Consider the following 72089-nt stretch of genomic DNA (forward strand, 5'->3'; position numbering starts at 1 on the left):
GCTTTTACATTTCAAAGGATATATTTAAGTTGTAAACTGATAAAAAGCTTACTTTGTTAACTGTGCTTTCTTAACAGCTGAAAGATAAATATCTTTTCTAAATTTATATTTTCTAAAAATATGCATTTCCCCATTTATTAAAAGTGCTCTTTTATTCTTCAAGTACACAGTAGGTTTTTGTTGTACGGAAAATTATATTTTCTAATACTACATATTCTCTATTTGGTATGTCATTACAGAAAATGCAGATATGTAATAGTGGTTATTGAATAATCAGGTATTTGCTAGATGGGCATAATCCTGAGAACCAAAGGTGAGATGGCATTTTTATTGTAGACGGTAGGGAAGGTATACCTGCAGAGTTATGGCAAGATTTGAGAAACTTATACATGTCCCAAGAACTACATATAGATTGGATCAGTATTACATGTTGCATGTACACATGGGATATCGAAATAGCACATGAACATTTTTCACTTCAAAATGTCCTCACGTTTGAGAACTTGTGGAGCCACTTTTCTGTTCTGAATTTTCAGATATGATCTGTCTGCTATCTTGCCTGGCACAGACTGTCATGGATGGGAAAGAAGGCTAAGGAATGTACATGGAACATCTCCATGGTCCAAATATCTCCATGGTCCAAACGTCAAGCTCAGGGAGGCACTGTAATATGGTCAAGGCCATGCAGCTAGCTAGAGATATAGCCAGCTTTAAAACCCAAATTGGTCTGATTTTAAAGTTTTTTTTTTAATGTTTATTTTTGAGAGAGAGAGAGAGAGAAAGGGAGAGTGAGTGGGGGGAGGGGCAGAGAGAGAGGGAGACACAGAATCTGAAGCAGGCTCCAGGCTCTGAGCTGTCAGCACAGAGTCTGACGCGGGGCTCGGACCCACAAACTGCGAGATCATGACCTGAGCCGAAGTCGGATGCTTAACCGACTGAGCCCCCCAGGCGCCCCAAATTGGTCTGATTTTAAAGCCCAAACCCTTTTAACTCTATCACATTGCCTTTCAACTGAACACATTTGTTTTCTTATACCATACTTTAAAAGATTCAGTTCCTAGGAGGAAATAGAAGAATATGTGTGCACAGGGATGCGGAACTATGTTTATACATGTTGCTTTGAGCCTCAGTAATCAACCATTTAATACAATAAAAGAGAGAGGGTTAAGGGGTGCCCCACATGGAATAGCAGTAGAAAATGGTCCTGAGCTAGTAAGGAGCCCTGGAAGAGTGGACAAGTTCTGCCTGGGGAGTTAGGAGGCATCCCTTCTCACCGCATCCCAGCCATCAACCTTCCGTGAGACTAGGGAGACACCCCTACCCTATTGTGCCCTCTGTTCTTTCATTTGTAGAATGAAAAGGAAAAAGGTAGCCTGAAAAACAAACTGGATATCTGCTCTGGCTTCCTAATCCAAATGTGCAAGACAGCCAGGCTATGGAATAAAATTCGAGTCAAGTCTTCATTGTTATCACTGGCTGTATTTCTTGAGTAAATAATTAAACTTCATCTATTTTAAACCAATCCATTTTTCACCAAAATTATATTGATGAAGAAATCACAACAAATATCATTCTTTCATTTACTTTGCCATGAGTCAAGTAGTGCTATAAACCCTATTTCTGACTCCTTAACATCATACTGACTTTATTGTCAAAAAAGAACAGTGGGAATATGTGCACAGAAAAAATTACTTTCTTTCTTCACAATTCAAAAATATGAAATAGCCACAGGAGAAGCCATGTTAAGTCAAATGGGCCCCAAGGACAGACCATCAGTTTTATATACATCATTCACCATAGAATTATTTTTTAATTAAAAAAAATTTTCATGTTTATTTATTTTTGAGAGAGAGAGAGGCAGAAAGAGAGGGAGACATAGAATCTGAAGCAGGCTCCAGGCTCTGAGCTGTCAGCACAGAGCCCGATGGGGGCTTGAACTCAGGAACCACGAGATCATGACCCGAACTGAGGTCAGATGCTTTACTGACTGAGCCACCCAAGCACCCCACCATAGAATTCTTAATTAGACTTTAAAGAAGACTTATCGACAAATGAATGTACTGTATTTTATAAGCATAACCAACTCAGAAGTATATTAAACAAGGACACAGCAGCACAGACATCGCTAGAACTCATTGGTACCACCACGGAGGGTGGTGCCAGGGAAGCATCCTTAGGTTTCTGACTCTCAGGGGATGCATAAAAATCGAGGAGTCTGCCCTGGAGCGACCCTCAACTCCCAAGGCCATTGTGATGAAGGGGCAGAAGAGCTTTCTGGGGCCCAGCTCTCCAGTCCCTCCAGCAGTGGAGGCCTCTTGGGACCCAATACAGCCGTCTTCATTTTGAACTGTAGAGAAAAAAGAATAACGTGTAGATGTTATTTTTTTCCCAAATTACCTAAGAGTAAAAAGGTTGCTTAGCACTGACATAAAGGAACACAAAATTTTGAATTAGAACATCTTATAGTTGGAAAGAAGTCCTAGTGCCTTGAAGTTTTACAACCATAGGAAATGGATAAAGGCTGCAAAATGTGTGACTTTATGACTTCTATAGTGAGGAAAAAATTAGGGAGGGGATGGAGGCAGAGCAGGGCCATGTAGATGGTAAATTTCTTGTCATTATAAGGTTTTGGTAAAGAAGCCAGAAAAACAAACGTTTGAATTAGGAATTGAGAGATTGAGAGTGAGGCCAGGACAACAACAACCACCACTATCAATCAATCAACCAATCAATCAATAAGAAGAATGTTAACAACAAAAACAGCAATAATAGCAATGATTCTTGGCTTTTTTTAGACACACAGCATTGCTTTGAGATGGACAACAAACCATAAGAGTTCAGGAAGATGGTCTTGACGTGTATCCTCTTCCCATTGTGCCTATATACAAAGGGGACCTTTCATCTTATAAATAAAATCCAAATTTGATGGAGTTCCTCCGCATTATGAAACTATTGCCCTACAGCAGTTTGAAAAAGGAGAGACTCATATGGCTTAAAATTGCAGCATGTAAGTGTGTGGCAGTGAGAACCAGGGCCACACTGTCTGATCCCGCAGGACATGCAAGGAGAAAACTGCTGGAGTAGTCAGGCAGTCTCCCTCTGTCGGAGCCCTCATTTGTCAGAGAGAGGTCATTGGTATTATCTGCGTCATCTGACCTAAAGGGCTTTTAGGGGAGTGAAGGGAGACCAAGGGTGCCAGGCAACCGACAGAATGTCTGCTTTTCAGTACTTGAGCCAAAGAATCAGTTCTGTCCGAACATAATGGAGGCAAGAATTGCTAAATCTGGGCTGTACATTTCAAGGAAGCAGTGAAAGAAGAGAGGCTGCATCCCATCTGATAAAACAGGGCCTGACTTGGCTGACCTGTAGGGAGGAGCGATAGGCCGGGCCACCATGACCCCTCACATCTTTCCCTGAACTACTTCCTCCCTCTTTGGAAGCCTAACCCTCTGAACAGATTGAGTAGTGATTCTTTGGCTGCACATCTGAGTTTCTTCACGTTGCCAGCCAGCCTGGCACATGTAATCCGGAGAGATGGCTTGAGCTGGTTTCTGGAGACCTAGGTTCTTGGTCCAGTGGCCATGGTCCTGCCCGACATCCATGTTGTTTGGGGCCTCAGTCACCTGGTGATATGTCCTGGTGAACCTGCAACTGCAAAACAAAAATCACCATCCTTTTTGAGAATGTGGACTTGAGAGGAAGACCAGATTTATTGGTCCACTCCTCCTGATTCACCCCACAGAAGCAAGGGTGGAGAAGATCTCCTTTTCCAGGTAGTCGACCCCAGGGAGGAAGCTTGCTGAAGAACTTGCCTGCCCGTGGGAGTTGTTTGGAGCCCCCAGCACCACCATCCGTCTCCTCTGTCAGAAGGAGATGTGAGAATATGATCTGGTTGCTTGGTGATGATGAGATGGTTTACTTTGGACCCCCAAGAAATGCTTCTTTGTGTTGTAGGGCAAAGCTTTGTGATGGCCATATGTCTTTTATGCAAGCACTGTTCATTCAATTATGATCTTCTGGGGTCTAAGGTTCTCTTGTGTATCAATGTTGAAGTTCCAAACAGTGGGAGAGAGCAAAGGTGTTTCAGAGGCCTTAATTTCTTTATCTGAAATTATGCCATCTTTGGTAACTGAACAGTTTACTGAGTATTCATCTTTTCTCCAGCTACCATTCGTTCATCTAGCTTCTGTCGGCTTTAAGAAACCATAATCATAGGGGCACCTGGGTGGCATAGTCGGTTAAGCATCCAACTCTTGATTTCAGCTCAGGTCATGATCTCACCGTTCCTGAGGTCCAGCCCTGTGTCAGGCTTTGCACTGACAGCGATGAGCCTGCTTGGGATTCTCTCTCTTCCTCTCTCTCTACCCCTCCCCTGTTTGTGCTTTTTCTCTCTCTCAAAATAAATTAAAAATTAAAAAAAAAAAGAAGCCATAATCATAAAAGCCCTTGGCATGGACAGACTAGTAGAAGAAAACCCATGTGGAAAGAACATATCATTTTGGTTCCCCAACCAGCACTCAAGAGCTTTGCTATGTCTCTCAAGGCCAGTGGGCAGATGTGAGACAAATGTTTCTGAACCTTAGTCTTCTCATGTATAAAATAGGGGCAATAAGAACAGGTTGGGGCAAAGCAGGTACATGCTGTGGTGTTCTGAGGTTCAAACAAGGTAATATGTTTAACTTCCCAGCACAGTGTCTAATTAATTCCATTCTCTCCTCTTTCCATTTTTTAATTAGAACCAATCCAGATTCACAATGGAATCAACCTCCACATCCACATCTTCTAATCCTCTCCTCTCTTGGGGAAAACAAGAAAACTCCACACTTTTTTCTCCCATATAATTGGAGTTCTACATGACCAGGCCTGGCTGATCTCTCCAACCTTATCGCCATCTTACGTCCCATCCAGCCCACCATTCCTGCCCCAAGCACCACTGCATTAATCACACCTTCCCTTGGGCCACTTCTGACCACTGCAGTCTTACACTGTATGAATCACACTGCAGTGTAATGAGTCATGTCTGCTTCCCTCCCAGACTGTGAACTTCTTAAGGGGAGTGACCCCTTCTTGTTTGTATTTGATATCTAGTGCCTAGTAGGTAACCAATAAACTTTTAGTTAATAAACATTAAGCCTGACTCCAGGGGGTTGTAAAGATGGCCTGAGTATTTTAGAGGGATCCTTTTGGTTTCTTTGAAGACTTCCCACCAAATAAATACATATGATTTCATTTTAGAAGAAGGATAATTGGTTTTTCTCTGTGAACAAGGAAGACACTTCCTTTTTTGCTTCTTACTGATGTGTGGTGAAGGACATAAATTGTACAGGAAACAGGACACAGAGACATAAACCTGCTTAATCCAATTATATGTCTCAATCAACAGACAAGGTCCCAAGAGAGGAGAGGAAGATGCACAGGATGGAGACCACTGCAGGGGAGCTAGGAAGCTGTGCTCTCACTGGTTTCTTTGTTTGCTTGTTTGTTTTGTTTTTGTTTTGCTTTGTTTTGGAAAGAGAGAGAGGCAAAAAGAGAAGGAAATATAGTGACTGCCATAGGAAATGAGAATCAGTGTTTAGTCTTTGGCATGTTGTTGAACAGTGGACACATTAATGATTTTTTGAAGACAAATGAAGCAAAAAACAAAACAAAACAAAACAAACAAACAAAAAACAGAAGAAGAAGAAAGAAAGCACACAAACAAAACAAAACAAGAAACCAAAGTGAGGAATACAAGAACCAGACTCTTAAAAGGAAAGACTCTAATTACAGTCATTTGAGAAAAGTCATGCTTGTAGCCTGTTGCAGACAACACACAACTTCTAATTCTCAGGAACGGAGGCCTGAAGAAGGCTACTGGGGTGCGGGAGACAGGGATAGTGCAGCACTGACAGTTAATGAACATGGGACCAAGCACTTTGACTTCACATAATATACCGTATTTAGCCCTTACTACAACAATTCTATACAGCAACTTTGTCATTTGCATTTGCAAATAAACTGATGTTCATCTATTAGCTGTTTCAACTGTTTCAAAGGTTTTTGTTCAGCTGGTTAGTAATGGTAGAGCTGAGATTTGAACCCACATCTCCTTGAGTCACTTTCTGTCTCTCCTGCACTGTATCATGCTCTTTCCACAATGGGATGTGACTTGTAAAACCCTATTTCCTTGGCTTCAGGCTTTAGGCTCATTTGTACTGTTGGATTTGAACTCCAGAGCAGGGCCTCAGAGCTCCCCTTACTGTGTTATTCCTAATTAAATGTCCATTCCTTACACTTGTAGTTGAACCTCTCTTTTGCATACAACCTTTACCCTGTTTGTAGCGCTGAGCTCTTGAGTTCTTACCTGGGACCCAGACTGATGGAATGATTATCACCTAAAACCTTGCCTATCAGCATGGGAGGGGATAGAGACTGTCCTGGAGAGTCTCAAACCAGCTCACATACTCCAGTCAGAAGCGATTCCACCTACCACTCATTTGCTAGAGCCAGACACAGAGAAAGCTGAGCACAGGAAATACTTGGTAAACAGCTTCAATGACTACTGAAGCATTTGTTGTTTCAACATACTAGATATTTTATATCTTTACCATGTTTATTATCTGTCTCCTGTCCAGAATGTTTGCTCCATGAAGACAGAGGTCTTAGTCTTGTTCCCAGATGTATCTTCAGTGCCCAGAACAGTGCTTGGCAAAAGCACTCAACAAACAGCCGAGTGAGTGAACAATATTATTAATTCTACCTTCATTTGCTGAGTGGTCTTGGGCAAGTCTTTTATATTCTCTGAGCCTCCAAATTTCCTTTTAGAAAATGAGGATAAAGGGATAATCTCTTATAGCATTGCACTGAGAATCGATGAGATAGCAGGCAAAGTGACAAGTAGAAGACCTAACCCATGAAAAGCTCTGGATAAATTTTGGTTTCTTTTCACCTCCAGGGGCCATATTAGCCCTCTGACTTTTAATGCAATTCTCAAGAAAATCTGAATTTAAAAAAATAGAGCAACTGCATAGTTCGAATACATTCTGTAACTTTTCTGTTTCTCTCCCAGTGTGCGGAACAATACTGATGTTCGCCTCTGAAATTTTCCCCTTGCAATAGTTGGAAAACTGTGTAAGTGGAGGCTCTTTGACTCGGGGTGGGAGTGAAGCTGAGTACAGCCACTGGCCAAGCCTTTCAAACCGTGTAACAAATGATGTGTGGGCACAACTGGGGAAAATGCACACATTCTTCACTGGTCTGGTGAAATCATGTTTGGCCCCCAGGTGCACTTTACCTGTTAACAGCATTTAGACAGATTTATCAGCTGTAAATTTTGCACCATGAAAAAAAAAAAAAAAGGAACATTTTTTTTTTCCTCTTTCTAAAGATAAAGCAGAAAGATTTGTCAGCAACAGAGCAAATCAAACAAATTAAGTGCAGGGCTTCATTCTCTCTGCCCCTCAATGGCCTGGTTGTGACACATGGACTCTAGGCATCAAATTCACAGAAACCTGGGGAGTTACTGGGGAAGAAAGCGTGGTGGGTATGGGATGAGTACTTTAGCTAGGGCTGATGAGCTCTCGTTATAAGAGCCAGAACTGAGTAAAACAGGGACAGTGCATCCTTAATTAACACCATAAGAAAGAGGGAAAAAAAGAAAGAAAGCGCATACCAAAAAATTAAAAAGAAAAAGAAAGAGGCATACAAAACTTTCCAGAACTTTTTGTGGTTCTCTTCTCTATGTATTTTCATGAGATCGTCTGCTTGGAAGTGTATTGTTTGAAAAACTAGATGGAATTAGTTTTAAAATGCCCCAGATCAAACTGATTGCAATGGGTTAGAATATTATAAGCCGGATGTTATGAAACATCTTTTGTGACATGGTTGGGGGGGCGGGGAAGAGAACGGGATTAGATTCAAGTGAGTCCACACTCCACAGTCAACTGGCTGTGTGACTCTGGCTAAATCTCTAACTCTCTAGATAGCAGTTTCTTCACATGTAGTATTCAGATTACAAAGCCCAATTTGGGAGACTGTTGTGTGAATTTCACGAGCTAATGTGTCTGTGAAATTGTGTTATTAATTTTAAAGTGTAATGGTGCCATTCATAATTTTTCTGGAGGATTATAAACAATTCAAACAGTTTTCATATTTGTCCTTGGATAGGAGGTAAAGACTCATCACCCCCTTCTCTCTTAACCTCCCTCAATTTTCCTATAGAGTCAATGAGTGTGTGTGTGTATTATATGTTATATATCTTAATATATAATTAGCATTACATATGCTATATATATAATATTAGTATATATTATTATATGTTTAGTATATATGTATATCTCTGTATAAAGAGTATATATAGATGTATAAACTTTCTATACATCTATGTTTATATCTCTATGTAGAGAACATCCCTTCTTTAGCATTTCTGCTGTCACTTATAATGCCTTTCTTAGATGGTTGCAATAGCCACATTGCTATTTGTCTTTGTCCTCTTTCTAATCCGAAACAATCGAAATTTAATGCATATTGGGCCATATCGCCTTACCTTAGGAACCTCTAACCCAGCACAAAGTGCGAAGTCCTTAATTTAGTCCACTGGTTCTCAACTAGGAGATTTTGCCCCTTGAGGGACATTTGACAATGTCTAGAGATGATTTTGGTCATCAGAGTGGGGAAGGGGATGTGTACATGCTGCTGGCATCTGGAGGGTGGAGGCTAGGGATACTATTAAGTATCCTACAATGCATGGACAGCCCCACAACAAACAACCATCCTGCCCCAAAATGGTGGTAGTGGCGAGGTTGAGAAACCCAAATTCAGCTCATGGGATCTCCCTGAGATCTCTTCTACTTACATCAAGCTCCAGCTTCATCACTACCTTCATATCCTGGCCTCTAGCTGAGGTGAATTACTCCCATATCTCCAAGTCATTCCAATAGTTTCCAAAGTGCGTGGCATCTCTGGGCCCTTGCACTGGCTGGACTTACTGCTTTGAACCTGCTTCCTTTGCCTTCTTCAGCTGGTGATCTCTGCCTATTCATTCTTTTCTGTCTCCCCCAAATCTCTGCCCTTTAGGAAGACTTCCACACACCCTCGGCCCTTGCTCTGTGCATCCACAGCAACCCTGCCTCCCTCTTTCACTTAACTTATCACACTGTAATGAGACAGATATTATTCTTCCGTGACATCTATTTGGATCTGACTCTCCCGCCCATCAGTGAATTTAACAAAACTGGATTAAGCAGGGACCATTCCTTCTTCATCTTTGTAGCCTCAGAGCCAGGCATTAGGTGGGCACATAATTTCGGTAAATATATGCTGATTAACACAGAGAACAAACCCAAGTCAGTGACCATCTTATAGCTGAGGCTATGGAGTTGTTTTGTAGTGTTATGAGGTGAGCCACTTGAGCAAAGATTGTGTTGTGGTCAGTCCTGTGGCTACTCTGCACCCAGATTGTTAAGGAGACTCCCACTTCACTAATGGTACTTAAAACTAACTGATTGTACTGTGTGCCAGGAGCTTGCAAGGATTCTACACTAAATTCGAATTCTACTGTATCTTTACTATTACACATCCTCTCATTATTCCCATTTTACAGATGTAGAAAGTGAGGCTCATAGTCACACGAGTGATAGAGCCAAGGTTGAATCCAGGCATTCAGACCCCAGAGAATGTCAACTGCTGTGCAGTATCAGTTCACTGTCAAGTCCACTGCACTGATTTGTGGTCCTCTGGGAACATAGTCTCAGTGGGTCTGCATTTTCAAGATGAAGAAATAGAATTTGTAGGAGACTGTCACCAGTGATGCATCCATATAATGACCAGGTCAGAAATGGGTTTGAAGTCTTTCTATACAAGTGTATCTCAAGGATCCTGTGATCATCTCAACTCAGCCTATATTTCTCAAAATTTGCCCATCTGCTGGGTCAAAGAAGCCTGCATTTGCAGGTCTTATATGAGAGCAGATCTTAGGAGTCTTAGGATCCACCTTGGGGACCTGCTACAAATAGATCTTTGGTAATTATTTAAGCCCCTAGAAATCGTTAGCAGATCTGGGACAGCTTTGATTCCTGTCTGGGACTAGTTCTACATCCTGGGAGGTCTTTGTGCTGAGTCCCATTTGCCAAAGATCTCTAAAAGCTTCCAGGCTGCTTAACTCTTCCCAAACTTTTTGGTTTAAAAATGCATTCCTAATCAGTGGGTCTGGGTGCATTCTTTGTGCCTAGAGAATGCCTTTCTCTTCAACTTTGGAGCAGGCCAGCACACAGCACCGACCAAAATATGTGACACTCCATTTCCAGACTGAGTGGGCTGAGAGCACAATGTAGGTGGAAGGGGTTCCCACACAACTCTGAGAAGGCTTTGCTTTTCCAGGGTGGTCCAGTGGTCTTGGACTGCAGTCGGCCCCATTTGCTGGGATCCTTTGGGAAATCTCACAGAAAGCTTATTGCTGAAATTCTGGCTGTTGCTTTCTTTCCTCTAAGGGCTATCTTTTCCAGGGCCCGTAGCCTCCTTCAAAGGTATGCAGTTGTCACTCATCATTCCTGACTTGCTGTCGTTCTTTTCATGTATTTGTTCTACAAATGCTCCCTGAGTGCCCCTTAGATGCCAGACACCCTGGTAGATACTGGAGGCACAGCAATGCAAATGTAGTCTCACTCTCCAAGTACTCACCTTCTTTGAGAAAAGACATAAGAAAGCCAATTAATGGCTAATCAGTAATCAGGCCTGTAATGGAAGCTTACAGATTCAGGGATGCAGACAAGATGGGTCCTGAATAGCCCTGGCAATCAGAGACAATTTTCCAAGTGATGGCTAAACTGATTCACGAAGAATAGAAAAGATGAGCTTTGAAGGAAATGGGAGACAAGAATTGGAGGAAATAGAAATAGGATATGCAAAGTCCCTGAGGTAAGAAGGAGTATAGCCCATTTGGGAAGTGTAGGTAGTTCAATCTGGTTGGAAGGTAGAGGAGGGCTGGTTGGGGCAGGTGGAGGTGCAGATCGGAGAGAGTGGAAGGTAGGTTGCTATAAATTGTATCCTGTGGGATTTTGCAGGCCGTGCTAGGGATTTTGGACTTTGTCTTGAGGAAAAATGAAGCAGACTTTAATCAAGAGCATAACATGGTCAGGTTTGCCTTTTTAAAAGTCCAGTTAGGAAAGAATTCAGCAGAAAGGCCTGGAGGCTTTGTGACTGAGTTTTTATCAGAACAGACCTGCCCCTCTCATCTGAGCCAGCTACAGGGAACATGGGCAGGTTGATGACAGAGAGTTGAGGTCTCTGGGCAGCTGGGCAGCTGGGCAGACTCAGCAGGCCCAGAAGCAAGGAGTGGATAGTATTAAGCCTGGGGTGCAGGAAGAAAGCAGGACCCCGGAAGAGAGAGCTGGAAGGAGCTGAGAAGAATCCGCTAGCAGATTCCATTCCCTGGACATAGATGGGTTTCCAGGCAAGTTGGTACAGCCAGGACTGAAGTTTAGAGATTCGCAACAAAGTTGAAGCCTAAGGTTCCAGATGGGTTACTCAAAGGAGGAGTCAAGCAATTACATAGTGCCAGGCACTGACAAATATCTGCCTTATCATCAGTGCCACGAAATACGTGCCATTATCACATCTGCCAGCCGAGGTGAGGGAGGCTCAGAGAAGTAACCCACCCAAGATTGCACAGTGCAAGTACAGAGTCAGGATCTTAACCCACTATTCTCTAGCTTTAAATTCATTTTTTACCAAGTGTTAGATTTGGCACTTAACCCCAAATATATAACAATCCATTATGTTTTGATGCCTCTTTCATTTTTCTTCTTTAAAAGAAAAATGGGTCTACATAAGCTATTTGTCAGCATGAAAACTTCATGCCATAATACTTTGCATCTAGGACTCTGTGATTCCAGGTCTCTAACCAAAAACATCATCTCACACCAGCAAGTACTGCCTGCATGATCACGCTCAAGTCTCCCCTGCTTTTTCATATCAATATTCAAACATTGAGGTGATCAGCACAGGTGCCCTCACAGTGACACCCCTCTTTCCTTTGGAGCTCAGTGTCCACTAGGTTAAGAGAAGCATTGGCACTCACAGGATCCTTCAGGTATGGAGCACATCATCTCAATCCTGAAGTTCATTTGACCTTAGCTTAATCTCCAAAGGACAACTCCCTGCCAGCTCCCTTGGGTAAATTTAGTTGCCAAAAAGAAACTGCTCCATTTAGCTTAAACATGGAGCCAGTGTGGTGCTGTGTATGGGAAGAGCTGCATCTTTGAGTCCATCAGATCTGTGTCCCCAGCTCTGCCATTTACTAGCTGTGTGAACTTGGGAAACTCCCTTAACTTCACTGAGGCTCATCGTCCTCATCTGTGAATAGAGAGCATAATAATACCTGCTTCCCAGAACTGTTTTCAGAATTGCTTGACCAGAGCTTGCCACAATGTCTGGCACAAGACAGGACCTGATAAGTAAATAATAAATCAATATAGCCATTATTATTATAAGCACTCCCTCTCCCGCCCTGAAAATCTAGGTGATGCTCCATCCGAAACAACTTTTATAATTTGTGTGAGTGGGGCAGTGGGGGTGTTCATCTCACTCTTCCAGGGGGTGTTGGGATAAAACCTATGCTCAAGTGAGACACTGTAGCTCATAAACAGACTGGATTTTGTAATTTTTTCACAAGAGAAGCTTGTAGTATGTTTACTTCACAAGGTGGTGATAGGTATTAAGAAGTTCAACCCAACAATGAAATGCCTTTGTAAACTGTACTGTGCAAGTTCCTGTTTATCTTATGATCTTTATTTTTTTAATGTTTACTTATTTGTTTTGAGAGAGAGTGTGTGTTTTCGTGGAAGTGGGGGAGGGGCGGAGAAAGAGGGAGAGAGAGAATCCCAACCAGGCTCCACACTGTCAGCACAGAGCCCGACATGAAGCTCATACTCAAGAACTGTGAGATCATGATCTGAGCCAAAATCAAGAGTCAGATGCTTAACTGACTGAGCCACCCAGGCGCTCCTATAATTTTTATTTTTTAAATCAAATTTCTTCCAGAATAATTGACATTTCAAGTGGATACTTTGATGAGTTTGACAAATGTATACACAAGAGTAACCACCAATTCAATATTATGTAGAACATTTCTATCACTCCAGAAACTTCTCTCATGGCCCTTTGCATTTCATCCCCGCACCCCCCTCCCCGCCAATAATCTTTGCCTCATGCAAACATTTATCTGATTTCCATCACCATTAATTAGTTTTGCATGATCAAGGAGTTAATATAATTAGAGTCATTTTGGATATACTGTTTTGTGTTTGGTTTCTTTCACTCAGCAGAATGTTGTAGATTCATTCATCTATCTGTAGTTGCGTCTATCTGTAGTTAATTCCTTTTTATTGTTGAGTAGTATTCCATTGTTTGAATATACAATAGTTCAGTTATCTGTTCACCAACTGATGAACGTTTGTATTATTTCCAGTTTGGAGCTATTACGAATAAAGCCGCTTTAAATATTCACATAAAATCTTTTTGTGAATATACATTTTCATTTCTTTTAGGCAAATGCTATGATTAAAATCATTGAGTAGTATGCTAAGTGTATGATTCACTTTAGAGGAAACCACAGAGTGGTTGCGCCATTTTACCATCCATAACACTGTATGAGTTGCCCCCCAGTCCTTGTCAACACTTGGTATTTATGGTCTTTTAATTCTAGCCATTCTTGTATTTGCATGATGATTAAAGATGTTTACTATATTTTCATGCACTTATGACTAGTTGAATATCTTCTTTTATCAAATGTCTATTTAAAATCTTTTGTGCATTTTTTGGTTTATTTTATTTTTTTTCTTATTGAGTTGGCAGAGTTTTTATAGTCTAGTACTTTGTCATACATCTGCATTGTGAATATTTTTTTCCTGTCAGTGGCTTACATTTTCAATTTCCTAACTATCTTTTGAAGAGCAGACTATTTTACTTTTGATGAAGATAGATTTATCACTTTTTTATTCCTCTATGGTGTGTACTTGTAGTGTCTTGTTTAAGAAATCTTTGCCTACACAAAGGTTATAAAGATTTTGTCTTACGTTTTCTTCTCAAATTTTTATAATTTTACCTTTTTATGTCTGTGATTTATTTTAAATTAAATTTGTGTATGGCATGAAACAGGAGCTGAGATTCTGGTGTTGTGTTTGTGTGTGTGTGTGTGTGTGTGTGTGTCTGTGTGTGTGCATTTTGGCATGTGGAGGTCCACCTATTTCAGAAGCCTATGTTGAAAAGATTCTCCTTTCCCATTAAATTATGTTGGTGCATTTTTCAAAAATCAGTTGGCCATATATTTTCGGGTTTACATCTGGACTGTCTAGTCCTTCTTGTTGATTTATATCTGTGTTTTTAGCCAACAGGATGATGTCTTGCTTAATGAAGTTTGTAATAAATCTTTGCATTAGGTGGTGTAATTCGCCCAGTCTTTGTTCCTTTTTAATACTGTCTTTGCATTCTTGCCACTTTGTATTTACATAAAATTTTTTGAACCATCTTGTCTTCTAGAAATTTGGTTGAGATTACATTAAGTCTATGGGTTAATTTGTGTAGGATGGACGTATTAACAATATTGAGTTTTCTGATCCATAGACATAGTATACCTATGCATTTATTTAGTTTTTAAAGGGCATCTTTCCCATCTTTCCCATCTTTCATTAATTTATTTCTAAGCATTTTGTGTTTGTGATGTTATTGCAAATACTATTTTTAAATTTCACTTCCTAATGATTTGTTTCTAGTTTTAAGGTTTATAGTAGGAGAACTAGTCTGATACCAGATATTCTATCATAGGCCAGAGGCAAGATTTGTTTTTTAATAATAACCATGAGAAAGTTGAAGTATCTCCTTATGAACTGAGATTTTTCTTCTTTTTAAAATGTTTCCAGGACACTATACAAAATACACATTTTTTGAGTCTCAGATTCCAAAGTATTAAACAGATGGGAAGCTGTGTGTGTGTGTGTGTGTGTGTGTGTGTGTGTGTGTGTGTTGCTGCTACTTGGATCGCATAAATTTTCTTCTGGAGAAATTTACCACTCTCACTTTTAAAAAAAAGTTTGGCACTAGTAAACTAAGCTCAGTTTGTGAGCATAGCAGGTACAATGCTATGTTTGGTTCATTCACAGGCCTGGGAAGCATCTCAAGCTTCCTTATGGCCAGTTTAGAGGCCCTGCTAAAATATTAGCTGAATGACGAAGTTGAAATTAGAAAGCACATAAAAGGGTAAATATTGACTTTTTCAACAAAGTTGTTGTGTTTGCATTCAAGGCACTCTTGGAGCTTGAAGAAGCCAGTTTACAAGAAAAATGAATCAGGCTGAAAATAGCCTATTTACATAAATTCTTAGACAGGAGGATTATAAGCTATTAATAATGACATGTTTTTGTATCCTACTTTCTACTTTTTAAAGCCTTTTCAGATTCCACATTGAACAGATGTTCCCATGCACATGTGTTTGTTCTGCTCCCTCTGCCTAGAACACCACTCCTTTCTGTCTCTGCAGTTTGAGTCATTCTTCAGCAATAATCTCAGTTTGTTCCCAACCTCCCATGTCTACCTCCACACTTGGTACAACTGCTCTCACAGAATCCCTCCTGCTGACCTAGTCCATACCCTCTCGATGGCCCTTTTGCATTCAGTTCCATCTGTGCCGTGGTTCTACTCAAAGTAGAGTGTCACTGAAACCTGTCAGGCATTCTCAAACACCCAAAGGGGCATTTGTAGATGTTTTTCTTCTTTTCTCTGAGTGTAATCCTGTCAGCATTTAGGATTTATTTTATGTATCTTCTTTTACCGCATTTAAGGAATAAGAATTATCCCTAAATAATGGGCAGAGGTGGCAAGATATGCTTGAGATCACATGGTGATTTCTGAAACAAAACTAATTCAGGGGCAGCACTGGGATTAGGGGTGGAAGGAGCTCAAGGTCAAAGGTCCTGGATCCTGGTCCTGACTTTGTCAACAACCGACTCTGTAGCCAGCCCAATGCTTGCCACACAACAGGTATTCATTGATGAGTGAATGAACTTGAAGAAATCACTTAACCTCTGTTGGCCTCAGTTTCTACATCTTACTTAGCATAAAGGAATTGGAGTTGATAGTCTCTAATTTCATTTCAGCTGTATAATTTATGAACTTCCATGATCCTTCAGCACCAACATTAATCACTGTTGTAAAGCTTACTTTTAGATTAAGTGGGAAAGGAGATTGGGAAGGACACTTAGGGAGTACCTACTATGTAGTAGATATTTTGACTATGTTTGCAGATGTGTAATAAATCATACTGATCCTATCCTGTCCTTCCTGTAGGTTCTGGTATTCTCATTCATCTTCCTAATTTCTCTAAATCAACTTTCAAAGTGAGCAGGGGTTAAGAACCGCTCTTTAGGGTGAGAGAGAAAGGGAGGGAGCTGGACTATGATGAGAGATGAACACCTCATGCTTTGGTACAATCATTATTTACATGAAGATGCATACTTCTAAGGTTCTTGAAGCCGCTCTAAGTAAATATACCACTTCCTTGAAGTTGATCGATTGATTTCTTCATCACCTCATTTGTACTTTGTATAAAGATAAACTTTAGTATAACTTTTTTCACAAAACTCAAGTAACTGGAAGGTTTGAACTAATGAGCTCTTACAATATATGCCAGGACTATAACGTATAGACTAAAGGATATTTGATAGGACAGATATTTTCTCGGGCAAGATAGTCTTTGGATATAGGTTGCTCTTTGAAATGTGACCCAGCTCCATGACATACGACTCTGCTCCATGCCTGCCAAAAAGAAATCCACCTGGCTGCAAGGTCGCCATTCTTCCTTTCCATTGCTTGTGAGATTGAATACCTTGGCTTGTGCTTCATCCACAGGGAAACTGGTCAGATTTGATCATGTCCCATGACAAAAAGCACAAAGCCTCTTGCACCCTTTGGGTGCTAGGTTTTATGATCAAAATCAAGATCCATGTTGCTTTCTACATCACCCTATGGATGGGTTTTTTAGGGATACCATAAGAAAATACCACAGACCCCTTAAACAACAGAAATTAATTTTCTCACAGTTCTGGAGGCTACAAGTGTAAGATCAAAGTTTGGCGGGTTTGGGTTCTCCTGAGGCCTCTCTCCGTGGTGTGCAGACAGCTGCCTTCTCTCTATTCCTTGCATGGGTTATTCTCTGTGTGCACATCCCTGGCATCGTTCCCTCCTTTTTTAAGGATGCCAGTCATATTAGATTAAGACCCTAGCCTCATGACCTCATTTAACCTTAATTATCTCTATAAAGACCCTGTCTCCAAATATAGTAACATTCTAAGGTATGGAAGCTTCAACATGTGAATTTGGGGTTGGGAACACAATTCAGTTCCTAACACCCTATGAGGACCTGAGCATCTGAACTGATCCAATAACAGATCTATTTTCTCCTGTCTCCCACAGCAGCAGGAAGTTTCAGGCAGATTATGTGTGGTTACTGTTAAGCCAGACCCCTGGATTACTGACAATAAAAGAGATTCATGTCTCCTATGAGAGGAAACACAGAAAAAAATGGCCATTTACCTGTCTTTAGACCCTAACACGTCATAGAGGTAAAATACAGAAGCTCTCCTGAAAGAGGGTTTTGGAAAAAGAAAGTAGACTGGTAACTGTGTTTAGAGACAGCTCTAGAATTTTGGAGGATGTACAGCAACCTGTAAAAAAGAACTTCTATGAAGGGAGTGGTCCTGGGTCCATAGGGAGGGGAGCAATGAATAATTCACACCCATCCTGCTCTGTTTGCAAGCATGTGCCTGACTCTGTCCCAAGCCAGATTCTCCCTTCAGTGTTCTGTGGTGTGTGTGTGTTGAGACATAAATCCATTATATTTGCACCAGAGAGGCGGTCAGAGTCATCCTGGGTCTGCTGCTGTTAGATGTGGCACTGGCAGGAGGACCCATTGGAGACTGATGGACTGTATTCAGAAAGCTGCAGCTGTACAGCCAGAGGAGTGAGTGTGTGAAGTTAATAAAACCCGTATTCCCCAAAGGTGAAGCTTGAGTGACTTTGTTCTGCTCTGACGCCTACCTGTCATCAGAGGCAGGAACTCTGATGGATCTGGGAGGCTCCCTCCCCTGGGTCAAGCAGTAGGCTCTGGTTTCATACAGGGTGGTACCAAAGGTGGCCATAGTGCTAGAAGGTGAGAGGCCCATGTGATGGTGATAGCAAGAATGTCGGATAGGAATATGGCTGGCCTCCGTGACTAACTGACATTTTAGGCACTTTATTTAACTTCCTATAGTCTCAGTTTATTCCTCTGTAAAATTGAATACAAGATCTCAATGGCTCCTTGTAGCTCCAAAATGCACATTGTTCAGGCAGTCATTTTCATAAAGCACCTGCAAATTTTGGAACAAATGGACTCATCGGGACCCCAAATCACATAAACAAAGTCGTATTACTAGATGGGAGTTTGTTTTTAAAGTATTCTGATTTTGACAAATCTTAAAAAAAAAATAGTTCTTTGGTTTTAGGATAATATTCAAGTGGCATAATAGGGAAATAAATCATTCCTTTTTTAAAAGCTAAGTTTTTAATAGGGCAAATTATTGGCACTTAATTTCTAATTAGAGTGCTAACTCATATAATGACATTTGGAAGTTGTTTATGTAGTAGACATTCTCTGGGTTTGGAAAGACAAATGAAGAAGTTAGAAGAGTACACACATGTACATATAAGCTAATTATTTTGACACATAAGCTATTATTGGTCTGGAATACAGGAAGGGGACAAAAGCCCTGTCACCTTTAGGGAAAAGATCAGCTGAGCTTCCTTTTTATCATCACTAAAAACTGATGATTTCATTCTAGTATTTAAAAAATAGGTCATGAAAGCAGTTTGTATTTTACCTATAATACTAATAAAAATAAGTTAACAGAACAGTCATTGTGGCATGAAAATGCCATCTTCTTATGAATTTATCATTAATAATTAAATAACAACATTAAAAATTACATTAATTTAATCAAGGTGAGTGCTTCTTGTCAACATAAATCTTCTAAATATTTCCTTCATTCCCGCAAACTGATTTGTCAGTGAGTGAGAATGCCTTTTAAAGTAATCTCCTCCGGGGGTACTCTGGACCAGGCAGTAAAGCATGTGACTCTTGATCTTGGAGTCATAAGTTCAAGCCCTGCTTTGTGGGTAGTTTACTTAAAAAAGAAAAATCACAAAGCCTCATTCCAAATCTATGTACTCTGTACCACCCCATGGTGCCTACACCAAAAGGGGCTTAAAAAAAAATTCTCCCAGGGGTATCTCTACTGTGAGTATCAAGTCCATGTTTTCAAAGCAGTGCTTTTCCTGTCATATTAGCACAGATCAGGCTCACCTCTGCAGTTTCCTCCTGGTCACTGGTATGGCCACTCAGTCACTCACGCTCATCATTTCCCAGACACCCCTAACACTTCCCTTTCCTTTTGCCAAATTAAACGGGCTCTGCTCAAATGCACCCTCTCCTTGCTGTTTGCACTGCTATTGCCCTGCATTGGGCTCTCCTTAACATTGCTTAGTTGAATCTCCTGCCACTTACAGGTTGAACTTCCTAAAGAATAAGTCTGGTCATCCTACTGTGTTCAGCATCTTCAACAATTGTCCAACAATGTGGAGTAAAATCCATATTCCTCAATTTGTGAACTCAAGGGCCTCTGTGATCTGATTCTCCCTAGATTGCCAATCAACTCTCCAGTATATTCCCTAATGACTTCTGAGACACAGCTCCATTGATTGCCCTGGTCACTTTTTTTCCACTTTGGACTGTGGCCATGCTGTCATCTCTACCTAGATTGATTATTTATTCATTAATTTCTTCATTTTTTAATTTATTAATTTATTAATTTTTTTTTACCTATTAAGAATCTTCTGGCTCTTCAACTCCTGAGTGTCCAGTCTGTAAAACAGAAACCACAGCTGGTAGTTAAATGCAGGATATTTAACCTGGGGAATGAGTCAAAAACCTGCTGGCAGAGCTGAAAAGCCCGACAGAGGATGGCGAAACAATTAAGAGATGAGCCACCACGGGAAGCTGCTGCACTGCTATTGCCAGGGCTGGAGGAACAGCAGAAGGAGGTGGTCCTAGAGATAAGGAGTGGGGGCCATCCAGTGGATGCTGAAGCATGACAGAGATTCAGCCACAGCCATTGATGCTACCTAAAGCATAGAGAGACACAGAAATACTTGGCCTTCTGCCTTCCTCCAGTCTCCTGCCTGAGTCTCTCACTGACTGAATCTAGCTAGTTGGCAAAGGAGCCTGGGAAATGTAGTTTTCAGGGATCAACCCTCCGTTGATAAAATGCAGAGCAGGGAAGAGAGTGAGGAACAAATCACAGAGCAAAGAGACAAATAAATGAATAGCAGAGGTCCCCTCTGTGAAATCATTCGTCTTCTATTGGAATTACACTGAGCTCTAATCTCTCCTTTGTGCTGCCTGAACCTGACAGTCTCTAGTATTAACTTTCCATATATGAGATTTACTTCTTTTGCATGTGCTTAGCTGTGCCACCAGATTGGAAGTGAGTTGAAGGCAAGGACTCTGTTTTATTAACCGTTGCAACCCCAGAACTCTGTACACTCTTTGGAGTTTTGTAGGAACTCAGGAATGTTCCAGACTGAATTAGACAGGAAACAGCAAGAAAGATCCAGAGATGATTGGTTAAGGAATATCCCATGATCCAGGGATGATTGATTAAGGAATATCCCATGCTCTGAGGAAAGAGATATGAGAAAAAGCAAGAAGAGTCAAAGAACTCGTAAGAGCAGAGTAGAAATGAGTAGTAAAGAACCAGTAAGCACCTCAATCTCACGGCTTATGAGAATATCACAATGGTCTAGAATATCAGTCTCTTTACATTTCAGTTTTTCTCTGAGTGGAATCCTTTGGTATGACATCCACACTGGGAGATTCTGTGCAAGTCTGCAAAACGCTCCATGTAATTATGCTCTGTAGCACTCTTCATGGCTTGTCCAGAGGAGGAAGCACTTGTTAACTCTTCTTAATTACTAAAGGACAGTCTGTAGAAGGGAATTGAAGTCAGAGAAGGAAGTGTGTGTCATCTCTACGAGCTTTCATAGGAATGAGTCAAGTTGGGCTTCTTATGCCTTTTATAAGTTAAGGATAAGCTTCCAGATCTAAACTGAGAACTTTGGTCTAGCTGTCCCTTCTCTGAGTCAGCAACTTGTCTGCTTTACATATATGTTTCCTGTTTCATAAAATGAAAGGATCAAGGAAAAATAGACTTGTGTTTTTAAGAAAAGAATCTGTTTTTCTAATTATAAAATTAACACATTTGCTGCATCATATTTGCAGAATGCAGAAAACTACATAAAGTACATAGAAAAGTTCCACCATCAATGATAATCACTGTAAATAATTTGGAATATATACCTCCAGTCTTATTTTCTCTTTAAAAATGGAGTCATAGTCTATGTGTGGTGTCATAAACTGCTTTTTTATTTAAAATTATACACATTTTCCTATTTCAATAAATATGAACCAATACTTTTTAAAAGGCTGCATTGTATTCTATAATTTATTTATTTAATTCCTGATTGTTGGATATTTTGACTGCCAACATTTCTGTATACTGTGTTATGTGTTGTGTTAGTTTTTTATTGCTGCAGTAACAAATTGTCACAAACTGACTGACTTACAACAACACAAATTTATTCTCTGGCAGTTCTAGAAACCATAAATTCAAAATCAGTTTCACTGGGCTACAGTCAAGGTATTGATGGGGCTGGTTCCTTTTGGAAGTTCATATATATATAATTTATTGTCAAATTGGTTTCCATACAACACCCAGTGCTCATCCCAACAGGTGCCCTCCTCAATGCCCATCACCCACTTTCCCCTCCCTCCCACCCCCCATCAACCCTCAGTTTGTTCTCAGTATTTAAGAGTCTCTTATGGTTTGCCTCCCTCCCTCTCTGTAACTCCCCCATGGTCTTCTGTTAAGTTTCTCAGGCTCCTAGAGAAGAATCTTTTTCCTTCCCTTTTCCGGTTTTGAGAAGCTGTCCATATTCCTTGCCTTATGGCCCCTTCCTTCCTCCATCTCCCGAGTGCATCAGTACAGTTACTGCTTCTGTTATCACATGGCCTTCCCTCTGCCCCTGACTCCTCTAGCCTCCCTATGATGAGGACTATTGTGATTACATCAGGCCCACTGGGGTGATTCAGAATACTCTCCCTCTCCCAAGATCTTTAACTTAATCACATGTGCAGAGTCCCTTTTTTAAAAATCGAAGGTAACATTCAGTGGTTCCAGGGATGAGGCATCTTTGGGAACCATCATTCAGACTACCTCACTGCTATAAACAGTACTGTAGGAACTTTTCAGACCTATCCCAGATCTGTAATTTTATGATGCGTCTTTATGAGGGACAACTGAAATTATTGTAGCCTCAGAAAGATTTATGAGATCAAGTAGAATAGTAAACAGGAAAACTGAGAGCCAGGACACGGGGGTGGCCCTGGATCTACCACTGACTTGCTATCTGTATTGGGGATCATTTGGCCTTTTTTCTGCTGTAAGTAACATCCTTGGTGCCTTCATCTGTAAGGTGAAGGAATTGGACATGACTTTCAAACTGCATTTTCCGTGATTCTTTGAATTAAAGCACTGCAAATTGTATAAATTAAAAACAACAAAGGTGTGTTAATAAAAAAGATTGATGGAGTATCCTTGGGCTAGATGTACCTTTTTCATAAAGCATGTAAGCATGTTTTAATCATTATAAGTCTTAGAAGAAAGCATCACCTCAACCTTAATTAATTAACTATTTATTAAGCATACCCTGTGTACAAGATGTTTTATATAAATCATAAGTAAAAATCTTATAAGTTAAGGACACTCTGCATACTTTTCAGGCTGTTTAAGTAATCTGTTCAAGGCTCCACATTAACAGAATGGTCATATTCATTTGGATACACGTATAGGTTCTTTCCCTTAGATCCCGCTTCCTGTGTGCAAACTGTATAGAATTAATTGCAGCAGTGGTATTAAATCATTTACTTGACATTTCTAGAATAATTGGTAACACCCCATCATTAGGTCTGGGCATTTTTGATTCAGTGCGGCAGTTAGTTCTTTGTGAACCTGCCCAGCAGGGCAAAAGAGCACTCTATTTCTCTCGAAAGCAACCTTTCCTGCCCTAGACTGTGCAGAGGAACTGAGGGAAATTTCTTCATTCCCTTTGGCTCCTTTTACTGGTACTCGTGGTCAGGATGTGCACGTGCTACAGTTACGTGGCCAGCCATTCGCCAAGTTCCCTTGCCTTATGGAAACCAGATGGAAGCTGGAGTCGAAGTTCTCGGCCACAGAAGTGAGGCTGGGCTGCTCTCTGGATGGAATCTCTGAATTCAGGAGGCATAATCCTCTGTCCTCCCCCTCTCCCTGCCCCACTGCGCCTTCCAAAAACCAAGAGTCAATTTCAGAGATACAGCCTTTCTCTGTGTGTTGCCCAGATACTTTTCTTTTTTTAATTTGTAATTGCAACTTTGTTTGTAGCAAAAGCTCTATTTGGTTGTCATAAATTGTAACCAAGAGGAATAATATCCACAAAGCAGTCAGTACTAGCATATGCTTTGAATAGCCTAGATTGATAATGTGAGGTCTTGCACAACTTTGCTAACCTCAACTGGCATATTGGGAGAATTCAACAAAGGCACAGTAAAACAAACAAACAAGTAAAAAACAAAAACAAAAACAAACAAAAAAGCAGGGAGAGTAGGGAGGGGAAATTTCAAAAGTGTTCCTCACTAGTGAAATTCAACAAGGTTAATTACGAGCTCTATTTAGGAGTTTTCAGGGAATCTCATTTTAAGAGTAGGAGAGGTCTTAAAGCTCACGCAGTTAATTTCATCTAGCTCTTCCGTATTGGAAGAGCCTAGAAAAGCCTAGTTGTAGTTCTGTTGTGAAATATGATTGTCATAAAAATTCCTGTTTGCTAGTCACTAATTTTTGTAGCAGAAGGAATAATGATAATTATAAAAGTAGAGCAATTGGTGGAATGTAAGTTACGAAGGGTTGAGAATTTCAGTTAAATAGGCAGCCACGCATTACATGCTTTAGGGAAAGTCCAGTGCTGGGGTAAGAACACAGAATATGAGTCAGAAAGACACTGGACTTTCTTACTTATTGGCTGTGTGGCCTTGGGTAAGGTATTTAATAGTCTCTCTGAGTTTGCATTTTGGCATAAGGAGCAAAGTTAGAATGAGTTTAAAATGTGATGTAGCCCAGTGCTGGGCAGGTGGTATGCGCTTAGGGATTGGTAGCTTCTACATTTGTTGTACTTGTTCCCTAAACTCTCTGTGTACCTATGTCTACCCTTGAGGTAAGCTTGAAGTAGAGGACTATAGGGAAATTTATCTTTGGACCTAACCCCTGTCTTCCACCTAGAGCCCCTGCCCTTTTCCAGAAGGTCATGATCCTCTCTGGAGGAGTCTCAGTATGGTGAAAATTGGAGTAAGATAGGCTTGAGCACAATCCCTGAGCTGTGCATCCCGAGACAAATCACTTAGAAGAGGGCCAGGCACACCATAGATGCTAAATAAATCTTAGTTGAGTAAATGAAGAAGGAAATGAATTGCACTTTTCTACCCCTTTTTACCTGATGTATTTTTGTCTTTACTCATTCTTCAAGGCTTCATTTGTATTATTCTTCTGGAGACTTCCATCAAAACAGGGACAGACCTGTATTATAGCACTGTTCACAGGCTGTCCACCTCAGTGACAGATAAATGAGGTTCTCAATGGCAGGACTGTGACTTTGCAGTCTCTCAATGTAGCATGGCTTCTGCAAATCGATTGTCAAGGAAATAAATTAAATGAAAATGAAATGGGGGGGGCATCTGGGTGGCTTAGTTGGTTAAGTGTCCAACTCTTGATTTTGGCTTAGGTTATTATCTCACGGTTCGTAAGTTTGAGCCCTGTGTTGGGCTCTGTGCTGACAGTGCGGAGCTTGCTTAGAATTCTCTCTCCCTCTCTCCCTGTTCCTACCCAACTCGTGCTCTCTCTCTGAAAATAAATAAATAAACTTCAAAAAAAAAAAAAAGAAAGAAATGAGATGGGTAATGGTAAAATGAAAAAAAAAATGTAAATGAAAAACATCCTAAAGAGAGAATCCCAACTTCTGCCGCCACACCCCCTCACTTCTGGGCTTCTTCTGTGGTTCCCATACTCGGGTCCTTTAAGAGAATTAGTTGCATATTGCTTACTTCCTGCTCACTGTACAGTCACAGTAGTTTACTGCCGGTTCTTACGCTTATCTTGTCAGGAAGGTGACCCAGAATATTTCCCAAGTAGAAGCAGAAATCCGTTGCCAAGGTGTGTCGCAGAGCTTTGCAGCATCCAAGACAGATTGGCTGATTAGGCAAACATGATTTTGGTGGAGCATTTTTAAGACGTTGGACCACTAAGAAATTCTGTGTCACTCAGCAGATTCAGAGCTTGATATACTCCAACCCAAATGATTCTTTCCTCTTAATTTCTTTTCAAGGAAGTATCTAGCTTTCAGTCAACTCAAAAACCCATCTCCTCTCTTTCTTCCTCTGAACATTATATCCATTATCAGATTCCATTATTTCTGTTTTGTTAACTGATAGGGATTTGCAGTCTTGTTCCAGTACTTACTAAGTTTTTGAGGCGAAGTCATTTGTATTCTCTGAGTTTTTTCATAAATGGGAGGGTGACCGAGTCTGCCTTCCTCCCACAGTGGTTGCCAGAATGAGATCTGATCACAGAAGGGAAACAGCTCTGGCACCTGTAAAACACTGGCCCTGTTAGTTGCCACTGTTTCTGTGATGACCCTCTAGAGTGACCAACCGAATTTGCCACAGGCGATCCTGCTTTAGCACTGCAAGTTCCACGTCCTGGGAAAACACTCAACTCTGTGAAAACCAGAACATTCTCCCCCTTATCTCTGTTTCCCTTGCCTCCTTCCTGGTTCAGTTCCTTCCTACTGTGCATTTGTGCCTTTCCAGGATCTCTCAGGTCTGTCTCCACCCAACTCCACCCACCTGTTACCACTGGCAAGATTTCTCTGAAGTGCCATGTAGATAGAGTTACTTCTGTACAGTAAAGCAAAGGAACTTCCCCACAGGAAGAGAGAGAAAAGGAGGGAGACAGCACATGCATGATCAAAAGGATGATGGATGTTCTCCCTGGCAGCTGGTGGGGAGTCCCAGAGGTGCTGCAGCAGGCTGACAAGTTCCTATCTGGACTTGTGGCATGTGGCTGGCTCAAGCCCTCTGACCTCACACTCTGTTTCACATGATCCCTAACTTTGTGGGACATTATAGGGAACAAAGGCTTTAAGGTCATTCTGGTTTGGATTCCTGGCAGAGCCGCTTCATAGTTGGCAAAGCCCGTGGAAAGAGAAAATGTGATGCCCCAGTCTCCCCTCCCCATAGGATCATGGTCCCAATGGCTGATGGGCAGCCCCTAAGGGACTGCAATCTCTGTGCAGGGACGTTGTCACTAACTGGATGGGACTGAGTAAGGGGGCCCCACTGAGTTGCTTGCTGGACGGAATGTGGCACTGCCAGCCCATGGCAAGAACAACCACTGCCTTGCCCCATCTAGAGATGCTTGACATTAACTGTCCCCATGGCCATAGGCCTTTACTGGGGTAAGGGGCAAGGGCAGAAGACAGATCTCCGTCTGCCAATAAGACCCAGCTGCTGTCCTGGGTGGAAGGCCTAGTATAGTAGGTGGGGAGGGAAAGGTTGGTCAGCCGAGAGTCAGAATCAGGGATTAGGAGGCCTAGAACCCATCCAGACAGGCAGGGAAGCGGTGGGAGAGGAGAGTGTACCCTGAGTTGGGGGCTCTAAGTTCCTAGCATGCGCGCCATTGTCCTATGAGGCTTCACTTATAAACTCAAATTCAGAGATAAAATTATTAAAAGATGAATTATTCATAAAAATGATAATAAAATATGACTTGAAATGATCGTTTCAAGATGGTGACAATTGGGGCCTTTTGAGCAGCAGGTCCTGTGCAACTGCGTCCACGACACCAGCTGGTTGCAGGTCTAGTTCACCTACCCCGTTACTTAGAGCAAGTCACATCTCCTTTCTGACCTCAGTCTCCTCACTTGTGAAATGGGCCACCATGAGAGGTAGATGGTATTTCACTACAGCATGTAGAATAGAAGCTCAATATGCATTGGTTTCCTTTCCTTTCCCATTGGCATACAGTTTAATAATGATTTCTAGCTGACTTTGGTCAGACTGAGTTCACTGAGAGGGCGGTTCTCTTTGGGACAAGAACAAGGTCTAGTGCAGTTGCGGAATCCTCAGAGCCAAGCACTGCAGCACATAGTATGTATACAACAGCACTAGTGTGTCCACAGAAATTGGGTTAATGAGTGAGCAACTTTATTTCATCTGTTTTAATATAGATCTTTTCCTTTTTTTATTTTTCTAAGAAAAGCTTACTTAATTTGTCATTTATTACTTCATCTTGTCCTGTTATCCTCGAGTTGTACAAGGGAGTTCAGGAAGCCCTAGCTGAGGATACTGTAATACAGTATAAATTAAAATAAAGTGTATAAGTTGTAGAATGGAGCAGGCCCTCCAAAATAAAAAGCACTAGAAAATTATAAAGAGAAAAACTAGTTTATGTGACTCTAAACTATAGGAAATTTAACTATATAATCTATTTGTTAGATGTAATAACATATGAGAAGAAAGAAGGCCAGACGGAGGTTTACCAAAATTGCCACAGTAGTCATCTCTAGAAATGAGAACTGGAGTTTATTTTTCTTTTCTTAACACTTACTAAATTTTCCAGATTATGCGTAGCTAATATGTATAATAAAGGTATATCATTTACATTATTTTTCCAATATAGAAAGCATCCCTTAAGGCCTAGGATAAATAATATTTCTTCCATACAACAATCATGTTCTTTTTCCATCTTTGCTAACTTTATATACACCACAACCCCATAAGGTGAATATTCTTATTATCCTCATTTTGCAGATGAAAATACTAACGTTTGGGGAGCCTGGGTAGCTCGGTTGGTTAAGTGATCCACTCTTGATTTTGGCTCCGGTCATGATCTCACGGTCATGAGACTGAGCCCTGCATTGAGCCCCGTGTTAGGCTCTGCACTGGGTATGGAACCTACCTGAAATTCTTTCCTTCCCTCTCCCTCTGCTCCTCCCCTGCTTTCATGCATGTTCTCTCTCTCTCTCTCTCTCTCTCTCTCTCTCTCTCTCTTTCTCTGTCAAGTAAAAATAATAACAAACTTAAAAAAAGAAAACACTAATGTTAAATGACAGTAAAAACTTGAGCAGGGTCACATTGCTAGGAATGGCAGGTCCAGGGTCCTTACCCACTACACTCCCTTCCAAGTGCCTTGTACCTTGCTTAGTACACTCTGCTCTGCTGTTTAGCTATCCCTCATTTTAGACTGGAAGTGATGTGTGTTTACTAACTGTGGTTTGCCTGTCCTTGGATTCCCCACAGAACCTCACAGGCAGAGCTCAATAGGAACCAAGTGCTGGTCGAATGAATGCTTGACAATGAACGAAGGTAGATGCCACCCAATATGCCAGTGAGATTTGTGGCCAGTACCAACTCTGCTTTTTACTGCAGCCACCTCCTGGGAAGACTCAGATCATCTGCTACAGTTCTGACTGTGGCTGCCAGCATCTCAAAGCAAAAGCAGTTATATACTTTTAAAAGTACTTTTTAATACCAAAGCAACAGATATTAAAACTGGAGGCTATGCGCCCCAAAGTCAAGGTTGTTCTCTTTTGTTTTGACCCAGTCTGCTCCAAAATGGATTGACAAGTGCTTTTAATTCATTGGTTCCAGAGGCGTTGTGACAGGTCTTAATAATGTAGGTGTTGTTGGATTGTGAAGGGAGAGATTATATTTACAAACAATAATTTACGGTCTTAAGTCAATGGCCTTGAAAAGCCCTTATAGCTTTCAGGAGGGGTTTATGGGGCAGAACAAGGGCTTGTTTGAATCTACAAGTTACAGGAGTAAGATTCCAGTACATTCTAACCAGATAGTTCTTTTTATGGACTTCTGCCAATTGGTGCTAAGCTGTCCTCATTGGATAAGCCACAATTTTGGCATCTTTGGCCTAAAAACTGAACATAGCGCAAAACGGTGTTTCATCAGATATTTTAGAAATTTTGGTGCATTGTGTTTTTTAGGATGAAAGGATCTCTTTCCTCTCTCTCCTCCCTCGGCTATTTCTCTTTTAAAAGTTTAAAACTGACTCCCGTGGATTCTTTGTATTCTCCCAAGAAATGTGACTAAACTAGCTAATCACATGAAAGGTATCTATTGAAGTTAATGTCTTATTGTAGAGAAAAACAACATGGAATAGGAAAATAATTTTTGGTCTTCTTGAGAACAAATTTGAGGCTGCACATGTTGAGTTTCAGAATATTGATTTGTGTTTGCATGGGGTGACTGCCACTTACCGGTTGTAGTGGACAATTCACCACCTGGCCACAGCTGATCAGACCAGGGATAGATGCTTAATCCAATCAGATTCTCTGCCCTGAAATGTTTGAATTGTAACTAAGAGATTAATTTCAGTCTGGGATATTTGTTTGAATTGGGTAAAGAATTGTTAGGAGCTTGAGTGAGGCAGAGAAAGCTAGTCAGCAGGGAGAGAAGAATAAAGGAGACACAAAGAAAGAGTGATAGCATGAGAGAGGCTGTGTCTAAAGTCCTCCAGTCTGCTCCCAAAATATGACTTTGAATTTAATGGAATATTTTTTTGCCTGCCTGCAAATTCTCAGTCTTCATCAAGCTGCTTCAGATTGGTTTCTGACACTTGCAAACTGGAGAACCTTGTGTATATGTCTATCACCACCCTAACCACTTTGTTTTAACCCAGTCTGTGGGTCACTTTTCCCCATTAAATTGAAACTTTCTCAAATTCACAGACCTATTTCTTCCTATGCCCCACACTTAGCATATGTCTGGCACAGAAAGAAGTTGAGTGACTATTCGATGAATGGATGAGGGAATAGAGATGATGCCCTGTCAGCTTCATTCATTGAGGAGACCTTCATATTAGAACAGTATACATAGGTGCCAGTAATTTTTAGAAGGTAGGTTCACACACACACACACACACACACACACACACACACACACACCCAGGATTCTGGGAAACCACTGTGGCAATAAGAAGAGGAAATCATTTGTCAACTGCAAAGTAGATTTTAGAGAGATAAATGTAGTAAATTGGGATGCATATCTAGAAGGGTTGTTTCTTGAAAGGGGATAGAACAGAGAAATTGGCTTGGAGGTAGATGAAAGAGGAATGACCTAAGGCCTAAATTGAGAAGACTTTGTTTCCCAGAACTACCTCCGAGAGGACTCCCGCGTCCTCTGCATTTGGTATGTGACATCGATAAGTCCTCTGACACCCAAGGGGGTGCCCTGTGCACGGGGAGAGTTCCATACGTTCACGTGTTTCCTTGGGAGAGATGGAAGGTAGTCAGGAGCTGATTACCATGCCCAGGCACACTCATGTGAGTCTGCCAAACGTAATAGCTAAAGAGGCCTTGACATGTTTCCATTTCTGATTCTGCCCTTATAAAATGTGTTGCTAATTAAAATAACTGCCAGCTCAGACTCCTGCAAGGAAACCCATCCCCGTGCTCAGAGTCTGTTGTTTTCCATGTTTCTAGCTCTGGTTAAATAAATAAAAACTACAAAACCAGCAGCAGAACCCAACTATCTGGGACAACTTAAGGGGGACCCTGCCTCATATGTAAGTAATTAGGCAATGCATTAATTCAATCTTCTCTGCACTAGAGAAGGAAAGGGTTAAGTAGCAGATTATGCTACTTCTACACAGTGCTATAGGCATGTTTGATTTGGCAAGTAGAAAAAGAAGCACAAAAACACATGTCCTGACAAAGTCAAGAATTATCAAATCGAATTCAATACACTTACCAAATTGAATTTGGAGTGTGTGTCTTTCTTCTTCGTTTGAGACATGGTTTGTGCAATTGCTTAAAAATTCGTATCTACTCATTTCACTCCTTGCCATATCTCCTTCATTGGCTTTCCATTATATTTTGCATAAAGTTTAAGCTCCTTTATATGGCTAGAAGACTCACATCTCATGTACCTTCCTAGCTTCTGGTCTCATCGCTCACTCTTTAGCCACACTAAGCTACTTGCAGTGCCCTGAAAGTGCTATATTCTCGCCTTTCTCCATGCCTTTGCATATGCTGTTCCATCTGTCTAGAATGCCCACCCTCTCTATTCTTATTCCTCTGGCCAACTCATAAAGAGTTGTACTACCTAGGTCAGGAGTCTGCTTATTTAGGAAGTCTCCTCTGTTATCCCCACTTCCCACTTCCCCTACAGCAAATCTGTAGAGTTATTGCCTTTGGGCTTTCCTGGCTCTTGCTCTATCCTTTACTATTACACCTGCCCCTTGGTAGTTGACATGAATGAAGAAGGAATGCTCTGCTCTGCAGTATGTTTTTGGCCCAAATGTTAGGGCACCCAAGACCCTAATGTTGTAGAATCCTGATCGATAAAGGAGGGTTTGCAAAGCTAACACTGTATGGAGGACTGAGGACCAAAACCACTAACCAGTCTTAGAAATGATATGTGAGTAGAAGCATGAAACAATAACTTCATTCATTCATTAATTCATTCATTCATTCATTCTTCATTCATACTTTGAGCTATTTTTTATTAAATATTAAATATATTTATTAAGCACCTACCTTGTGCTAGATCTATACAGAGTGCTGGGGATTATAGGTGGTTCCTTATAGATACGCACTTAACAGGTTAGTTAGAAAGACATATGTACAAACATGCATGCGATTATATGTAAGCAGTAATTTAATCACAAACTTGATTAGACCTACAAATTAAAAGCAAGGCATTAGATGAAGACTGTAATAGGGAGATCTAACCCAATCTGAAAGTCCAAGAAAGCACCCTGGAAAAAGTGCTATTCAAGGTGAAATAGTCAGGCTGTCTGTGCTATAAAGCAGAGTAGGAGGCAGAGGATAGCAGACAAGAGGAACAGCATGTGGATAGGCTCAGAAGTAGGAGAGAGATGGATGTGTTCAAGGAAGAAGGCAAGACAAATGAGGTAGAACAATGGAGAAAGAGAGGAGCCTGGAGAAGTAGATGGGATACATCATGCAGAGCCTTGTCAGACAAGGCAAGACTCTTGAGTCTTACTCTGAGTGTAAACTACTGAGAGGGTTTAAGCCTCTTTTTGATCCAACTCACAATGTTAAAATTATTTTGGCAGCAGCGTGGCAAATGGATTGGAAAGGGGTACGTGTGGAAGAGAGTAGACTAATTGGGAGGTTGCTGCAGTATTTTCAGGAGAGATGGTGGCTCACCGTAAGGCATTTGGAGGAATGATGTGGAAGAGTGCATGGAATCAGGAGATACTGAAGAACTAGCATCAGTGGCCTTGGGATTGATTAGCTGTCAGGGTTGAGGCAGAATGAGTACTAAACACTGGACACAAATAGGTTCATTCAATGAACAAATAGCTATTAACTGCCTATTATGTGCCAGATCAGCTCATTGAGCTCCTTACACATATCTCTGACTGCCTTCTCTCAAACGCTGTAACACAAGTCTGTTTGTAAGAGAGCATTAAAAAGTTTACTTTAATGCCTAATTGACTGTAATATAAGCTTTCAAAAGAAAGTTTCCCACTAAGCATTTATCAGCTCATATGTTGAGTTGGTCACAACTCATCATCTTATTCCCACCCACTGCCATTGAAGACAGTTCTCTTTCCATGAGCATTTCTTGTAGTCTTGCATCTGGGCCCTGTCATATAGTCCTAGTTGTCTGCTTTCGATATTTTGAGAATCTGTCCCTCAGCCCCTCCCTCTCTGACTTGCTTGGGCAGGTAACACATTGAATTCCACCTCAATCTCTTACTAATTGCATTATGTTAGGTACATTACTAATCTCCCTAACTTTAGAGTTCTCCTCCCTAAGTAGGGTCAGTTAAATTGATGTCGGTATCACTAATATCTTTATGGTAAATTGGGTTAAGTGTGCTTCCTAGTGTGATTTAATATGAAGTAAAGAGACTCACCTATGATGTATTCTTGCCACAGACTTTTAACTAGAATATAACTAAACCTATAGATGCAACTTCCAGCTTACTAGAAGGAATAGGACCTTGGAATGTCAATAGGACAAAAAGAATAGACCTCGTGAGGAAACAACACAGCAAGAGAACAAGTCCTGAAAGTGGACATTCTACATAACAACTAGCCTGGCTTCTTCAATGGGCCAAGGAAATGGGGATTGTTCTGTATTTTCAAAAGATTTAAGAGAAGGGTCATAATAACTAAATGCAATACATTGTCTTTGATTGGGACATGCTTGAAGGTACAACTCAGAAAATTTGGAATGCAATTGGGAAAATTTGGGTATGAAAATTGTAGTAGCTGATGTTACAGAGTTACTGTGGTTTTTTTCTGTTAATTTTATTAGGTATTTTAAGGAACTTGTTCTCATCATTTAGAAATGCAAAGTCAAGTATTTAAGGGAGAAATATCCTGATATCTGTGTTTTACTTTGGAAATTGTGTATGTGTACATACGTGTGCATACACACATGAACTAAAATGTAGTGAAATGTTATTGCTATATAAGTCCAGGTGATATATAGGTGTTTATTGCACTTTTTCTCTCTACTTTTCTATACTTAATAATAAAAAGTGAAATAGAATCATAACTATATCACAATGTTATGATGACGAGGGACAATGTGTCTCAAAAGACCTCATTTGTCTTAAATGCCATTAAGTAAATGAGTATTCTCTTTCACAATTTTCTTCCAGTCGGTGGATCGGAACCTCACTCAAATCCAGAATCGCATTGCATGCCCCAGCCATGCCTCAGCAGAGCTTACTCAGAAATCACTAGAACCCCCTGGAGGGTAATAGGGATGTGAGCTGGCAGACTGGCATCATGCTTGGTGGGATAAACTCTTTAAATTTCTGGCCTGTTCACTACCATACACAAAAATACCACAGTCCTTTTCCCACTTGAAAAGCAAAAACTCAGATAACATATTCATGTTTGCAAGTACACACTTGTTAAAGAGTAGAAAGATCTTTGCCAAGCTGGCCACATGGTCTTTACATACAAGGTGTGATACTGGCCTAAACACAGTTCTAAAACTCACATTTATGAGGGAGTTTTACTGGACTCCTAGTCACAAGCCATTTGTCTGACCTCCTCTGTTTCTCCCAGGTCTGCGCTAGATACGGAAGAGTGATGTGTGTGCAACACGTGGTGGGGGTGGGAAAGCCTGCCTGAGGACGGAGTTGGGAGGCATCAGCCTGCCATGGCCTGTGGATGCACAGTACACAGACATATCCTACTTTGCTCTCACTGCTCTGACAAGTAGCGATAGCACCTCCTTTCACCCCCAAAAGTGTCCCACTTCAATGATAAATTATTCACTCCTCCCAAATATACACCCTGTTTCTCTCCTGGGTCCTATGAACTGGCCCTCGACCCATTCCTAGTCAGTCCCTGTCCTGCCACCCCTCTCCGCACTGTCCCCTCCACCCTGCAGCGATCCGCCTGTGTCAGTCTACTTGAAGGTGCACCCGTGAGCAATGCTCTCTCTCACCTCTACAGGTGTGCACTTGGCTGACGGTCTGCCAAGGATGCCCTCACATCCTTCCCCACCCTTACCTTTCTCTGCCTGGCCAACTCCTTCCCTTCTCAGAGGCTTGAGTTCAAAGTCATCTGCTCCAGGAAACTTCCTAGACTCTGTAGAGAGGCGTTGCATCTTTCTGCTTTGTTTCTCCCAGGGCCAGGGCAAAGGTACTAAGGACGTGCGTTGGGTGCAAAAGTTAAACAGGTTTCCATTATCAGGGTGGTATTAGTGCTGACTCTGCATATCCCGGGGTCCTGACAGCGAGTGGCTCCTTCAGTTTTGCCCCATAGGCGCTTCGCTCGCCTCACCCCTATCCTGACCCTGGATTCAACATTTCCTACAGCCCGTCATCATGATTACACTGTAGAATTATATTTGTTGGTCTGTCTTCCTGGTTGGAATGTGAACGCCTTTAGCTGAGGGGTCATGTCTTATTCCTTCCTAACCTCAGTCGGTAGCACTGTGCCCGGCACACAGGAAGTGTTTCTAAATGATGAAGAAGTCAAATGTGGGAAGCGCATGTGGAATCAGAGACCTCTCAAACTATTGGGGACCAATTGGCATCTGCTAGAGAGCTAGGGGAGGATTCAGAGATGGAAAAATTGGATAACATGTAAAATTTGTCGTTTGAAATATTCCTGGTAGCCATATATTAGCAAACTGCTTAACAATACTATCTGCCCTCTAGGGAAACCTGAAGAAAGTTGCCTAGGTACAAGGTCTGAAACATCAGCAAAGCTTTGAGTAGGATGAAATTAGATTAAATCAAACTAAAACCGTGTTTCTTCCAAATAAGGAACCTCCCTTAATCTCCTCCATCCCTCACTCTATTCACATAGTGTGTCCCTGGTACCAGTTCAGAAGGAATGGCCTGGGCTGGACTTTAGGAAGCCTCTTTCATGAGTCCATCGCTGTGCCATGCCCCTCACAGAGTTTATAGTATTTAATCACCACAATTATCACTGAAACAAGAGCTCATGTCCCTGCTCTATGGAAGGGAAAAGTGAGAGATGGGTTACCTTTCCTGAAGCCACACAGCTAGCAGATGGATAAAGAAGAATACCTCCTGTGTTCAGCGCAATTAAAACTTGTCATGCTTGCTATAGCCCTATTCCCTAACCCACACAACAGTGGTCACTGATTAAAAATATAAATTAAAAATATAAAAATATAATGGAACACTTACATTTATTCATGGAAATATTTGAGCACCTACCGTGTACTGTACTGTGGGTGTAAAGTCCATGTAGGAAAACTTTGTTGGGGTTGGGGGGAGGGGAAGAGAGGGAAGATAGATACTAAACGAGTCATAGGTGGATTTAGAAAAGTAAACATAGTCTTATAGAATATTCTTGAGGAAAGAAGGCATAAAAATTGAAGTAGTGTGTTTGCAGTAAGGCCAAAAGCTGTAAGACCAAAGAACCCCAACCACAAAACTGTCCTCTCAAACTTCTGCAAAGACAAACACCTCCTGTGCGTCATGTAACTAACCACAAGTCAGGTGTTTAGTTGTGGGTGAAGGCAGAGAAGGAGACAATCGTGCAGGGAATTTTTAGGAGAAGTATCTGGTGATTGTTTTTTGGTGCACTTTTTGGGGTGGGAGCAAGAAGCATACTTTTGGGGATCAGGAGCTAAAATCTCAACTTCATTTTTATAGTGTAAACAGAGGCTGAACCTTCACCGAGCAGACCCACTGAGGCATGACTGCAAGCCCCACAATTTGGCCTGTTTGATTTATGTGTTTCCTGAACAGACTACTGTTGTGTAGGAGCCCTGTGAAAACTTCAAAAAGGTCATTAAGGCTGAAAGGTTTCTTAATTCATTTTCAAATTACTCACTCCTCCTTTCCAAAAGCCAGCGACAGGAGAGCTCAAGTGATCTCAGTCAAGTTTTCCCAACTGAAGCTTTACTTTCTATGACAGAGTTACAAATACTTTCGGCTCCATTTTGCATACATTCTAGAGAGCTTCTTGGCAGGGTCTGCAAAGTGTGTTTTCATATTCCTTGGATCTCATCTTTGTAGCATGGCCTCATGAAAAACATCACATTCCAAGTGTGACTGGGAAGCTTCATTCACCACAGAGTTTGCCAATAACATGTGGGGAGTGTATTGTCCCTCCGGCCAGCTCATCATATCCAAACAAAATCTGTTCTCTTCGATTTCAGCTGACTCATTTCCATAAGATACAAGTTGATGCTATTTACTAGATACCCAAAGACCCAATTTGAGAATCTAAACTGTGGTAGAATTAAATATACAACAGTTTTTAACTCATTATATATCATTAGAATCTTAGCAGGAGACTAATGGCACACTCCAAGGGTTTAGCTGAATATAATTTTGTGAAGAGAGTATTTATGAGGCATGGGCACCATTAAGGGAATACGCAAGGCATGGTGTATTCCAGGAGTTGTCAACATCAGGAAGGACTTGCTGCCCCAGGCGGAAAGGGATGGGAGGTAGGCCTTGGACTCTAGACCCCTGGAAGAGGGGTGGACCGACACAGGCCCCATAGCTGTTGGAATTCAGCATGACTCAGGAAAGCAAGGCTGGGTAGAAACAGGAGAAGAAATGCCTGACCTCCCTCTCCTTGCACCCTCTAATCTCCTGCTGGTGCTGCCCATTTGCCAAGCCCAGGGAGTACTCATCAATGAGGTCAGCCTGCTGGGGGTCCATGATAGAGAAGGGCAGAGACTTGTTTGGGGTCTCTATATACCCCAAATCTGAAATACCAACCCATTTCTGATTTTACTCTGAGAGACAGAGTGGCATAACTGAATGAACAGAGGTTTTCGTGTAAGGAAGATCAAGACCCAAATTCCACCTACTAATGGTCATATCTTGGGGTCTTTTCTGGAGAAAACCTGTTGGACTGCTTCACGTGAATTCTAACTTACCCTCTCTGAATGTCAGTGAGTGTCTTCCTCCAGCAAAATGGAAATAATAGCTTCCTACTTACCTACCTGCTTGAATTGTTGTGAATACTAAACAAGTTGCCCAAGGAGAAGAGCCTGACATAATGTTTGACACTTAGAACGTATTTGGCATTTGTTGATTTCCTCCAATTAGTTATCCCTTATAAGGTGAGATGCCTGCCCTGTGGAGGTGGGAGAACCAGCCTGACCATTTATTTCTTTTTTACTGGGAGTCCCCTGTTGACTCATAGCTGGAAAGGTGGGTGGGACTTGTTTAACAACTTGTTTACTGGGGTCCCCTTATCAGTAAAGAACTGACCATTTTCCTAGTGTCACTTTTTAAAGAAAACCTGTCTGGACATCTTTAGGAAAACTCCGATTTTATCTCTCCACAGGGGCATTGGTGCTTAGGGAGCTGGTCCCCGCATTGCTCTATGAGTCTTCACCATTTCTTTAGCAACTTTCATTCCACATTCATAGGCTAATACTCAAAAACTTTGTCCTTCCTCCTGTTGTGCGTTAGCTGTTGACAAGACATTGGCTGCTTTTGCAAGAACTTGGTCAATTCAGTTCCTGATATAGTAGGGCCATTTCCTTCCTACTTGAAGTCACTAGGGAGGTTTCTGTTTGCTGTATGTTGTTATTTGCTAGTTTGGGAACAGGTGGGAATGTTTGGTTCATTGTGAATTTTGGCTGGACCCTTGGAAAGCTTACTGGTGATTGAAAAATAAAAAGCCACAGTAGTCATTCACTTACTGTTCATTGGCTCAAACTAGGAGTTATGTACTGGGCATAATCCCTAATTCTCATAACCACCATGGAAGGTAGTATCTTATTTTCATTTGAGGAAACGGAGGCTCATCAGATTAGATGGGGGGGGGGGCATGTCCAGCTTCTAAGAGGTAGAACTAGAGACCATGGCTCTATCTGAATCAAAACACAGAACTCTGTTTATCTTTAAGAGGGTTACAGAGAATCAACTGCAATATTTTCATCCAGCTGTGGCCATTTAAAAATAAAAATCACGAGGCTGCGAGTTTCTTCATGACAAGGCATAAGTTTTATTCACCTCTCTCTTCTCACTGCTGACCACTGCCCCTGCCATAAATTGGGTGCCTGATTAATGTTGGTTGAATGAAAAAATGATTGACTGAATGAATCTTCTATACAAAGATATTTTTGTCTATGTGTAGCATTTTTTCTAATACATATTTATATTTCATTTGACAGTGTTTGCAAATTGCATAATATTCCCCTTCAGTATAACTTGCAGTGTGGAAATGCTTCCATATGCTGGATGTTTCCCCTCATTTGACTGAGGGAGAAAAAAGGCTAAGAGAAACATCACATAGTGGGTAAGCATCCATATAAACACGAATTATAGAATATACTGCTCACGAACGGTGTATTTTGGCAGGGTAATTTTGCAAAAAGATTGAAGTAGACATTCAATTTGGATTGATATGGGTGATAAAATGTTCTTGTGCAGCTAACTATAGTTTTATATTAATCCATTATGTTGTAAGAGGTATAGAGTAGGGGAGAAGAGCATGGATCCTGGAGCAGCTGACAGTATATATATCCAGCCTCCATTAGTTAATAGCTATGTGACTTGGGCAGCTTAGTAAATCTATGTCTTAGTTTAACTCCTTCGCAAAATAGGGATAGGAATACTACCTCCCTCATGAGATGATTAAGAGCATTAAATGAGTTAATACAAGAGGAGTTCTTAAATTTGTGTCTGATTCAGTGGCAAGGCTCAATAAATGTTATTATCCTCAGTGCATGGAGTCTAGTTCAGAAAAGTTCTCTTTTTTGTCTCTATCCCCATTATTCCTACCTTATTTTAGGAAGTCATCAAGTTTTGCCTGACTTACTTTACTGTCTAGCTCACCCTTCACATTGTCAGTGGAGTGAATCCTTGAAGACTCGCATTAAACCAGGCCCCTTACCTTCTCCAAACAATGCCACTATTCCTAATCAACTTCAGGACTAAGTACAATCCCCTAGCATTACATTCAGGGTCCTTCATAAACTCAATCCTTTCTCCTCTTTTGGTCTCATCTCTTGTCACTCCCACATGTATGCTATACTACAAATACCAACAAATGCCCAAAGTGGAAAAGTTATACTGGCTTCATGGATAAGTAATAATTCAGTAAGAGGAATGAGCAGGTAATTTTGCTGATGGGCTCATGGAAGCCTCCAAAGAAAATATATTTAAGTTGTATCTTGAAGAATAAGTTGATATTGGCCAAGGAAGGTAGGGCAGTACATGATTAGGTGGATTATCTAGATCGAGTGAAGGATTTGTGCCCTGAAACAGAAAAACAAGGTGTATTCATGGCATAAGAACTTGTCTAATGCTGAGAGGGATGAATTGAGGGATGCTTCAATGTGGGATTGAAGGAAAAGGGAGCATGAAAAAGAGCCCTTATATCTGGCATGAATGCCTGAATGGAATAGTGTGATGTTGTTAATGAAGGTGAGGAAAATACAATGTATGGTGTGTGTGTGTGTGTGTGTGTGTGTGTGTGTGTGTGTGTGTGTGTGTGTGGTGAGTTTTCACCTGGAAACAATAAGTATCTGGTCTGTTTTGTACACATGTGTACAAAAGCCACTTGGGAATATTTAATATTAAGCTCCTGATCTTGTCCCCAGTCTTACCTTCAGATTTGTATCCTGGCAAATTTCCCCTTCTTAGCAAATGGCAGCTCTATTCTTTAGAGTCCTCCATGATTCCTCTCTCTTAAATCCTATTTTTGATCCTTCAGCAAATTCAGTTTTCCTTTTCTTCAAAATATATCCAGCAATTGATCGTTCCTTACCATATTCGTGGCTACCGCTCTCTTCAAAGTCACCATCATCTTTTATGGGATTATTGAACATTATCATTTTTTTTTTTTCAGAGAGAGTAGGGAGGAAGGGGCAGAGGGAGAGGGAGAGGGAGAGGGAGGGAGGGAGGGAGAGAGAGAGAGAGAGAGAGAGAGAATCTTAAGCAGGTTCCACACTGATTGTGACTGCAATGCAGAGCTCAGTCTCACGACTGTGAGATCATAACCTGAGAAATCAAGAGTTGGACACTTAACCAATGAAGCCACTCAGGCACCCCTGGGATTATTGAAATAGTCCCCTAAACTGTCAGAGTCAGAGTGGTCCTCTCTCTTTTTTTTTTTTTTTTTACTTTAAGTTTATTTAAAGTAAAGGTTTTTACTTTAAGTTTATTTATTTTGAGAGAGAGACAGAGAGACAACCAGGGGTGGTGCAGAGAGAGAGAGAGAGAGAGAGAGAGAGAGAGAATCCCAAGCAGGCTCCATACTGTCAGCATATAACCCAAAGTGGGGCTGAAACCCACCAACCATGAGATCATGACTTGAGCTGAAACCAAGAGTCAGATGCCTAACTAAGCCACCCAGGCACCCCCAGAGTGGTCCTCATAAAAAGAAGTCAGGTCATGACTATACTGTTCACAGCTTCTATATCCTTCCCATCTTGCTCAGACCAAAATCCCAAAGTATTTACAGTGATGGTTTGCAAGATGCAGCCCTCAGAGCTCCTGGCTCTAATGCTATTTAGACTCCTATTCCCGTCCTCTTTGGCATCTCTCTGCCCTAGTGGGTTCTTTACTATTCCTGAGACATGTGTGACATCCTTCTACATATTAGCATTTCCAATGACTATTCCCCTGCCTAGAATGGCTTCTCCTCAGATGCTCACCTATCATCTCCCTCGCCTCCTCAGGTCTTCACTCCAATGTCATCTACTCAGTGAGGCCTTCTCTGACTGCCTTATTAAAATCGGCAGGTCCCTCTTACCTCTGATTTCCCAGTGCATCCGTTGCTTTTCTGCATTTTTTCTTTAGCACATATCACCATCTATCATACTCTTATTTACCATTAGCTTTTATCTATTATTTGTCTCCCCCCACCCTCTTGCATCTATCTCTAATACATGTGTCATGATGGCCCTGATTCCTGTACTGTTCCCCTCTCTGTTCCCTATACCTCGAATAGTGCCTGACCACAAGCTGTTCAATAGATATCCGCTGAATGAAAGAATTAATTCAAGTGGGGACCATAGCAGTGTGTTGCTGCAAGGAGCTGGTACTCAGCAGGTAGATCTAGGTTAAAGATAGATTTGGAATCCTTAGCAATGTGGTCACAGATGTGTGGGAGTAGCTAAGACAGACCAAGGAAAAGATATTGAGTGAGATTTGAAAAAAAAAAGAAGGCCAACATAAAACTTGGAAAAAAATAGTAATAATTAAAGACTGTACAGATGAAGTGGCAGAGTTGAAAGCAAGGGCTCTGGAATTACAGACTCGAGTTAAAAACCTTTGCTCCACCATTTACCAGCTTTATGACCATGGAGAAGTGACTGGATGATTCTTGGCCTCCATATCCTCAAGGGTAATTAGAAAAAAGATCTCCACGTCAGAGGGCTATTGAGAGAATTAACCAATAACGTGCATAGAAATCAGTTAGCAGACAGTAACAAAGAATATAGGTAGTAGTCGTTGTTGTTACTAACATCACTGTTATCATCAAAATCCAGGAAGGACTCCTGAAAAGTCGAAAAAGTAGGGGAGTGTAATGGAAGATAAGTGAGGAGAGGTCTTCAAGAAAGGGAACAGTAAACTCTGTAGATGTTGCTCTGTGGTCAGGGCTAAGTATCCTGAGGAGGAGATTAGGCTCCAGGGTAGAGCTATTTGAGAGAATCGTTTCATTTGCATCAAAAAGTCATAATCCCATATTTTAAAATGCGTGAGTGTTTTGTGGAAAATAACAATAATTGTCTTAGAAAAAATCAAATAAAAACAAAACAAAACAAAATAAAACAACACTGGGCCCTCAATTGTATCCAGCTGACAAGTGTAGGAACATGGTGACCCAAAAATTTGCTTCTCTCTGGTCTTTGGGAGATTTACTTGCTCGCTAGTCAGAACTAGTTTGCTGGTTTTATGAGGTTAAGCTATTGTGCAATACTATTCAGCTGGCTCTGTGGGTGTTTATTTACAGATGGCTGCCATCTTGATTTATTGTCTGTCAAATTATAATTATTAACGATGGAGTTAATTGTCATTTCAGCCACCTGGTAATTACCCACTGTGCTTTGATGTGGTGACAAATCTGTCCTTCAGATCAAAATTGGTAGGTTCATAAGATATTTCGCTTCCACGTTCATCTCCATTCATGGCTTATTCAAAATAAATGATTAGGGAAAATTATTGATTCTTTTTAGTGTAATTTGTGGGCCTTCAGGTAAAAGAATTGTCAATTGTTGTAAACTTTTTTTGAGTAGTAGGGCTGGTATAACAAGAATCCAGTGATGTGAGTTATAGTACTTGAAATTAAAACAACAAGTCATGCTCTTTCAAAGACTGGTCTAATAAAAAATTTAACAATGCTCTCAGTATATTCTATGGTGCATCACCTAGAATGATGGTTTATAACCCTCATTATTTGTTTGCCCCATTGTTTACTAAGCCACTTTATCCTTATGCCCTTTTGAACTTTTAGGATAGAATTCAGCACAGTTAGTGAGGTTACCTTAGTCTTATAAGGCCTCAATCACTTTCAGAACTATGAATGGGATTGTCTGCTTGGTCACTCTCTAGGGAGACACCTGATAGAACCAACGGGATTAAAGAGGAGGGAATGTATACATGTCATGAGAGCTACATCTCTACTCCCATCTTTGGTGTTGGAACCCTTATTTGTGTGCTTTTTCCTTTTCAGCATTTCTCAGTGGTTTTCAGAAAGGCACACATAATTTGCTAAATTAGCCAGCAGTGGATCAAATGGAAGATTTCCCACCAAAGCAGAGTCTTGAGATGCTACTGTGGACTTACCATCTCTTTCCTCTCAGGAAGCCCATCAAGCAAGCATTCCGTGTCCAGCTTCCTCTGGCTTTTAGCCTCGGGGCATGGAGAGAAGAAGGCTGTGTTCCTGGCTTCTCAATATTTCCTTGCAGAGTCACCTTCTAAGTGACAGTTGCCATATTACAGTCCTGTTGACCATGAGGTCTCACCTTGGCATTTGTTGTGCAGTGAGACTGAACCTAGGCTGATTTCTACTAATACTCCTTCCAAGTCAGAGAGTTGTACATCCATTGGACCCAGAGAAAACCTATGAGCAGTATCTGCTTTCTTTCACTTGAAGGATTGTGAATCAGTTCATTAAGGAAGGAAAGCTCAGGGGCTAGAGGTGGGTGTCTAAAACTGCCCTACTGCAGTTTGTTACCAGGCTTGGGCATTTCCTGATCTCTGCTATGAAATGCTGACCTGCTGTATAGGATTTCCACTCCTTGGGAAATTATCTGTGGTCGAGTGTCCTGACATGGTTTCCCCTGCTCTCCCTTCCTCTCTTCTATTCTATGAGGCCATGGCAAAGACCTTTTCTTACCTATAATATCTTATCTCTAGTGCCTGACCCCTTCAGTTTACCCTTCATATTGCTGCCTGAAAGAGTTCTCAAAATCCTTTGGGGGCTTCTTCTGTGAGTCTAAAATGTGCACCATGACATTCAGTGGCCTTTATCATTGGCCCTTTACCTATACCTCCAATCTAATGTTCCCTCTGTTGGATGACAGTTCAAGGCCTTTATGTTGAAGGTTCCAATTGGCTGTTGTGTGCTTTCCCTTTCCAGGTCATTCATCTGGAGCATTCCTAATTATTCTTCAGAAGTCACAAGTCAGCAGTTACCTCCTGAATGTAATCTTCTATAATCACCCCCCCCCCTACTTCCCTGACAATTATTTCTCTTTTTGTTTTATTTTTATAACTTATACTCCTTTATATTGCTATGTCACATCATATTAATTTCCCCCCTTATCTGTCCATTTCCCTTCTGGGGTCCTCAAGAGCAGGATCTAGGATGGGAACATTTTTGTCATCATAGAGCAGGAGCTAAATAATATTGAATAACTTTTTGTTCAATTCTTTGTACATCTTCCATTGCCTAGGACAGTGCTGAGTATTCAGTGGATACTAAACACATAGTTGCTGATGGATCCTTATTAAACATAGCTAAAATCTTCACTATTATTCTTGGTACCAACGTTAGAGTAGACACCTGTCTTTATGGAAAAAAACTAGCTTTAGGGAGAAGAAGTTGACCCTTTATCCAAGATGCGTGTGGCAGCTGCTGATTGAAATAAAAGACAGTTAATCATATCCAAATGGAAAGAGAAGAAGTCTTTGGTTCTGGTTAAAAGAAAATATTTTTTACTAAATAGCAAGGAAATGGGATATGAATTTCTTTTTGTACAGTCAATATATATTTTGTATGAGAAATTTCTGTGGAATTCAAAGGTTGTCCTTTCCTTCCTTCTTTCCCTTTTGCCCTCTCTTCTTTCCCTCCTCCCTCCCTCCCTCTGTGCCTGCTTGCCTGCCTGCCTTCCTTCCTTCCTTCCTTCCTTCCTTCCTTCCTTCCTTCCTATAAAGATAGGCAACCTTAGGCAAACACATGGCGCTGCTAGCTTCTATAGAGAAAAGGTGCAAAGTCTGTTCTTAAGTCATTGCAATTATTCTGATGGCAGATAAACCCATCTCATCCTCATCCCAAGATTTTAAGTGAGGCACACATTTCTGTGAAACTCTTCTCATACTCAATGTCAACCTGAGGGTCATTGGCTTTACTTGGCCCATCAGGAAGACTGGTTCCATGAACGTCTGGGGACTTTTCTTTCTTAACTGAAATTGAACAAGAACTGTTTTCTAAGATCAAAAAAGGTCCATATGAAACTTGAACAGTTCTAATTGTGCTTTGTTCTGTTCTGATGTCATTGGGAACTTTCTGAGGCAAAGTAGACAACTGGGTTTTAGAGTGGTTTGAAAATTGTATTAATAGAGCAGACGACTCCTCAAGGCCTTGTCATTTTCTAGGAACCATTAATTACTGTCATGATGGTTTATGTGCATACTGCTATCTTCATATCAGAAAAGTGCTGCTTAGTTTGTGCTTCACAGTCTCGTGAGAAAAGTTGTAGTCTTGGTACCTCCTACAGGAAACAGTTGAGTGAAAAGTGTTTCCACAACAGGTGCAGGGACAGAACTGTGTTGGTCGGCTTTAGATTCTCCCTCGGTCTTTCTGAAATTGAAGCATGTTCTTGAACACAAAGCCTCTTTTTCTATCCTGCTAGTCACTATGTCAACACAGAAGTTAAAGGAAGAAGTGAACAGAATAGCACATTTAAATTTCTCAGTAGGAAACAAACTTTATCTATCACATTTCCTTTCCTCAAAGTGATAGGTCCTAAAAGCTTGAGAAAGTAGCATTACTACGCCTAGTAGGAAAACTTTACTTTTCATTATGGCCAAGGGGTGGTAGGAAGAAGACTGATCTGAAAGTCAGTGGACCTGGAGCCCCGTCCTTATCTGGCACTGACTGGTCATATCACCTTGGACAAGCCATTTCTTTTCTATAACCTCAGTTTCCCTCTTGATATAATGAGGTAGTTGCTAAGGCTTCTCCCAGGTCTGTATTCTCTTAAGAAGCTGAAAGCTGCGGGAGAATGGGTGAATCAGTTGGTGAACCTCTAAGTCTTGTGCACACACACCCAACCAAGTATCTGCCAAGAAGTCTCTTCTTATCACCACCATCAAAACTTACTCTCAGCACTCTATAGCTATTTGTACCTATTGAATTATTAATTCCACTCCTAGAACTTTCATCTAAAGAAATAAATTCCTTAAGAAAGAGGAAAGGTTACATTAACAACGAAAAAAGTTGTTCATCGCATAATTCAAAATTTGATGTAAGCTCATTGTCCAACAGTAAGAGAAAGGATCAGGACAACTGATAGGCTGTTTCAAAGTCCTGAGAACTACATGGAGAAATGCTTTTGATAAGCAGGAAAGCAAAATGTATTTGTCCTGTGGACTGCAAATATGTTTATGAACAAGAGAAAGGTAAGAGGAGTTGGTGATTATGGTCTACTCTCATTGGGCCATGTGCTACACTAGGCATTTAGTTACTTTAATCATCTAACTTATTCTTTTGAACAGCTATGAGGATAGGCACTATTATGATCAACTGACAGTTAGGAATCTAAGGCTCAGAGAGTCATAGTCACCCACTAGATCACCACGGCTTTTAATGGGTTAGCACTCAAAATTCAAACCCATCTACAAATGATTTTCATTATTCATGACAGCTATAAAGTGCCTGTGGACACTGAGTTAAACAATATGAACATTGCTTCTAAGGGAAATATAGGGTTAGGCTCCTGTGAGCCTCTGGTCAGAACATTTTCATCAGGAGATTCAATACATAACCTTGTTTCACGTGTATTTCTGTTTAAGGACATTATTTAATATTGTTGATTCATTAATACTGAATTCATGGTTGACAGCACTATAATTCATGCCTGGATGACACTTATCTAACACATGTATTTTCTCTGTAAGGCCGATCATAGACTTATTGCATTTAGGATCATTAGACAGCACTTTAGCACTGTGCTTGGACAATTATAAACGGTGAAATCACCGACAAAAAGCACAAAGATGTGAAAAACATGCCACCAGATAGACTGCAAACAAAAGAGAGCTGAAATAAGAAGGCAGAGCATCACTGTGCTCAACTTCAACTGGGGACAGGTGCGTTAGGCAAATCAAATGTTTCACCCCTCCACACAAGTCTGTGAATGACCATGAAATGGCCAAATATTGATTTGGGGGTTACAAATAAATTTTAGGGACAAGGCAAATTCACAAACATGGAATCTGCAAATAATGAGGACTGTAGATTCAGTCATTTGGCAGGTATTAATAGTGTATCTGCCATCTGCCAGACACTGTTCCAGGCACTGGGGATTTAGAGGTCAACAAAACAAAGCTCCTGTGCTCATGGATCTAATGTTTGAGAAAGGGTTAAATGCAGGTAAATACATCAATCTGATGGTGACAGTCTGACAGACCAAACCGGGAGGGGAGTAAGGAGGGATGTGTGGAGGGTTGCTGTTCATACAGAGCTGTCAGAGGCAAGCCTGGGACGTAACATCTGAACAGACCCTCAAAGGAATCAGGTCACAGGGACATGTGTGTGAAGAGTGATTGGGAAGTGGGGGCAAGAGGTATACAGATGCTGAGCAGGAAGCAGGGGCTGCAACGGGAGAGGAAATCAGCATGGGCTGGCAAGTGATGTTGAACTCTAACTTCAAAACCTGGACTCTCGAGAGGAAGGCGGCTTGAGGATGCCGAGCACCAGGACTGGGATGCTTCCTAAGTTGTCATAATGTTGGCAGAGGAAAACATTGTGCATCTTCCCTTGTGAACAGCTCAGGTAAGAGCCAAAGGGAAGATCTCTGCCAAGTTCCTCCAGGTCTCCGCTCCATCTGAGGCTTGGTTGCTGGGTTTAAGGAAGTGACTGGAAGTTAGCTTGGACTCGGGTGAGATTCCCTGGGAGAGAACGTGGCCCAAGGCTGCAATATCAAGGACGACTTATAGTGCATCTGAGGAGAGCCACAACAAACAAAGCATCCCCAGGACAACAGGAGGAGTGGAGGCGAGAAACAAGTCTTCACAGTGAGAATTGCTGTGTGGAAAAACGCTCCTCCCCCAGTGCCGAGCTCAGCTTGCCGTGCCTGTGAGAATATCAGTGCTGTGGCCCATGTTGGAGCCAGCTGCAAAAGTCATTTGGACTCAGAGGTCCTCAGACTCCATCCTCACTGCTGACAGACAGGGACACTGAGGCCCAGAGAGGGACAAGCATAGGCTTCCAATCAAACACCGAGGGAGTGGCCGAGCAAGGACTGGAATTTAGCCTTGTCACCAAACTGTCATTCTAGACAGTTATTATTAGAATTTAGGAGGAGGAGAAATGTGACAGAATCCTCAAGTTTGCAGAAAAGCTGTTGATCGTACCTGCTGCTGTTTTTGTGCCTATACCAGGAGCACCGCAGCCTCTACAATTCAGTTCAGTGAACTCCCCTCCTCCCTCTGGGCCCCCAGCTTGGTCATTCGGCATCTGGATCTGGAAGTGCCCTGTGGAAATCCGTCCCAAGAGAAATGGTCTCAGTCAGCAAAGGTGGTCACTATAGATGAAAAGAGTCAAGGTGAATTAAAATCCTGTTCCATATTCTTTACATCTACCTAGCACAAATCCTTCTTCTGTAGCTTTTGTATGGAGGTCTGTGGTTTGCAGGGGTCCCCGGCTACAGGTTTCTGTCAATCCCCTGTGAATCACTGAATCCCAAAAGAGGCCAAATGTGATTGGCCAGGAACAGCGGTGAGCTGGTAAATTAGCTCTCTGGAGGATGGGGAAGGGCAGCCCTGATTTGTCGTGTTTGCCAATATCTACGGTGTAACTACTGTCACCATGGTAGATGTCAAGCTACCAGTGATTTAAAAACCAACTCACGGAATTGCTGGAAACCTCACAGTTCTCCTGAGGCTGCTCCAGCCCTGGCCAGCACACCTCTGCAGCTGTCTGAAGAGAGGGGCCTGAAGGTGGGGCTGAGGTCCATCCTACTTAGTTTTGTGAGGTCGGACCTCGCCTGAGGGGGTGTCTAGTTTCAAAGCCAGGATTCTAAGAGGAACATTGACAAACTGAAAATTGCTCGGGGAGGGGGGGGGGGTGGTGCGGAAGGAAGAATTTGATTTGAAAAACAAACACTTTTGGGAGGGAGAACTGTGGACAGGATGAGAATCCAGGAGCAGGAAAACACAGGGTATACCTCGTTCCTGTTTCCCAGTCTCTGTGGGGCTGTGAGTTACTGTTCCTGAGCCTGAGGGGAGGTGTCTACAACAGGGAAGCTGATTTCAGCTCAACATAAGAACTTGTGGATGCAGCTGCCCAAAGGATTGCAGGACTGCTGGGCGTTATAAGGAGTGTTACGGTACCAAAGGGATGGAAGAAGATGTGGGGGCAACCACTAGGGGGTGCTGTGCAGCGGGGCTCTGGGGCCCCTTCTAGCCTCTGGGAGCTGATCCTGAAGTGGAGTCTTCTTCCTTCTCTTTCTCTCATTTAATCACTTTCATCTTCTCACTTTTTGTTCCTTTTTCCCCTCTTCCTCCTCTCTCCCCTGGCTCACTTGCTCGGTTGCCTTTTGCGGCTTTACCTGGTTCTGCTCCCTCCTTCGGCAATGACCTCCATATCTTTCTAAGAAGTCCAAACCTCTTAGCTTTCTCCTGACTGCTTACATCCCAGGAGGAAAGCACAAGCCCTCCTTTTCTCGTTTTTCTTTGCTTTCTCTCCTCTCTTCCAGTATTTTCAGCTCCACATTTGTGACTGAAGAAGGGCAAATAAACAAATTGAAACTGAAACTGAGCGTTGGCCATAAAGTGAGGACATCTGGGAGGCTTGCAAGGAAATTAACATGCTTGTCGGGTTTCAGGTTACATATTTTGCGTTGCCTGGTAACTAGCCCTACAGTTTCCTTTCATGCTTTATTCTCCCCATCCCTTGTTTATAGTGTAATTACCACTGTGACATCATAATCCCCCATTGAACAGCTGTCAGGGGGGCCCAACTGCTGAGTAAACAGGGCTTTACAATCTCTCCTCCCACAGGCTGGTTTACTAAATAGATCAATATTTGGTTTGTAGGCACAGGGATTAGGAGGTGGAAGTGTCTTTTGAAAAAGTCCTCTCTCTTCCCAGGGCCTCCAGTGCACCTGAGAATGCTGGAAAGAAAAGCCAGGTTCATGGACAAAAAATAATCACCAAAACTGCCTTCACCTGCCTGTGATTTCCCAAGGAGCAGCTTGCCTTTAAGAAGTGATACCTATTTGAGAATTAGTAATGTCTTAGGTTCTTTATTTTAATGCTTAGAGAATTCCACTTTCTTCTCTCTCTGCCTCTGTCTTAGCTCCCTTTTCTCTGTCCCCAATCCTGTTTGATTTAATCTTTCTAAATGGATATTATAACCCCAGGGACTAGAAGAATGACACGTTGGATAAACAGGAACTAAGCTCCTGAAGATCTCCCTCTACCCCCCGCCCCCCACCTCACTCTGGGATTAGAAGCTCCACAAAGAAGGCACCCTAGGAGAATTCTTTGTCAAACTAGAGACTCCTCGGTGATAGTTTGGGAAAGGATGATTTAGATCTTGCCTCTCCTGAGTCTGGAGAGTGTGATTGAAACAGACATAGGAGCAGAGATCTTGGAGTCTGAGCACTGGGAGCTGTGAGTTGAACCCTGCTGCTTCCTGTAATTTGTTATGTGACCCTGGACAAGTCTCTTGTGGCTACAGCATTGGGATTGGGTGACAAAGACCTTCAAGGCCTCTCCCAGGGAGACCATGTGCAGCATCAGACTGAGACAGGCTCAAAAGCTAGTCCTGACTGCAGAGCCCCCTAAACCACAGGCAACTCCTTGGAGTTGCATTTGCTTAGCTCTAAAAAAAAAGGGGGAGAATTAACCAATCATTGTGTGGATTAAATGAGATAGTGTATGGGATGCATGTAGCTGTGGGCATGACACTTGGTGTCTTTTTAAAGCTAATATTGTGTAATTGCCATGAAAACTAAAACTATGGTAAAGAAAAGCTTGGAGGTAAAAATTAGAAGGAAAGAGGAGAAGAGGAATAACAACAGCCAACACTTACATAACATGTTCACAGCACACTAAGTGCCTCTCACATACGATCTCAAGTCGTCTTTGCAACAACCCCCCGGGAAGGGAGAGGTACCACATGTACTGATCTCTTAGAGTGGACCAGTCATTATCCTGGACTTTTCATAAACATCATCTCCTTCCATCCTCACAAAAATGGCAGGTTCTTATTTTCCCTATTTCACAGATAAGTGGGGTTCAGAGAAGTGAAATGACCTATCCAAGGTCACCCAGCTGGTGAATGTTGGAGCTGCCCGGGTCCATCCCATTCTAAACCCCCTTATGCCATAGAAGTGGGCAGATCACTGTGGAAAGGGAGGCAGCCAAAGAATGAGGTGCTAAAAGTTAATGACCTGGGTGAGAGAAAAGAATATTTATACAACATCCAATGCTTCCTTCACAGTTGTCAAGCCACACCACAGTGCTTTGTGATTCAGTCATTTTGAGGGGTAATTACAGTTTTCGTCTAAAAAATAAAACACCGCAACTGGCTGCTGTATCTTGGACTTTATGTTACTTCCTTTCGACAGGTGATTACAAAAGTCCTACACATCTAGAAGTGTCCCCTGAAGGCTGGATCCAACCCAGACTGGATGGGAAAGCAGGCTATGACAATGCAGGGGGGAGAGGCTGACCTGAGACAATCCATAGAAACCCAGTTCCTGAATTTTCTAGGCAAGGGGTAGCACAGGCATCCTGTAGCTCCTTTGCTGTCTCTGGCTGGTGGCTTTCTCTTGGAAGACTGTATGGTTTCAGTTCAGTTTCATATAGACCTGTGTGTAGATGTGTGCAGTGATAACATTCCTCCCTGCTAAGTCTATCCAAGATAACTAATCTGATTCCAAGTTCTAATTTTGTACGTGGGAATCTTGTCTTGTCCTGATTTCCAGACCCATAGGCAGGCTTGGCAGCCTGTGGCCAGAGGAGGTCCCAGGTTTGCCCTCATGCCCTGAGCAAGGCTTCCTCCTCTCCCCTGTTAGGCAGAAGCACCTGTCTTGCAACAGGAGGCACTGTTTTTGCTGGCGGAACTCAGTCTCCCTGAAGGGGAAGTACCTTAAGACTGAAGGCCCCTTGGATATGTCAAAGCCCTTGTTTATTTGCCAATAAATAAAATGCTATTTTCAAGAACTCCTTCTTATATCAACCTCTGTGAATTATATCCTGGAGAAAAAAAAAAAGAGCTACAGCCCTCTGGGAACCTCCATAAAACAGTAGTTCTCCAACTGTGTCGGATCACCTGGAGGGTCTGTTAAAGCACAGTTGATTGAGCTGCACACCCAGAGTTTCTGATTTAGCAGTTCTGGAGGGGCACCTGAAGATCTGCATTTCTAACCAGCTCCCCAGAGATGCTGCCAATTGGGGGACCACACTTAGGGAACCACTGGTCTAAACCATCTGCTCCAGCTGCTTCAGTCTAAGGAGCTGCCGGTAGCCGATTTTTTTAAATCATTTTTCACATTCTTTCAGGTGGCCATTGTTCTGATCTTTCCTTCCATCAAAGAATTTTGGGAGCGGCTTGCTCCTCTGAAGCAGGAATGCAAGTCAGGTTACCCTCTCTGGCATCGTTTTCCATATCATCTTGCAGCCTACATCATTTCCGCTCTTAGATATGGAAAAGTCCCAAGCCTGCTTTTGCTGTCACATCCCTCATCTTTGGACATGCTGTTAGTTCTCTGGGCTAGACTTCCCTTGCCTGGTGGATTCTGAATTGTGTGTCAAAGTGGAACTCATGCATGGCCCCCTATAGAGTCCTCCCTGAACGATCTACCCAAGCAGAGAAAGTTTTCCTTATCTGTATTGAGTCTTACAGCTGCTAGTACAAACTTGTACCCTAGCCCTTGGCACATTCTAATGTAAGGATCTATTTGCAAGTTTCCTCTGCCTACTAGAAGGAGGTACTAAAGGCAGAGACTAGGAATGACTCCACTCAAGGTTCCCTGAAGTACCAAGTGTTTTTGTAGGATCTGCCATGTGCCTAGACACACTAGTAAACAATAACAGATGTTGTCCTGCTCTCATGAAGATTTCCACCTAGTGAGTGAGACAACTGGTCACTCAAAAAATGTCAAAATGCGCTCCTGGTAAATGTCATGAAGGAGAGTGATTTACTCAGGGAAAGGAACACAGTTTTGGAGTTTGAAATAAGGGAGGGTTTGACTAAGTTCTAGAGATCAAGGATGGTTCACTGGAAAAGGTCCATTGACTGGAGAAGGGAAGGATGAGATGTTCACTGCGCAAAGGGGAAAAGGCAGAGCGTCTGAGGCACAGGAGGCTATGGGAGGCAGCCAGAACCTGGGCCTCCCTGAGCCACATTTACCCCATGGCTCTGGGTTCACCTCACCATAGCCTCTCTCTTCAATGCTCTCTTGAGGCAGCAAGTGGGCTCCACAGAAATGGAAGTTGTATGTGTGCACACACACGCATAAATGCACATACATACAGATGCTAGCACACGCTTGCATAAACATGCCTCACACACACAGAGGCACACACGTGCTATTCTCTTGCCCAGATTAGAGTGGGACTCTGTGCTTTGAGCTGAGCCTAAAATGTTGATACCCAAGGGCCCCTTTCTCTAGGAGGCACAGACAAGTTTTAAATGAGATTATCTCACCAGCTGTCCAGAGTCTCTGACATGGTGTGACCCTATCATAGCAGGTGGGTGAGGTGTGGGGAACCCGGACAGCCAACAGATGGGAGCTGGGAGTCACAGTACCCAGAACTATGGGGTACGCTCACCCTCACCCAGTCTCAGCTAAGCTTTTACTTTTTGTGATTTAGGAAAGGCTGGAGGAAGGGTTGGCGTGAGCGGCCACTTTGTCCTAAGCCTTTCCATTTGCAGCTGCAAAGGCTCATTTCTTGTTACATCATTTTCTCCTTTATTGAAAAACTTATCTTTAAGTGGTGGGGGAAACCCTTTTGTTTTACATAGTACATAGTTGATACCAATTAACTCGGCCTTTAAGCATTGCTACCAGTAAGAGCCTGTGGATATCCAAAGGGGAAACCGTTCATTCATGCTTGTCCAGCTAAAACACAGTCTCTCCTAAACTTTCTATTGTGTGACTGCCTCCCTGTTTTTTTGGCAGTGTATTCCATGAAAACAAATTGAGTCAAGAAGTAAAAGTAGTTAAGGGCTGTGCACATCTCGGTCTTTCAGAAATAACAAAAAGTGATGAAAGTGATTCAGTAAGATAAGGATGGCTGAAACAATCCTGCCGTGTAGAGTAGACATGGTTAAACAATAACAGTTACCATTTCTTAAATACTTGTTAGGTGTTAAATAAATGTATCATGTACTTTACTGGTATTATCTTGGGCAATTCCCACAAAAACACCAATTTTAGGCAAGAAACTAAAGTTCAGAGAAGTTAAGTAACTACCCCCAGCTCACACAGCTAGTATATGGGATTCAAATCCACCTGATTCTGAAGCTCATGATACTTTCCAATGTTATAATCACTTGGGTCCTTTGTACCTCTGCCTTCTTGTCTGTAAAATGGGTAATGTAATATTCATCCCTTTATAGGCCTTTCAGTGATGGTGGAATAATAGCTGTTATTAGCAATAAAAATACCTTCAGTTCGTGTAGTCCTTCAGTTTCCAAAGTGCTTTTGTATCCTCATTCCCATTTGAGCAATACAACAACCTTGTGACATAGGTATTACCATACCCATCTTCCAGATGAGGAAGGTGATTTTCCCAAGGTCACAGCTCTAAGAATGGTATGGTAGCACCAGAAAATTGATACCAAGGCTAGTGCATAGTCTATCTAACAGCAGCTGCCTCTTTAATTAACCAGATAATTGTAGCAGACTCACGGTTCCCCATGAAAAGGAAGGACTTATGGTGTAATATTATGTAGGGGGCTATTATCGTTGTTGCCATACTTGTTATTAGTTGCCAAAGGACAATTGTGATGTGTTTGGTCCTCTTTACCCTCAGCAGATCACCGTCTCCCTCCTGCTAGTTAAACCTTTCCTTCCTTTCTCTCTTGATCCTTGAGACCACAGTACTCATTTCTAGAATTGCTCATGTGCTCCTGTGGCTCCCAGAAATTAGGGTCTGAATTCGATCAGGTACTTGGTGGCTATTCAAGGGCTCTTTTCTCCTCTGAGTGAATTGGAGGAAGTTGGGGTATTTGGCAATTTAATTAACATCTTTGATACATGAATGGAGCTATTCTCATTAAATTGGCCTCTTATATAAATTGGCATGACAGTAAGCCCTTGGGAAAGCTGGGCTACAATTAGGAATGTTCTTGACCCTGGGGGTTGGCCAAATGGGTAGGTGAAGACCACTGGGGGAAGTACAACATAGTCACTTAGGAGAGAGAAATAAACTATTTATTGAATAAGAAAGAAGTACTCAGTCACAATAAATCACAAGTGTCGGCATCAGACAGTGTGCAGAAAGTTTTTCCATTGTTGGAAAACCTAATTCCCATATGGTTGATCTTAGCCATAGCAGTTATTTTTGAGGATCCTTTGACTTAAAAATATGGAATTTAGAGAAGATCTAGGGATAAGGTGACAAAAACAATCACTGATTCTAAAAAAGAGAATGTGAGGAAGAAGAAATCTGGCATACTGTAAATAAGCCTTGGCTCAGTAGCAGGCCATGTGCTCTGTTATACTCTGGGGGAATAACACATGAGGGGCCCGGGATTTACTAAGGCAGGATAAAGGCACCAGGACAACCAGAGCAGTATCCCCATCTTCCTGCCAGCCCATAACATAGGAACTTCTTCCCATTTAAAAGCATTGCTCTGCTTCTTGGCTCCTGACTCTGGTGAGAAAGTAAAAGTCTACTTTGGTGGAGAGTTCTCTTTTGGATAAGATAAGCAATGCTATTCATGAGTGGCCTTTGTGTCTTGGCTTTTCTATACTCAATAAGGCAAGTGACGATGCGCTTGTAGCTGGAAGCTGCCAGACCCGACTTGCTTCAAGTCTTGTCTCAAGATCTAGAACTTAGGAAAAAAGAACAGAAGTTCGTATAAACCTCTCATCTCACATTTTCCAATACCACTTTTCCATCAGTAACAGTAATATTTAGACTTTTGTTTGACCCCAGTGTTTCTTTCTTAAATAGATTCAGAACTCAAATGGGAGAGGTGTGTTTATTGGTTCCCTACTCAGCCTCCAAAGAACTCTGCAAGCAGAATTGTTGCTTAGTGTTGGAGAAACCTTTCCTCTCATGATTGTGAGATACAGGAGAAATAGATCACTCCGGAGAAGAATCTTCTTTTGAGACAAAAAATTTGAACTAAAACAAATGACTGTTGGAAGGATTTTTAAATGCTGCACTGGAGATAGACTCTCCCAAGGCCTCTTAAGATTCTGTTGTTTGACAGGTAATTAAATTCAAAGGAAAGGCCCATGAAGAGATTCGTGTACATGTCTTACTTCCAGGAAGCCTGTGAAGAGCAGGCTTTCCTCATATGACCATAGAAATATCTTGAATGTCTGTACACTTCCAGGTTGAAGGGACCCTCAGCGCTAAAGCAATATGGAGGAACTCTCACTGGCCTAAGAATTGCATCTGTCGTCACCAATATGCAAGTGGCAAAAACCACCTATAGGGAAAGCCATTATAGAGACAGATGGGTAATCAGCTTCTCTGTTTCCATTCTCTCACTTCTCTCCAGAGCTGTAATCCAACTCGATTGGTTATGACACTCTGAGAATGTATAACTATTTTGCATCACATGGAAGAAAAGGAACTAGCATGCCAGGTACTTACCTATATTATGTTACTTAATCCTTGAGCAGGGAGATCTATTCCTGGCTTACAGAAGGGAATATCAAATTTTAGAATATGTAAATTGCTCAAGACTAAAGAATTTGTAAGTGTAAGAGATGGGTTCAAATATAAATCTAACTGATTCTAAATTCCATTTCCAAATACTCTACCTCTGAAAACTAAAAAAGAGTTAGATACTTGTCTTCTCTGTGCCTCTGCTTATTCTTTTCTCTTTACGTGGAAGGTCATTCATTCATTTATTCGTTCATTCAGTAAATATTTGTAGAACACTTAGATGTGCCTGGGAATTGGCTCAGCTCTGGGAAAACAGATCAACAAGAACATGCTGCTATCTTCCAAGAGCATAAAATCTAGGGAGAGACAGGTATAGACAAGAAGAAATAAACATGTTAAGTTTTGTGGGTGAAAACCAGACAACACTCTTTGAAATCATAGGTAGTTAGGCAATAAACTCCATTAGGAGATGGCAAGATGGATGGAAGGAAATGGAGGAGGTGGAGAAAAGAAAATCCTTGAGAGGGCATTTTTGAGATTACATAAATGAAAATGTTTACCATGGTATCTGACAAGACTAAAACACTAAAAAAATTCACTTGCTAACTTTTTAAAAATTAATCTAGTGGATACTTATTAAGAGGACTCTCTATGTCAGGTACCATTTCAGGCATTGAGGATCAAGCAAGAACTGAAGTCCTTGGCCTCATGAAGATTATATTCTAAGTGGAAGAGTCAGATGCAAAATAACAAAAAGCTTTGGAACATCACGCCAGGTAGTGATTAAAGTGATAATAAAGAAGGAAGCCAGACCCAGAGATGGAGGGAAAACAGCTACTATTGTAGGTAGCCTTGCCAGAGAAGACCTTGCTGAGCGCTTGGGGATAGGAGGATGGAGCTATGTGGATCTCCTGGAGAGTGATACAGGCTGAGGAAGAGGTGAGGGTCTGAAGGCAGGTCATGCTACCTGATGCTGTAGTTATAGCAAGAAGGCTAGTGTGGCTGCGCAGAGCAAGAGAAGGTAAGATTGACAATAGAGGAGGTCGGGGAGGAAGCCAGGGGCCAGATCAAGTAGGGCTTTGTAGGCTATGGAGAGACTTGGGAAGTCACTGCATTAATTCATTGAATTACCACTTCTTATATAAACCTATTACTGGGGTTTCTTATTCAGAATAACAGGACACCATAGACTGGGCTGCTTATACACAACAACAATTTATTTCTCACAGTTCTGGAGGCTGGAAGTCTGAGATCAGGGTGAGAACTCTCTTCCTGACTGCAGATGGGCCAGTTTTTTTGTTGTAGCCTCACATGGAACAGAGGGGTAAGAGAGCTCTGGGGTGTCTTTTATAAGAGCAAAGGTCCCATTCATGAGAGTTCTGCCTTCATGATCTAATTACTCCCAAAGGCCTCACCTCCTAATTTTGTCACAATAGGGGTTAGGATTTCAATGTATGCATTTGTGGGGAACATAAGCATTCAGTCCATGATGCTGGGTACAAGGTTGTTCAACAGACATTTAAAATACCATTACTGGGGCGCCTGGGTGGCGCAGTCGGTTAAGCGTCCGACTTCAGCCAGGTCACGATCTCGCGGTCCGTGAGTTCGAGCCCCGCGTCGGGCTCTGGGCTGATGGCTCAGAGCCTGGAGCCTGTTTCCGATTCTGTGTCTCCCTCTCTCTCTGCCCCTCTCCCGTTCATGCTCTGTCTCTCTCTGTCCCCAAAATAAATAAACGTTGAAAAAATAAAATAAAATAAAATACCATTACTGTTGCAAATCTAATGTAAAATACATTTTAAGCATGTATTTTATTGGGCTGGCTCACCCCATTCTCAGTTTCATCAAAACTGATATTCCTAATTCCTGGTTGATATTAGTTTTAGAGCCACTCATAGGTAGGATGTCTATTATCTGAAGCATAGGAAAATTGTCTTTCAAAGGAACATTTACAGGTGGGGAATTATGCAACAAAACTTTCAGACAAACTAGTTGGAAAACTACCACATGGATCGAGCCCAGAAACCATTTTCATCTGGTCATTTTAGTTTGGTTCCTTTCCAGGTCCACTCAGTAAATCCTATGGCATTTTCATAGATATTCTGGACTTGGGGCTGGTTGTAGAAGCCCAGGACTAAAGGAAAAGCCCAGAACCAAAGGCATCAGAGTCTAGTGTTCAAGTTCTCATAGGCTAAGTAGAAAGTTCATAGGAACTCTCATAGGAAAGTTCTCAGTTCTAGCTGAGGCCACCTTCTCTTGTTCTGGAATGTTCACAACTAGGCTTCCCCGTGTGAACACAGACCATGGAGGTGGCTCTGGGGTTACTTGTGGATCTGGAGAGGCCTGATTTACAGCTCCCACGAAGGGGGTGGGCATCTAAGCCTGCCACCCACCATGAGAACTATGTATTGTTCCCCAGTCCTGGATCTGCTCCCTGGCAGTTCTGGAGACCTGGACATCAAGAAGATCCTCGACTCCCTGCTGTTACTGAGGAGACCGAGCCATGAGGGAGGAGTGGGAGAGGCTGAGTCAGTCACTTGAGACATATTAAAACAAACCTTCCTAGAGTAGGAATCAGAAGGGGAAGAATGGAGGGCAAACCCTGTCATCTTCCCATTGTGTTTACTCCCCTAAGGAGCTCTCATGTATGCCTGTTTCACCAAACTCAAACTTGAGCTGGCGCCTGCCATTCTCCCACCTAGGTTTGCACCAGTGTCTCTTCCTGATTTTGGAAGATGGCTTGTTGGGGATCTAGAAGTCTTTCATAAGCCAGGCTCCTCTCCTGTTGTTATTGGGGCTTGGAGGTAGGAAGCTAGAGCTTAGTAAGCGAGAGTCAGGTTTTGGGGGCCAGTGGATGAGTCCAAACCTTCACTGGTCTGAATTATTCACCATGAACCTGCCCAGGTCCCAGATGTTTCTCAGATGTGTTGGCGACACACCTTTCCTCTGATTGGTGACACCTCTCTTCTTTGCCCAGGAATGTGACTCCTGCTCCCTTCATGATGCCTGCTTTCACCTCCACAGTCTTCTCCAATTTTGCTAGTGCTGGGAGTTGCTCCCACATTTCATTAATACTCAGATTAAGCTCTGCCCTGGCCTTCACAACACTCGCCACCATGCCCGCCACCACAGTTGAGGTAATTGAGCCAGAAACAAGAAATGGTTTAAGTCCCAGACCTACTCCTCTCCTCTCTTCATTTTTGGAGGGGCTATTGTACAGAAGAAGATTATAAACCAAAATTCTTCTACAGTTATTTTCCTATCAATGCTTTGAAGGACTTGTAATACGATGGTTTTCTCTTACTTGCTCATGGATAAAACACCCAAACCAGGTGGCTTCCCTTTCCCCAGGGACCTCATATTCCCTCATCCTCACTTCTCAGGGAAAGAAACACTTGAGCAACCACTGCGGACATGAGCATTTGGAGGTCTAAAAACAGATGTTGAAATGTTTCAACTGAAAAGGCAGCTTTTGGAAATTGATCTTGCTTGGTTATCTTAAATCGGGATTTTCATTAAACGTTTTAGGATCATTCAGGCTGTGTAATCTTGGTAAAGATTTTAAATGATTTCTGACTCACTTTCTTAAAATTAGACAAATAGACATGATAGGCACACACACACACACACACACACACACATACACACACACGTGCACACACCCCTCAGACACTCACACATCTCTCATTCCATGTGCTAGATTTAATTTTATTTTTCAGTTCATGACCTTGTAATTAAGGAGTAAATGTTTTTTTTGGAATAGGCAGTTACAGTTATAGACGGCACTGAGCAGGAAGCTCACGAACATTCCCTGGTATTAATCAGAGGCCATTTGCATTACCATGTGGAAATCTTGCTGAAGTTTCAAAATAGAAAGTGAGGATGCTTAAGAAGTGCCAAGAACACTTCTCTGCTTGAAGCCATAATTATCAAAGAATTGGTATGTCACTATAAGTGTTCAGGATAGATCCCCTCTCCTCTGTCTCTATCTCCACCTCTGATTTATGTAATCGTAGGGTGTCTGAGCTACAACTCCAAGTGTACAAATGTTGCATCTAACCCCCGCCCCCCACTATACACATAGGGCAGTCAAGTCCTCAAGAAGGAAAATGACTTACCAATGTTGCACAAGGAATTGGATATAGAGTTGGGCCAGAGCCCTGTGGACTCCTGAATCTCAGTCTAGATTGTTCCATCACTCAGGCTGCTCCTATCCAATCTGAAGGTAGAGACAGTTTTTCAAAAGGATGCTTCCTAAGCCCAATTAATCTAAATAGGGGAAGGCTAGACAGTGGGACAAGTAGATACAGGCAAAGCTAGGCAGGGCTGGAGGCAAGAATACTTCAGTCTATTATATAGGAGAAATGGCTGAAGGAATAGGTAACGTTCAGAAGAGCAGGTCTCTACCCCTTGAAAGCAGAACCCATGCTGTTTTTATTTTGGTAAATACGATATTCAGATTAGTGCCAAGATAGAGGAACTAACATTTAATGAGTCCCTATTATGTCACTGTTTTCCCTATTTTATAAGTGAGAAAACTGAGGCTCAGAAAAAAATTGCCTTGCAGAAAGTCACTTAATAGCTCAAACACTGGCCTTGACTGCTCCAAAGCTTATGTTCTGTCCATCTTACTCCACTGTGTTTGCTAAACCAGGGCAGTAGATGGAAACAATGATTTCAGTTAGATTTCAGTTAGATTAACTCAAGCATGTAAGAACTGTCCCAGATGTCTGAAAGTCAAGCTGGCTGCATTGGATAAGGGCAAGTGCCCTGTACCTGGAAATGTAAGACAAAGCTGTGTATATCTGTGGCCGGGATGTTACGAAGGATCTGATCACTGGAGGAGATACACAGCTAATTGCTTGGGGAGCAGGTATTGTCTCTGCAATCTACAGGGCTTCTTTTTGAACTCAACATAAGGCAGCTTCCTATATAGTTGGATTATTTGTTAGTTTGTGTGTCGGAGTGGGGGGAGTATGCAATGTGCAGTGGAACTTTCTCTGGTTTTCCTGCAGGTCTCCATGCCTGTGCCTTTGTTTCTCTACAGATCATTCTTGACCCAATGGCCTGAGTAAAATGGAATTTCCCAGCACTCTCAACTCCCTGGCCTTGTTTTATTATTTTCCATAGTGTTTATCACTGTCTAGCCAAACTAATTTACTCATTATGCTTATTTTTTGTCCATCTCCCCATCCCTCTCCCCCAACAGAACTTAAGCTCCACCAGGAAATGGATTTTTGTCTGTTTGCTGAAGTAAGCAAATACTTAGAACTATTTCTTGGTGCATAATAAGCTTTCCCTAAATGTTTGTTGGTCAGTGAATGGATGGGTTGGGGCCATCTGCAGAAAAGGTCTCCTATTTTTTGTTTCTGAATACTTGACTGACACCACCCTGCTCTGACATCTAGTAAGGGTGTCTAAGAGAAATATATTTATAGGTGAGAATTTCAGATCCTGGACTATGACAGTCCACCAGAAATTTCAAAAAAGGAATAAAATAGAGATTTTTAAGGTTCAGTTCTGGGGATTTGAGCTATTTAACATAAAGGTATACGGTGTTCTGAGGTATAAAGGATGCTGGACTGGGAACTGGAAATGAGAATACTTGAATCTAAGCCTACAATTCTCTTTTCACATCTGCACGTCATTTATCTGTCCATCCATCTACCCACCCCCCTACCTTTTCACCTACCTTACCACACATCCCTTCATCCCTCCATTCATCCATCCTCTCATCGACCCCCCCATCCCCCAACCACCCATTCTCTCCCATCTCATCATCCATCCATGTAACAAATATTTTTATAAGAAACTACTGTGCCTCAAGCATTATTTTAGGAAGTAGGAACATAGCAGTGAACATAATTGTATGGGCCCAGCTTTCATAGAACTTATAATCTAACGACTGAGATAGAAAAAGAGCCTGGAAACGTTAAACTTATATACTTTGAATTCATGATAAATACTCTGAAGAAAATAAAGCAGAAAAAAAATAGACACTGTTGAGTTGCATGATTTCAAAATCTCCTTCTTGCTCTGGCATTTGTAGACTCAATGCAGTTAATTCTTCCTTTGGAAAAAACACCCCACAGTTAAGCCATCCAAATAACACCAAATAGCATTCAGAAAATATTATGCCTCAAAACTCTTCAAGTATATTTTAAAAAGTACTATCTCTTACTTAGGGTATGATAATTATGCTTTGACATTTTTTCATATTAGTTTCATTGAATTCAAGCAGTCATCTTATATAATTATAGGCATGTAATATATATTAACTTTAAAAGCTTCTTATTTTGACTCAATAAATTCTCATTGAGAACCTTCTATCTGGTAGACACGATGCTAGGTGCCCTTTCTTAGGAGACTGAACATCTCCTGGGCCACGCACACAAATAAGGACAGGACACCCAGCCAAGAGGTTAAGGTTTTTTTTTTTTTTTTAAAGATAAAGTTTGCATGAAGTCCTGAGAGAGTCCCGAGGAGAAAGTGACTGTCAGGGAGTGGTAGGGTAAGGTCAGGGAAAGTTGCAACGAGGACTTGACTTTTAAGCTTTGTCTTAGGGAATGAAAAGCCCTTGCGTGTACCTACCATTCATCTGCATTTGAACTAAGTTAGGATGATGCAAGGGGAACATTAATCACTCCATGAAGGTTCTTGATATGGGAATAGATTGGCCTGACTTGCAAAGAACAGCATGGTCATTTTGGCAGCAGCAAGCCACAACATGAGAATGAAACTTCAGCAGTTCTGAAAACATACAAGGAATGTGAGCAGCTTCAGCTGCTTCATCAAAGTTTAAAAGGAAAGGAAAAAATGCAATAGAATCAACTTTTAGGAAAACCTCGAAAAGTTCATACATGTTTAACAAATGCCCTAATACATCTCCCCCGAGGGAAAATTAAGAGAACTTGCAAGCGGTGGCCTGCTAGAGTCCTAGCTCCGTCTGCTATGGTAACTCCTCCACTGCTTGCTCTAGTGAATGTGTGGGAGGACACAGCACAGCCCAGCAGCTCTGTAATAGCTAGAGAAAGGAATCAGTCAATGAGCCTTGAGTGGACATGAGTTCCTTCTAATTGAAGCCCACAGCTCAAACTCAGAGTGAATAAGATTGGGCCCCTAGTTTAAACTAGCATAGAGATTCTGGGTCATTTAGCTCTCACAGTGCCCTGCAAAGGAAGATCATTTTCTCTTCCAGGTATTTATAGGGGGCTGACAAAAGGGCAAGTGAAGTAACTTGGCCCATTGTGGAGTTAGAAGGTAGTAAAACAGAGGGTCTAAATCAGGTCTTCTGAGGATCAAAAGAGTAACTTTGGAAATTATTGAAAATAAGGAATTTTAGACATGTTTTTTGCAACAAAATAGCAGAGTAGATATGCAGAGAAGCACCCCTAGTAGAGGTAACCTAGAGACTTAGATCAAGTCATTTTGTAAAAGCATGACCGAGCTTGTGATAAAGTAAGAAAAACAGAGGAGAGAAATACAAGAAAGTGTGATGCCAGAGGTGTAAATAAGTGCAGATTGCCCTGAAAGACTCTGCAGATATTAGGTCCTTAGTTTTAATAGGTCAGGAAAGCAGACCATAGGAGACAAAGTCTAGGACTTGAACATTGTGAGAAGTAATTATAGAAATTATTGCAAAGAAATAGGAATACACCAAGATGTGCTACATGTGTAATATAAGTAAACCCTGCTCTGCAGAGGGAGAGAGCAGTACCCTTGACCTTTTTGGCCTTGACTGTAGATGGAGTGGCGAGGCAGAGAGTTGGAGGGACGGGAGTGTATGTTTCCCTTGAGAATGTCTAACCACAAGTCTGCCTATACCCACGTGTCCAGAATTTGCTCTACCTCTGTGGCCCAAAACCCCCAGAGTATAAATTTAATTTAATGTGGCACCTGGCTAGTAGTATAGTATTCGACATATGTTTAATTGAGGTCCAAGAGAACAGCGACAGAGTCAAAGTTGAAGAGATAATACCTGAGAATTTTCCAAAATTGGTGGAAAAGAACAACTATTTCAGTGTCAGTGTCAGATTCAATAAATTTCAAGCAAGATCAAGTAAAAAAATGTCTGCACCTAAATTTTGAGAGTAGAGAACATGAAGAAGATATCTTAAAAGCAGTTTCAAAGAGAAGATCATCAACCAAGAATTGACAGATTGGTAACTGACTTCTCAGCAGCCTCTTCCTGCTATTGATCAATATAAACTACTTCTGTAAGTGTGGTGACTTCTTTCCTCATTTGCTGTTCTCTCAGTATGGGCATCTTAAAGTGACCAGATGGTAGCCAGAGCTTCAAGTTCAATGGGATTTCCATTGTGTTCCCAAGTGGAAGTGTTTATCCTATGAGAAGTAGGATCTCTAGACCTGTAGAGCCTAAGACTTCAGAGACAAGAAGTATCAATCATCCAAGTGGGTCATAGGGGATCATGGCAATTGAGTCCACTTTAGATTCCATCCCTTGGTTTCTAGATCCATATATTCTATCTATTGAGGATATATCAGGGCTGGTTTCCTGAAAATAGACTCTGAGAGAAGAGTTGATTGGCGCATGCTCTCAGGAGTTGTACTTGTAATCACACAGTGAGGCAGGCAGGATTGGGAAGAGGGAGGAGCTGCCCCTCAATATGGTTGCCAGTGACTCCTCAGCTGGTCCTAGGCAATTTCTGGAGCTAGGATGGCTCTTCAGAGTTATTCCAAACTGAGGCAAGGACCTGGGCATTTGTACCCTTGCAGTGGAGCAGACCAATGGGAGAGGATGTAGCCATACCAGAGGCAGTTTCCTGAAGCTGAGGGCACTCCCCAGTGAGGGGTGCAGCTGACACCCCCATCTTCCAGGGAGTGGTGTTTGGCTGTGCACTCCCCACCCACAGCATTTCCCTGTGTCTATCCATCCAAACTGCTGCACAAGGTGCAGAGAGACATTTGCTCCACAAATTCCATTAAAAAAAAAAAACAACAACAAAACAAAACTAGACTTATTTATTATCCATTTATTTCAGTTATGCTTCCCAGGACGTATAACAATTGCACAAGTTCAGCTGTCTCTTGGTATGTGTATCTAGTCCTTTAAGGAGCAAACATTTTCTGTTGTTCCTCATGGTTCTGTTTGGAATTTAGAATGAATCCCCATACCAGTCAGATTTGTGTTAATGCGGGACTGAAACGAATTTGCAGCAAGAATGTTTAATGCTTAGCAAGCCACAAAATCCATGTGACATTCATTTGTAACATTTGTTAGTAGTATATTTAGCACCTTAATTTTGCAAATAGGAAAGTTTTTTCTTTATATGTATCAGGGTTGAGGGTAATCATAATGTTTAAGAATATAAGAGTTGTGGATTTTTTTTTTACATACAGGAATAGAAAAAGCAAAAGAGATTTACTCTGAAGCTGCTAAAATTTAAGCTTCAAGGCTGTTCACTTGCTCAAGCCTCTTTCACATGGTCATATGATTTTATAATATTTGCAAAGAAAGATTTTCTGTTTTTTTATAATCTCATTTCTCATTCTGAATAAATCCCTGCTTTTATAATGTATGTTGTATTCATAATTCAATGCTATTTTTTTAAAGAGCGCCCCTCTAATCATATAAAAATAACAATGGAATCAACCCCTAGACAAAAATGAGCAGAAAGTTGCTCCTTGCGTAGTTATAAATATTTGAAGGACAGACAAGTTGGTGCTTATTGGCCTGAGACTGCCTAGGCTGAATTTTTGAATATTTAAATGTTTCCAGGCTCTGGCTGACCATGCTTATATAATGACTTGTCCTTTGAATCAAAAGTGTGTTACTAACAACTTACATATGAACAGTATGAATCCCTACGTCATTACAGTTTGAGTCTCTGAATAACTTACAAGTTAGGTATTACAGATGAGGAAACCAAGAATTAGAGCACTTAAATAACTTGCCAGATGTCATGGGGTTAGGAAATAGCCAGTTGTAACTCGAAATTAGCCTCTGGTTCCTCACCCATAGGGATTACAGCTTTGTTACAGTATCCTCTCCATGGAACACTTACCTAGATCTCTGTGACAATGCTTTTTTTTTTCCTTATTAAAATGTCAAGAAAAAAAAGTCTCAAGCACATCTAAAGATTTATATATTTTCATCTCAGGGCTTAGTACTGGAATCGAAGACTATGTAGGCGTCTACCTGAGCAGGAAAGGTTCAGATGGCACAGAGAAAGCGGGTGTGGAGAGGAGTAATGGAGGGAGATTTAGGAGATGGAGTTTGTAGAATTTGGTGGTGACTTAGATGTGAGGGGCGGGGTGAACAAAACGTCAGAGACGACTGCAGGTTACTAGCTTGGACGACTAGATTAAGAATAGTGTCATTGCTGAAAAAGCAAGCACAGATGGAGTGCTAACTAGAATAATGCTTCCCTCCCCCATGATGTCCATGTCCTAATCCCACAAACCTGTGAATTTTACCTTACATGGCAAATAGGACTTTGTGGATGTGATTAAATTAAAGACCTTGAGACAGGGAGATTATTCTGGTTTCTCTAGGTAGGCCCCATGTAGTCACAAGTTTTTTTTGTAAGAGGGACACAGGAATGTCACAGTTAGAGAAGAAGATGTGATGACAGGCATGGAGGTCAGAGAGAGAGGGAGAGACAGATTTAAAAATGATGTACTGCTGGCCTTGAAGTTGGAGGAAAGGGGCCATGAGCCAAGGAATGCAAGCAACCTCTAGAAGCTGAAGGGGCAAGGAAACATTCTCTCCAGGAATTTCCAGAACAAATGAAACCTGGCCAACATCTTGATTTTAGGACTTGTAACCTTCAGAACTGTCAGATGACAAATCTGCTATATTTAGGCCACCACACTTGTGGTAATTTGTTATAGCAACAATAGGAAACCAATACAGATGATAAAGAAGGCTTGGGGTCAGGGGAAGAATGCAGAGTTAAGTTTGGTCATGTTGAGTTTGAGAGGCCTAAAGGATGTCTGGCTGAAATATCTGCTAGAGCATTAGACAACTAACTAGGGGCTTATATGCAGATATAACTTTCATAGTTATAGGCTCGTAGTTAGGTAATAGCTGAAGCCATCAAAGGAAATGAGATATCAACAGGGAAGAAGGAGTAGAGAGTCTTCTCCTTTGGGCTCTGGTATCCACCAATCCTAAGGAATGGGCAGAAGAAAAATGTTGAAAAAGCCAGAAAGGAACAACTCAAGGGGAAAGTTAAAACATGGAGAAATGGTATCACCCAAACCCATAATTAAAGTAGTTTCTTGGAAGAATCGATAGTCAGCAGTGTTAATAAGCAAATGCAGTTCTGAAATGTGCCCATGTGGTTGACAGTTACTGCAAATGGAAACCCCAGTGAGTGCAGTGTCAGATGCAGGATGGGAATAAAAAATCATTCAGGCTGAGGAATGAATGAGATGTCAGTAAGTAGAGGTGATGAGTGTAGATTATTCTTTCATGAATGCTCACTGGAAATCCATGGTGACCAAAGTGTCCATAACTCGAAAAGGCTGCAGTTGCCTGGTAGAGAGTTGATTGAGCTGCAGGAAATGACACTTGCAAAGGTGAAGGGCTTGTGAGTTCTGTTAGGAGTCTCAGGAAAGAAGAAAGCTCATGTCTGGTCATTCTCCATTATTGTGGCCTTGTCACATTTTATTATTGCCACTTCTCTCCTCATAGTTGACTACACTAACAAATTCAACTGTAGGCTCAGCTTTAATTAAAAATTCCCCTGTTTATTTTGCCTGCATGCCATATCTCTATCTGTAGGTGTTTTGGGATATATTTCCAATATATATTTCCAATATATATCCAATTGGGATATATTTCCAATTTTCAGCAGGGTATCTCCACTAGATGACCCAGGGATACACAGCCAGATAGTCACAAGAAGTCAGGATTCATATGGCTATTGACTATTTACTTATATTCCTTCTTTGAATCCCTATTCTCTGCATACAAAAAAAAAGTGGAGATAGTATGGGGCTCTGGAGCATTTTTTAATGAGGATTAAATAATGATAAGTTTTTAAAAAATTCCTTAGCATATCATGTCCAGCAAATAACAGGATCCCTTCTACCCCTCTGACCATCGGTATCCTTATCTACCAGTGAAGATATGAATAATAGTTTTATAGTGCTGTTACAGGATTTGAACAGATCATATATGAGAAATAACTATCACAGAGACTGCAAAATGATAGCAATTAGTGATACCTCTTAGTTCACTTATCCATTCATTTATTTATTTATTCAATAATGTATAATTGAACCATTGCATTTACCCAAAAGCAAGCAAATTTCATGTTTGTCTTCTCAAAAGAAAATCTGGCCTTCTAAGTTGCATGCATCAGCCCTGGCATGAGTGACATGGGACTGAGCAATGTCCCTCAGTCCCTCTCTGTTCTTTATGTCTTCTCAGCAATCCATCCTAGTCCTTGGCACCCTTGTTTTGGTCACATGTACCCTGATGTTCTGAGCCTTTTTCTTCTCCATTCTTGTAGGCTGGAACCAGTAACTCAGATTCCAAAGGGCAGTTTATCTCTCATCACAAACAGTTTTCCCGTTTCCTTCTTAATACAAAGAACTTAATGAGCATGGAAGTAGTTTAGTTCTCCTGAGAACACCAGACAAGGGTTCAAGGCTGTGACTATTCCCTCCAGATTAGAAAGAGGAAAGGGGAGAGGGAGAGAATGTACTCACTTTTGATGACCCAACTGAACAGCATATCTTGTTAGCTTTTTGGTCCTGATGGGCAGTTATGAGGTCACGATTAAGTGATCCAAGCCCAGAACAACAGTGGTTCTTGGTCTGTGGTTTCTAAGCCCCTAAGGGCTGACCTACAAATCCTTTTCAGACTCCAAAATGACTGCCCAGAATTGTGTGCTTTCCCATACTTAGAAGGGGAACTTATCAGTTCAGTAGTTCTGAATTTTTTGTATGATGTTAGTAAGAGGAAGATGAATTTTTACATATTTATTTCCCTGGTAGAGGAAATCATTCAAAGCATTATCATGCTATGGGGACAAGTGAGCCAAGTCTTGGGTATTAGGAACAATTGATGGAGTGGAATGGGAGAATCACACACTGGGCAGCAGCAGAGCCTTGAACATGATAGCTACTCAATAAATGTTCGTTAAATAGATGGGATATTTCTTTTGGATCCATATCTATCTCTGAGTACCTAAGTGCCCAGACTTCAGTACAATTTTCAGTTGAATGCGTTAGATAATACCAGAAATGGCACATCCAAATATGCACAGGAGCCAGATGGGTAGGATAGTATAGGATAGTAGTCAACAAGGTGACTTTGATAATATATTCACAGGTTCTGGGAATTAGGGCATAGATATCTGGGAGCAGTATGGTGGTGGTGGTGGTGGTAAGCATTATTCTACCTAGTATACCTGGGTAGCTAATATTTTGGCAGTCCAGACAGGTGCTAGGCTGTGAGGTCACTGAAAGCAGGGACTATGTTTACATTCACTTTTCTTACCTGCATTTGGTTGATGTTCAGTGTTGATTTTTTGAACTGTTGCAATACAGGATATCATAGTAACAGCTGAGTAATCATCTCAGCAATCTAGTCCAAGGCACTCATTGTACAGATGAGAAAACGGAGGCCCAGAGAGGTGGAAGATTGTAATTGGGCTCTCCACCTATGGCCTACTGTATTATATCCAGGTTTTCTTTTTTTAAATTTTTTTAAAATTATTTTTGAGAGAGGGTTAAATTATTTTGAGAGCGAGAGAGAGCATGAGCATGGAAGGGGCAGAGAGAGAGGGAGACACAGAATCCGAAGCAGGCTCCAGGCTCTGTGCTGTCAGCACAGAGCCCGACTCAGGCCTTGAACTCAGGAACCACGCAATCATGACTTGAGCCAAAGTCCGACACTTAACTGACTAAGCCACCCAGGTGCCCCTATATCCAGGTTTTCTGAGACCACTAGTAACTGTAGTAATGTTCCTATGTAATGAGAAAACAATCGACCGTGGCCATATTTAGAAAAGGCTTGTTGGAGGGGTGCCTGAGTGGCTCAGTCGGTAAGGGTCTAACTTTGGCTCAGGTCATGATCTTGCAGTCTGTGAGTTTGAGCCCCACATCAGGCTCTGTGCTGACAGCTGAGAGTGGGGAGCCTGTTTCAGATTCTGTGTCTCCCCATCTCTCTCTGCTCCTCCCCTGCTCATGCTCTTGCTCTCAAAAATAAATAAAACATAAAAAATTTTTTTTTAGAAAAGGCTTGTTTGAAAGTAGCTTATCCTTGAGGGATTAAAGGAGGACATGGGGCAATAGTGAGGTGTCCTGAATGAATCTGGAAAGAAGAGAAACTTCCAGAAAGTTGAACTTTAAATAAACACACAATGCATTAGACTAGAGCAGGGGTTGGCAAGCATTTTCTGTAAAGGGCCAGATAGTAAATATTTTAGACTTTGCAAGCCATATGGTCTCTGTTGCAGCTACTCAACTCTGCCACTGTAGTACAAAAGCAGCCTTAGACAATACACAAATGAATGGGCATGGCTGTGTTCCAATGATCGTTTATTTATGAACATTGAAATTTGAATTTCATATCATTTTCATATGTCATGAAATATGTTCTTTTAATTTTTTAACTATTTAAAAAAAAGCAAAAACCATTCTTAACTTCATGGACTGTACAAAACAAACACATAAGGCTCTAATTTGCTGACCCCTGAAATAGAGGTGTGTTGTTCACCAGAAAGAAATAAAATATCTCTCAGTCCATAAGACCTTATAGTGATCTAACTGAAAGTACTATCACCATGTAGTGAAAAATGTATGTGCCTGTCTGAAGAGGATCTGGTCAAAGGAAACAAAGGAGTCTCATGAGGCATTCAGGGACAGTGCCCATTCCTAAGTGACTCAGGAAAGGGTGATCTTGGCCAGTGAAGATCACATATTGGAACTTAATTTTTTGAAGCTCATTTTGTAATGGGAAAGGATATTTCAAGCTATGTTATTTGAAGGTCCCTTTTTTATTAAAAAATGTATGTATGCATGTATACATATGTGTATGCATGCATGTATATGTATGTGTATATACATCCATGTGTAGTGTGTGTGTGTGTGTGTGTGTGTGTGTGTGTATGTGTGTGTGTGTATCATTATATTGGTGATACTTAAACACTTGCTAGCTTTCTGACCTTGGTTAAATTTCTTTACTTT

General features: G+C 41.6%; 1 long non-coding RNA gene across 1 annotated transcript; it reads right to left on the reverse strand.

Annotated features, from left to right (window-relative positions):
• Nucleotides 1-1851: 1851 nt before the first annotated feature.
• On the reverse strand, nt 1852-40570 carry LOC106976735 (uncharacterized). Its single transcript, XR_001430521.3, has 4 exons — nt 40280-40570; nt 19886-19927; nt 12356-12424; nt 1852-2347 (listed from the first exon to the last, which is right to left on the reverse strand). It is a non-coding gene; the product is annotated as an uncharacterized LOC106976735 (long non-coding RNA).
• Nucleotides 40571-72089: the final 31519 nt, after the last annotated feature.

Source organism: Acinonyx jubatus, chromosome D4, assembly GCF_027475565.1.
Source record: "Acinonyx jubatus isolate Ajub_Pintada_27869175 chromosome D4, VMU_Ajub_asm_v1.0, whole genome shotgun sequence".
NCBI classification, from domain to species: Eukaryota; Metazoa; Chordata; class Mammalia; order Carnivora; family Felidae; genus Acinonyx; species Acinonyx jubatus.